Raw genomic sequence first — 62,947 nt, forward strand, 5'->3', positions numbered from 1 at the left:
TTGTAAATGTTATCTGTTTGATTCCTCCCAACAAACTCAGTACCCTGAGCTGGGCATGATTTTCTTCATTTTCAGATGAGCAAAACTGCAGCTCAGGAAATTATTCTAAGACCAAGAGCTAAGAAAGTGGTGGAGTTGACATTAAATCCAGGTGGTCAGACCCCTCCGGATCAGGACCCTTCCAGAGGATAATGCCGGAGAGAATTGGTAGAACAGGATCTGGGGGAGACTGAAGATGAGAGAGGAAGGAGAGGGAGAGGGAATGAGGAGGAAAGAGAAACAGAATGAGAGGGAGAGAGAGAATGAGAGGGGAGGGCAAGGCCCACAGAGCGAGGGACAGCCTGACTGCAGGTGATGGGCAAAGTCTGGTATTCGGCCACCTCACTGAGGCATTCGTGGAATGGCCCCCTCTGTCTGCTGACACTTCTGCTTTCACGGTTCAGGGAGTTCTACTCAGTTTCCTGAAGCCGCGGCCCCTCCTCTCAGCTCCCTGCATTTCCTTCTTCTTTTCACAGCCTCTCCCAGGTCCCAAGGTTTGAGGGAAGCCTGTGCTCCGGATGCCTCTGGTTTGCTCAGACAATTGCTTCATTGCTATTTAAGAGAACTGATGCAAGGGACCTTTAACACATGTCGGTTACACTGACATCCGAAAAGAGAAATAGACTTCCTCTCATGAATGGGAAATTCCTCTCACAGCAGTTATGCTGAGAAGGAAGCATGGGCAGGTGGGCTTCAGCCATGGGCCCGAGGGACCAGTTCTGTGGCTTGTCTTCCTCTAGAGGCTGGTCAGCATTGTGGAGGCAATTCCCGAGGGTCCTTAGGGCTCACTGGCCTTGAGTGAATCTTCCCTCCCGGTATAAAAAGGGGTGGGAGATCCCTAAGTAATTTTCCCTTTGCAGGTTCTAAAGCAGCCCCAGGTACCAACTCCTGCCCCCTGGGCTGCCCCTGAAGGCAAGTGGTCCCTCCTCCACTACTCCATGGGGCAGGTGGTGGGAGGAATACGTTATCAACCCCGGTGTTAGAACTGATTACTGATTTTTACCTCTCTACAGACCAGGCTCCCCTTTTGCCCACACCTGTGGAAGACCCATCTCACTCCCCACCCAAGCTAGTATGCCTGTGCCCAAGTTCATCAGCCAGGATAGGTTGCATGGCCCCCAGATAGGGTCAGGCTACACTGCTGTTCCATTTCCAAGGAAATTCTCTGATGCAACATCACATGTCCAGTAACTCTGATGACTCAAATCTTGGGTCAAATGTCACCTTCCCAGGGGTCCCTCCCAACAACCTTCCCAAACGTGATCCCACACCCTTTCCCAGGCTCTTTCTGTGGCATGCTGCCCTGTTTTGTTTTCTTCACAGCACTACCCTGACTTGAAGTTCTTATTTCTTTACCTCAGGCCACCATATTGATGGACTCCTCCCACCATCAGCGTTACTCTCAGTCTCTACAGTAACCCTCATGCCTAGAACGAGGCAGGGTCATAGTAGACATGTGACAACATCCATACCACACATGAAGGAAGGACGTAGAGGTTAGTCTCAGAGCCCAGGTGCCCCAAAGCCCCACTCCTCTCTCCTACGACCCTCTCTTGCCTTAGTCCTAGCTCCAAGGTGTCTGCCTTCCTCTCCTCATTATTGTGAAAAGCACTAGACCCAGAAAGCCATCACCTCTGGTTGTAAGTCCTTCTTTGCCATTTTCTGGCTGTGAGCTTTTCTGTAAATGATACAACTACAACTGCAATCATGCACATGACAATAGGATTATTTTGAGGATTAAATGAAATATCTGTACATCTGGGTCTGGTGTACATGGAGCAGTCAGTGGATGTGGATTGCCTCGCATTCTTCTCTTTGTTTCTCTCCTCTCCTATTTTTCCTTCCTTATAACTTAATTCCCTGCCTTTCTCTTAACCTTTACTCTCTACTCATAAAGATGCTGCCAGAGTTTTCAGCAGGATTTATGTCCTTGAATTGGACTGACTGAGGTAGACCTGAATGCCGGGGAAGTTGCCTCTTCCGAGGGGAAGACAAGTTTAAGGCAGATGTTCTGAAAAATGTCAATGGCAAGACCCAGGAGGAACCCAGAGAGAGGGGCTGGAGGGGTGCCCAGCTGGAGTCTGCCCAGCCCTGAGATTCAGGAACACGTTCAGACTGGTAGTTCTTGAGATCCTGCCCTTATTCTGGAAACCACTGTGCTTGCACGGTTGGGCAGGTAAATTTGAACATATTTATTGTACCAATGTGAGGTGGGAAAAAGAATCCAGAGATGGGAATGAAGACTTGTTTCCACACCCCACCCCTCCCAGCTCTGCCATTAGCTGGTTACGGGGTCTAGGAAAAGTCCATCCTGCTCTCTGGACCTCAGCTTGCCCTCTGACGGTTAAAGTGAGACTGAGGGTCTTGATGGTGTCTTCTAGCTCTGACAAGCCATGGCTAAACCTGACTAAAATGTTTTCTGTAGCCATTTTATAAAAGAGAGTGGAAGCAGAGAGCAGAAGCAGCTCAGAGAAGTCCCCTTTGCAGGGTTTTTTGTTTTGTTTTGCATTTTGTTCCCATAAACTGACTTATCTGTAGCACAGATTCTGTTCGGCTGGTATTGGTGTTTTTACTGTCCTGCATTGGGGGGACTTGTACTACTTTGCATGCCTATCTGAATTTTCTCCATCCAACTTGGCCAGGGTCTCACTTTCTCTCTAGTGGAAGCTGTTCTCAGCATACAGGAGCTTGCAGTTTCTTAGAGGTGCCTGTAGACGGACTTGCCTCTTTTCTGCCATACACATCCGAAGCCACGGCAACCTTCTGTGGGCCAAAACCACTTACTAATTAATACGTTTCACAGGGTGAATAGAGCCCTGGCACCACTGCCAGCCCAGGGCAGCTCCCAAAGCCACGGGCCTTACCCGGTGCCCAGAAAGAGCCCCGCCTGGAGGCAGTCAGTGCCAGTTTTCCTCCAGGCCAGTATCTCAGCCTTCTCATTTGAACCTGGGAATGTGCTGTTGCCAGCATCCCCCAGGGCCCCCAACTCTATCATTCTCTCCTTCACCTGCTTCCATTTCCAAGGAAACACAGGTCACAGTCCTGTGGCACCTGATCTATTTTTCATTCTCCCCTTCTCTGGGAAGAATGATGGATTGACTCTGGAAAACCCATTAGGGAAGGGCTGGGTTGTCCTGCATTTCCATCAGGCCTGTCCAGGTGACTTTGAGTCAAGCCGCTGAGAGCCATTTAGCTGCGGCACCATCTCTGCGGGGCACCATGTTTATTTGGGCTGCTGACCCTGGCCTTAGAGAAAAAGATGAAGGATTAATGACACTCGTTGTCCAAGACCCTTTCCCCATCCGTCTTTACTAGAGAGTTTTTGGAGCCTCCTTCATTCATTTACAGTTTGTTGAGAAGCACCCAGTGCCCCCAATGGACCAGCCCACTCTACCTTGCATTCTAGGTAGCATCCTTTCTTGCCTGTCTGTGCCAAGCCAGCCAGCAGGCACAGGTCTCCAAAATTCCCAATTTGAGTGAGTTCCTAAATTGCTAGAAAGCCAAAAAAGAGGTCAGAAGGATAGGGGGCCAGAGTGATGGTCCTGTTTCTATCATAGCATTGGTTTGCCTAGGGAAGGGCTTTTGTTTTAACTTCACAGTGGATGGTGATTGAGCCTGCAGGCTGATGTGTTTCCCTCTCAATTCTTCAGATAAGGCTCTGGCTCTGCAGGGATGGAAGATGAAATTTTCAGCTTCCTTAATAAGGATCAGACCATTGTATTCAACCAGCTCAGTCTTACACGGCAGAGCAATTACTTTCCCCTCCACCTCTCACTCCTCTTATGCCCTGCAGCTACATTCATCAGTGGTCTACTTATTTTCAAAGACCCAGCCAAAACCTCACTTTCTCCATGAACCATCTAGCCCCTACAGTTCCCTGCAATGTCTCCTTTATTTTCTATTTTCTTGTGTCATTCTTCAAATGACTATGTTACCATAATTACCATTCAACTCTCGTACTTTTAACCTCTTCATCTGCTCTACTGAATGTCCAGCTCTTTTTGTAAGACACCATGCCTTATATGTCTTTTCATTCCCTGTAATGGCTAGAAAAGAGCTGCTCACATCATAAACTATTATTAAATATGTCCTAGTTATGCCAGGACAGAAATATCAGCTTGCTTGGTACTTACATTTCTTCAGGTAAAGTAATAAATTGACTTTCCCCTTCAGAGCGAGCATATTCACTTCAGACAGGTGGCCAAATTAGGTGTTAAACACTGGTGAGTCACCCAGAGCTAGAAAGATGCCCAAACGCTAACTGGGAAAATCTTGACCAAGCCAATCAGGGGCTTCAGGACCTTCTTTTTGATAGCAGCACCAGCCCCAAAGACTAATACCTTCTTTTCAGAGTGATGTTGACATGTCAAAGAAATTAATGGTCCTATGTCAACTGGGAACAGTGTGTTCATATGGTAACTCTTGGGCTGGCCCTCACCATGCCTCCACCAAAACAGTAAAATAGTAATAATAGTAGTTGCCCTATATTTTCAAACTAAAGAGCATTAAGAATGACAACTTTTCATTTTCTTGGTATTATCCACCTGGTTTTCACTATAGCATGTTTGTGATATAAAAAATAACTCTAAAGTATGATGTCAGAGAAAATGGAAGAGACATTTAGAATTTTTCAAAATATGAAAGTGGCCACCTAATATTCCACCTCCTCTTCTCAGCCTGTGCTAGAAACAAATAGCCCTTTACCTCTAAAATACTTCATTCTGTGTACAAAGAGAACTATTAAGCTCTGCTAATTATATCAGAATCCAGGTGACATCTCAGGGTCTCAGGTTCTTCATCAGTAGCATATGAAATTGCACTAGACACTATCTCCAATTCTATCCCATTTTTCATTAAAGTGTCCCTTTTATACTTGCTAGTCTCTCTTTACTCTCTTTGGCATGGTTTGGAAAAGGAAAGTCTATTTAAGGTTTTCCTTGGGGATGAGATCCATCTTACAAGGGAAAACAAAAAGAGATGAGGTGTCATCACATCAATTCCTTGGCACTAGCAAAGGTGGGGTAGATAGGAAAGGGAGAGTACAAATTAGAGTGAAAATTATGTTCTATATTTAGCAGAATCGTGAAATGGGCAAAATTGTCCTAGAGCCCTGCATACACAACTCCAATGCCCCTACCACCAAGATCCATTTCCCTCCCCACTGGAATAGACCAATGCCTGGAAAAAGATGATCAAGGTGGCGGAAGGGAGGATGGTAGAAAGAGCTGAGGAAATGGCTCCCAAACTTGGGCTTAGTCTTGTGGACCTACAAACATTTAACAGTGCATGTTGGGAAAAAAGCTGATCGTTGTCAACAAAGAGTCAACAGCTAGAAAGAGTCTTCCTGGAGCTGCTTTGTGTGTCCAATCTTCCTCCTTTGGGAGCAGGTGTCATGATACAGAGGGCAGTGTGATGTAATAGAATTTTATACCTGAGTTGGACCTGAACTGCAAGCTGCCATTTGTGTTCGAGGATCTGCCATGAACACAAATTTTGGGAGCCTCCAGAGTCATATTAGTAAAATGAACTTGAAGATGAACTTGATCTTCAAGATCCTCCCAAGTCTTATACTTTACCGGGGATGAGATTGTCCATTCAGCCAGAACAGCAGGGTGGAGCAGGAACAGAGACAATGCTTATCGCCCTCTATCTCCTCACCACCAATTTCTGCTCCTCTACTTAGTCAGACAGCTCATCAGATCTATTTCCTGGTAGCTTTTCCTCTTATTTTAGAACTTATGGTGGGAAAGTCAAGGACAACTTGAGACCTTGTGTGGGTGGTACAATTCACAGAGGCCCCTGTGACATGTGACGACCTTTTCCCAGAAAGTCCCTGGAGACAGGAACTCAGCAGACGACGGTCCCTTGAAGGAAGTGTCCATTGTCCATGCAGACCTTTGTGGGGCCAGCTGGACCTCCTGGAAATATTAGTGGGAGGGAGTGTGCACCACCTGGAGCTAACAGCAGATGCGGTAAATTAAGCTCCCTCCCTAAAGGTTGGGTTTCTAGAAGAGCAATTTTAATTCACTCAATTCCTTGTCATGAAGTATCTAAGAAACTTAAAGAACAGTTTTAGGAATAGCAGGGATGATTGAGAGACAACTTGACCCCTGTAGCTGCACATGTGGGTAGCCTTGGCTTAGAAACCAGAGCACGCTGTGACTCTAGCCTTAAGCATTTTTGTAAAGAACATAATAAATGGTCAGAAAGATCAGAAAAAGGCGATATGACCTGAATCAATGGCAAAACAAGGTTATGGCCTTCTGTGTGATGGGGTTACATGACTTAGATGCTAGACTCAAGTGACCATGGGAATATCTTTCCCGGGAAAAGGGTCAACCCCTGCTTTTAAGCTGAGAGATGTGCTGTTCTTATTGAGGTCAGACAGTGAAGCAAGATGACTTCTATGCCGTTGTTACCTAAAGGAGAGAATTTCTCATGAAAAATGTTTTGTTGAGTCTCACAACCTCATCAAGACTTTCTTCAGCAAGAGCAGAATGCAAGAAGGGCCCATTCCAAGTTGAAATAATTGAGGAGTAGTTAAACATACAGTCTGAACACAGTGATAATGATTTCTTCAATGTCAGGTTTTCTCACCAATGCCATTGCTCCCACCTCTTTCAAGAGGCCTCCCTTCTATGAATTTACCTTCACTGATGGCCAAAATGGTAGCAACTGTTAAAAGGAGCAAATATGTCCATTTTCTTCAGAATGAGTTTAAAAGCTGAGGACACCTGGATTTCAGCTGCAACATCCTGAAGTCTTCCTGAATTACTAATAACAGAGCTATCTGCATCTTGTTTATGACTCTAAGGAAGAAGAAAGAAGAAAAGAGTGAGGTCTTCTGAGTCCTGGAGAAGTGGATGAGGAACTTCTGGCAGATTTCTACTAGGGAGCTCTCCTGGAGAAAGGTGGCTTCTCTGGACCTGTGCCAGCCTTCTGATAATCCCTCTTCCCTAAAAGAGGCCAAGATTGTGACAACACAGCTCTGCCTCCACCGTGAGGAGACGAGTTCAGTTCTGGGTGAGACCTGCAGATCCTAGAGTTGGAAGGGGTTTTAGAGATTTGCAGACCCATGTTCCGTATTTTTTTTTTTTTTATGTGAAGGATTTGAAGATTGGGAAGTTTACCTCATTGCCCTAGGTTCACAAAGGCATGTGACAAAAGCAGATCTTGAACTCAAGTCTCTTGACTCCCAGTGCACACCACAATATTCAGCTACAAATACTTTACTTGAATATTTTGTTTTGTCTCTGTACCCTCTCTTCTGAGGGAATCTCTACTCTTAGCCTCTATTCTCCAGAATGGGAATGCCTTCTGACCCCATTCCCAAATATAACCGACTGGGCCAGAATGGACCCTTGACCCAGGGGTAGTCCATCCATGAGCTAGAGAGAGGCTTGTAGCCTGACTCAAAATAATAGATGGGCCAACGAGAAGCTTTGTATCAGGAACGAGTGCTAAGAGCTACAGAGGGAAGGTAGTGCTGGGTTCTAGACCTAAGCCAGGCAGTCTTGTACATGGGGCTGTACAGAGAAACCCTATCAGGAAACAACAGAAAATGAAGCAACTGAGCAGGACACCCAGGAGAAACGAGTGATTTTCTTCCCCGTTCTACCTGAGACCTCTTTGTATCAATATTTCTGACACCAGAACAGTATCTTGGCATTTCTTATTTGTTACATCTAGGCCTGGGGTAGGTTCTCCTTCTGACATCTGCACATGGGCCCACATGTTCTCTTTTGTGTTCTCAGCCTACTTAGTTTCTAGGGTGTTGACACTTTCAGCTGCTATAACAGGAGGTAGGCTTGGCCTTATAAGATGACATTCTTACCAAAAATAGAAAGGAAGGCACACAAAATGGCAAATGTTTACCACAGTGTCCCCAGGTATATTAGGCACTTGTGGCACACCATTCCAAATCCCTTACTTGACCCCACCTCTTCCTCCAGACATTGCTATCCTCATCAGCCTTTGTGTGGACACGGTTGCCTCAGCCCTGTGCTACCTGCCTTTCACATGCTGTTCTGGCACTGTGGGGTTGGGGCAATGGCAAACCTGTGTTTCCCTGGAGCATAGAGATGCTGGAAATGCAGGAAAGTTAATGCATGAAAGGCTGCCTTTGACCAAAAAGTAATGGGAGTTGAAATACTTCTTCTCTATTTTGTCCCCTAGAAGGTCCTTCTGAGACATATTGTACAAGATTCTACCAAATGTCTCAGTAGCACCAAGCACCAGTGACCTGTAGTGGTGGCCAACTCCTTAACACATGCTGGAATTGCTTTTTATACTTCCACATTTCACTTCCCTGCCCTGTTCTCCTGCTCCCTAGGATAACACTCTCAAAGAAACTCCCTGTACTCAAGTATTTGTCTCACACTTCCCAGGGATCCCAGGCTAAGGCACTGAGGAAAGTTATGTTTTTGACCCTTTGTCCTGATTAAGATAATCATATGTTTTTGAGGATAGTCTCCCAAAGTCAACATGGATCTGATCTTGTATATATATGTTGCTGTGGTGGTTAATTTTATCTGTCAGCTCGATTGGACCACTGGTGGGTGCTCAGACACTTGGCCAAACATCATTCTGAGTAAGTCTGTGAGGATGTTTCCAGATGACTTTAACTCTTGAATTGGAGACAGAACAAAGCAGATTGTCCTCCCTAATGTGGGTGGGTCTCATCCAATCAGATGAAGACCTGAATAGAAAAGAAAGGCTGAGTGAGAGGGAACTACTCCTGCTTTCTTCAGCTGGCCCATTGGTCTTTTCCAGCCTTCAGACCAGTACTGAAACATTGGCTCTTCTGGGTCTTGAACTTGCCAGCTTTCAGGCTAGAATTTATACCATCAGCTCTCCTGGTTCTCAGGCCTTCAGACTTGGACTGGAACTAAACCGTCTGCACTCCTGGGTCTCCAGCTTGCCTACTACAGATTTTGGGCCTGCTTAGCCTCCAAAATCATATGAGCTGAGTCCTTATAATAAATAAATATTTTATTTTATATATATAAAATATGTATGTGTATATATACATACACACACACACATATATACACACACACAGACACACACACACACACATATATATATATATAATTTATTAGTCAGGATTCTCCAGAGAAAGAGACATTAGGAGATTATGTATGCATATATATATATATGTGTGTGTGTGTGTGTGTGTGTACACATATATATTTTATATATATAAAATAAAATACTTATCTATTTATTTATTTATATAATTAACAATTTCAGCCTGACTCCTAAGAGTCCCAAAGTACCAATAGCCCATGACCTTTCAGATGATAGACAATTCTAAAATGCTCCTAAAATCCTAAAACTCATTCTCTACCATCAGTTTAATGCATAGCAGAAATCGAGGAGCAGATGAAGAAGGTCAGCTGGAAAGAAGTCTAATGCCCTCTGATTCCCATTGTCTATTTCTCCTGTGCTAGAGTTTTGGAGAAATTAGTGATTGGTTACTGTATTAGTTTCCTAGGCCTGCCATGACACATTACCACAAACTAAGTGGCTTAAAACAACAGAAATTTATTCTATCACAGTCCTGGAAGCTAGAAGTTAAAAATGACGGTTTTAGCAGGGCCATGCTCTCTCTGAAGACTCTAGGGGAGGATCTTTCCTTGCTTCTTCCCAGCTTCTGGTATTTGCTGGCAATCCATGGTGTTCCTTGGCTGTGGCAGCATGACTCCAGTCTCTGGCTTCTTCCCTCTGTGTGCCTCTGGTTCCAAATTTCCCTCTTCTTATCAGGACATCAGTCATTGGATGAGGGCCCAACCTAATCCAGTATGACCTCATCCTAACTTGATTATATCTGCAAAAGCCTTATTTCCAAATAAGGTCACAATCCCAGGTCCTGGGTAGACATGAAATTGGGGGGAACACCATTCAACCCAGTAGCGTTGCTGAGTAGGTTCAGGAAACAATTGGCTATTGGTGAGGTGAGGACAACATTGTGGTAAAAAGGAGGAGAGAGGCTCAGGAAAATGTAAATGGAACAAGGCCCTATTTGTCAATGATGGTCGTCAGAATTCTAGGCCCAGAGGAGATCTGAGGCTGATTGTAAGGTCAGCCTCATGCTTGGCTGAGGTGAGGCAGTCTTAATAGCCACTCCTTTGAGGAAACATCGTATGTCCACCCAGACTATAGAGCTTCTGGGATCCTGACTGACATGTCCTAACTTCCCCCCTGGAGCATACTCACTGCGTCAGCTTCCTAGGGGGCAAAATTAACAATGACTTTCTATTTAGAAAGGTTAGGAGTAAATATTCACCAATAAATGAGAAATTAGGTAAACAAGGAAAGCAGGTAGCTTACGTGAGTCTTGGCAAAGGCCTAATGGAGCCTCTGAGGAAGGTTGGAGAACCTTTCAGGGGAGGGTGAAGCTTGGCTGAGAGCTAACGATGATGATATGAGAGAAGAACTCCTGAGAGCATCTTCCTTCACTCACTGTGAAGACTTGTACAAGTCCTCTTACCCTGGGGATCAGTTCTATTGGAGCAGGAGAGACCTGAGCCTGTGGTCCACTGTTCTGTGATTTGAAATGACAGCCTCTTTGAAAGCAAGGACCACATATCTCTTATTCACTTTTGGGTTCCCAGGTCCTAGAATAGCCCATGATGCTTAGAAAAATACCCAGCAATTATTCATTGAATGAAAGTTGGGTATGAACTGCTTAGATTGAAGAGCGGTAATTCATTTCCAAGCTACAAAGCGGAACCCGGGAACCATGTTTTCCACAAGAGGGTAAAAGATGAGATGTAAATGGTGGAACATTGGGTATCTATTGAATAAACATGTATTAAGCACCTACTACGGGGGACACACATTGTTCTAAATAGAACAATGTGCAACTTGTAGCCTCTGCTTCCATTTGTTAACATATAATCGCATAAATAAGCTAAACACTCTCAGATAGTACAATTACTTGAGTGGAAGAATTTTTAAATTAAGAAATAAAATTTTAAAAACCTCATAACATTTGTGCGGCATACAAGAGGAAAAAAGTTACTCTTGATTAAAATAATCAGAGAAGGCTTCATCGAGAAGCAATGCATTATCTATGAAACTAATAACTATTTATAATATTGGACTTAAGAATATCTTGGAATTTTTTATCTTGTGGAAATATCCAGACTTAGAGATGACCTTTGAAATACAGCCAGTCCTTAAATTGGTGATCCTCCTGCACTGCTTTCATTCGGAGTTCAAGGAAATGTCGTCGAAGAAAGGTGCATTCCAACAGGTTTAATTTGAACAACACAGTAATCTTGAAGTCAGTGGAACCAAGAAAATTATAGTCCATCCATTAGCTGCCATGTCTTCTACTTCTTGTTTATTGACTCTTGTATGCATCTAACAGGTATGGAGAACTTGCTATCTGTTCAGTGCTATGTGAGAGAAGGAGAGCCAAATTTGAACAACACAGTAATCTTGAAGTGTGCGATGTATCCAAAAATCACAGCCAAGGCTACCCATTCCTTTCAGCCTGGGGATCGTCAGTTGTGGTGTCAACTTAGCCTCTGAAAGATGATAGTAAAAAATGATTTGGCGTGAGTTGCTTCTATCCGGTGTCTTCAGTAGACTTCAGAGAAAACCATGGGCCCTCTTTAATCAAATTACCTGTTTGGCTGTACATTCTGAAACCAATACTCAAAGGGTATTTCCACAGAGGGCTTACAGGGACCACCCACCCTCCCTTAAACCCACTGGAGATAGGTTAAGACCTGAAACTCTCCCTCAGGAGCCAAAATTAAGTTGGGGCTTAAAAGGACCAGGATTCCACTTCCTAGACCACAGCCAAATAAAGTCAGTGGAACCAAGAAAATTATAGTCCATCCATTAGCTGCCATGTCTTCTACTTCTTGTTTATTGACTCTTGTATGCATCTAACAGGTATGGAGAACTTGCTATCTGTTCAGTGCTATGTGAGAGAAGGAGAGCCGGCCTGGAAAAGGGAATAGACTATATCTGGTATTTAATATGAACACATGTCACTCTTTCAGTTACAAGAGACAGAAATGCAATTCAAACTGACTTAAATGAATACGGACATTCACTGGGTCATGTAATTGAAAAGTTCAGGCGTGGCTTGACCCAAGTGCTCAAACAATATCATCAGGAATCTTTTTATCCCCACCATCAAAACTCCAAGGCCAAATTTACTATCAACAAATCTGTGTACTTTAACTATCCCTGAGATAATTAGTACAGCCAGAATCATGGGATGAGCTGATTGGCCAGATGTGAATTGTATGGTCTTACCTGTACTTCACATAACCAGAATGGAAGAAGGATAGTTTCTCAAAGGAAAATAAGGGTGATGTACCAGTAAAAGTAGGGAGATGATTGCTGGGAGGTAAGAACAACAGGTGTCCACTATGGAACGTAACAGAGCTTTTTCCATGGCAGGTCTTAGAGCTCTGAATAGGGCCACCTGTGCAGCACACCTTGGGGTTTCCATCATTGTTATGGGTAAAAGTTTCCGCTGAGTCACCCACTTGGACTCTCTCTGCATCATCCTGCCTAATGCCAATGTGATTGGGAATATATATCTACCCTTGATTCAAGTTCACAGTAGGAAGGGCTGGAACCCAGGTTCATCATCAAAGCCAGTTTCTTAAAGTCCCAGCCTGCCTCTGGGATGGCAGGGCAGGACAAGTTCCAAGAGCAGCTACTACCACCTCAAGAATCCCAAAAGTATTGGGATTCAGTTGCTGTGATAAAGCATAACGTTATAGAAGTGGGGATGGGAGAGTAAATCAAAAGTCCCAGAAGAGGATCTTGGCCAGTCCAGACCTTTGGGACTCCATGCCAAGGCCTTTCCTGGGCCTGGCCTCACAGTCTTACTTTTCCAACTAACACACTGGGCTACTTTCTCATATCTCTTGCATCAGATACCAAAGTAACCGCCTGCTCTCACTCCCTTATTCCAACTTCTTTCTCCAAATATGAGCCACTTTTTCCTTACCCCTCTTGGTACAACTGCAGGTTTCCACCCAGAAGAGTGAAGCTGCTGTCGCTTTTGCTTTTCCCCACGCAGTTACTTCAGTTGGAATGAGATGTCTTCAAGCCTTGGGGAGAGGAAAGACATATATAATTAGAAAAGTAAATAATGATACAAAGGCCCTATTACTGAGATTTGGGGGATGACTGTTCGAGTCAAAAAAACAATAGTGCTCCAAGGACGGAAATGAGTCCACACATTGGAGGACAGAGACAAAGAACAGAAATCATGGAGCAGGGCAGAGCCAACTCAAACAGTGGGACTTGATGTCTTGCTCAGATGAAAGGGTAAGGGACTCAGGTGGGACAGAAGCCAGGGATGGAATTTCTGGTGACTCTCAGTGCCTCCACTTCCCCAAAACACTTAATCTGTTCAATCCACAAAGCTGGCGTGGGAGCTTCACGCTAGAGCCAAGTGCTTTCAGATATATCAAGACCTCCTCATGTTCACTCCCCACCTCCCGCCCATTGTCAGATCAGCAGTACCTTAGAGGATCTCAGGAAAGATCTTGAGGACTGGTGTGAGGTGTTCTTCAAGCATCCCTGAACCGCATGAGAAAATATCCCTGGTTGCTTTGGCATTCTTCAGTCATTTCAATTCATTCTAGGAAAAATCAGTTTATTTGCAAGAGGTATAGTTCAAAAGGGCCAGTTTCATAATTCAACTTTGTAGATAACCAGAGTCAGACTGTCCCTCCAAAATCTTCCCTCACCCCGGTAATAACAGAGGAAAGTGTGTAATGTAAAGCAGTGGTCTGCCCACAGACTAGTGACAAACCCTGACTTCAGAGATGGACTTGTTAAAAGATCATTATGTTCTTAAAGGTTGTTTCTACATGACCTCAACATAGCGAGTTAAATAGTGGAAAATTCAGCCAAATCTCCTGATTCTTTTATCATGAAAGTCCAGTCCTAGAGATAGGCACAGACATTCACTTCAGGAAAATTCCATTTCACTCAGCAAGGGCTTCTTTAGCAGTTAGGGGGTGCCCATACTGTGCTGATTTCTATAAGCAGTAGAAAACATTTGTGTTCTAACCCCTACCCTCAAGCCACTCCTAATTCCACTGCTGTGATAAAGCACAAGTATTATAAGAGTGTAGGGGGACAGTAAATGCTGCAAATTTGCAGAAATTCCTGTGCCCAGAAATTTAATGCAGATCAAAGAGATCCAGAAAGTCAGTTTGTTTTTTGTTTTTTTCCCCTTCAACCAGGGAGTCCATTAAACTGTGTTATTGGAGAATTAACTGTGGGCTGAGCCCAGCGTAGGCACTGGAGGTTTGCTTAAGAAGGAAAAACCATGACCCTATCCAGGGGGAGTATTCCATCCCATGGTAGTGAGGGACAGGGTAGGAAAATACAGGCAGGTTGGGAAAATATGAAAGGAAATGAATGAACTTGCATAATTAGAAGCATCAGGAGTAAAAGCCAGATGTTGACGGGGGGCCCGTGGGTGGTGTGGAAGAGCTGAGGGAGGATGAGGAAAAGAGAAGATTTGGGATGATTTCTGGAAAAGCCAAAAGCAGAGCTAAATGTTTGCATCCTGTGGAGAGTGTGGCTTGGCAGAAAGGGGACGAATATTCCAGAGCTGGGGGAGTAGCTTGTGAAGAGGTAGAGAAGACTGACCGTATATATCACACCCACTCCCCCATCCCACCCTCCTCACTCTGTTTTGTTGTGCCCTCTTTCTCACCCTGCCTCACAAGAGGGAAAGGGAACAGAGGCAGATGGGAGCTTGGAAGCCAAGCCTCCAATTTCATGCTGATGTTCAACTGGGGAAGGAAGTCATGAAAGCTAATTGACTCTCAGAATAACATTTGTCTGATTTTCCCATGAGGTATCAGAGGGCACTGAGTGCAATTGGTCACAAGGTCGCCAGGGTTTAATGTCTCTCCTGGCTCTGGGTTCCTGCATTATTCTCCCCCTGGCAAGCGAGACTGCCTGTTCTCAACCAGTAGTCTCAGTCCCATGCCAAACTCTGAGACCAATCTTGGTTTCTGGCAGTGGTCAGCTTTTTGTCTACGTGGTTGTCTTGCTACTGGTCCAACTTGACTGTGGCTATCTTCTTCCCCAATAATCAGGTTCTTACCTATTTATTGACTAAACCTCTGTCATAAGCCCTAGTTTTCTCCTAAGCTGCTTCTCTGTCTTGTGTATTCATCTTCAATGATTGAGATCCAGGCTTGTTTCCCATTCTCCCTAGGGAAACTTCCTTGAAGCCCAGTCTCATTAGCAGCTGGGATGCCCTGTCCTTGACCTCTTTTTTTTTTAACATCTTTATTGGGGTATAATTGCTTTACAATGGTGTGTTAGTTTCTGATTTAGACCTCTTAATTCAGTCCCTGCCAGGCCATCCAAAGCCAGCTTTCTGCCTATTCTTACTGATGGCCTGTCCCTTGAACCTCCAGTAATCAAGGTATCATTCCTGCCTGAAAAGACTGTCTGGATATGAGTATTGGTGTCCACTTCAGCCAATGGTGTTCCTACTCTCTGGCCTTTTGGAATAACATCAGATTCATAAATGTTTATCTCTTGACACAGACTCCTGGCCTTACTCTCTGTTCAGATATACTGAGTTTCCCCAATGAAGATTCTGCCTGGGGTTCTGATCCCAGCTTTACTTAGGTTTGCCCATTGCACTAGCCAATGCCTAAGATATAACAGAGAAAACACTGTAACAACGTTGTCTTCCACTTCTCAGGGGCTCAGTCACTACAGGACCAAGATCATCTGATCTGGACACCAGACATAAAATTCTAAATTTTAAATTCTAAAAGTTATTTGTCTCTCTGATTTTTTTTGTATGGAATTGACTTGAATGAAAAGGGAAAAAAATTCTTACAATTCCTGGAATTTTTTGGAAAGAGGTTGTATGAAAACTCTCAGGACCCCATAGCAATTCTAGGTTAGAAAGAAAGGCTAAGAAATAAGCAGGAAGAAAGGATCAAGGTATCGATCCTCATGGTTCTGTTGCTATGACAGTCCTGTGACTTGCAGAATTCCCTTCCTTCATGTTTGAGGTGGATCTAGTGAGTATCCTTCAATAAATAGAATATGGAAAAAAAGTGATGGGATATGACTTCTGAGATTAGGTTAATCTGGCTTCTGTCTTGTACTCCTTTACCTTCTCCCTTGCTTGTTTGTTCTAATGGAAACCAATTCCCCTTTTAGGAGCTGCCTTATGGAGAGGTCCACATTGCAAAGAACTGAAGGAGACCCCTGATCAATAGGAAACAAAGAACCCTCAGTCCAAAAGTCCATGAGGAACTTGAGTCCTGCAGCAACCATGTGAGTGAGTTTGGGGTCTATGTTTCAGATAAGACCACAACCCCAGCCAAAACCTGGTTTGCCGCCTATGAGAGAGCTTAAGGAAAAGGTACCCAGCTAAGAGGTACCTGGATTCCTGACCCACATAAAGTGTAAGATAACAAATGTTTGTTCTTTTTTTTTAAATCCTTTATTGGAGTATAATTGCTTTACAATGGTGTGTTCGTTTCTGCTTTATAACAAAGTGAATCAGTTATACATATACATATGTTCCCATATCTCTTCCCTCTTGCATCTCCCTCCCTCCCACCCTCTCTATCCCACCCCTCTAGGTTTTAAAGTAATTTGTTACCCAGCCATAGATATCTAATGCAAGCTTCAGAGAATTGGAGACAAAGAAGACAGAAATCTTACTAACAATTAGATCATTTTCATCTACCCTAAAGCCTTCAGTTCTTCATTTAGTTAGAGGAAATCAAGATTTAGTTCATTAACATATACTTAGTGTGTGCCCTGTCTATGCCCAGCACAGTGACACATACTATGCAGGATTCAGAAGTTAGGGCTCTCAGGGAATTGGGATGACAAGCGTAAGCTGCAAGAAATAAAAAGGACCCTCAGCATCACTTTGTGTCACTAGCTTTTCTGCCCCCAAACTCATGAAAATCCTTCTTAAATTCCATGGAAAACAATGGATTTTTAATGGCAGAAAAGAATTTCTATGACAGAGTAGACTGTTGTGGGGGAGCCTGAACTTCATTAGTGTAGAGACAAAAAATTGGCAAGGAGGACCCTATCTGCAAGCATGTTTTATTTTGTCAACTGTATAAGTTGTTTTAATTGATCACCAACATATCACATCAGGATACTTTACATAAATACCAACTTTCTGTCTTGTCTTGAAAAATCTCAAGATCTGGCCTCACTGGATGTACACTCCTCCCGGAGCCAACGTCTAGTACAAAGAAGTCCCTTTCCTCCCCTCTAGATTGGACGTGTGCTATTCATTTTGCCATGGTCCCCACCCAGCCCACTTTACTAATTTAAGCTGCCTTTTCACAAGCAGGCACAAAGTTCATAAACAATGCTTTAAGTCCTCTCTCTGATTCTTGTTGAGCTGCAGAGTTCTTCAAGTCTTCAGTGGTCACTGTGGCCCCAGAAAACGATAGCTCTGATTCTCTGTCTCTGTGAAAATCCCTTGGATGAAAGTCCAAGAGTTATCCATAGTAGGTTTTCAGTAAGTTTTCCCTTACTTTTCCACCATTCTCTAAATAGAGACAACACAATTCTTTTTAAACAGTATGTGTGAGCCTTTTGAAAATAACAAGTACTTTTCTACATTTGCTCATTGTATTGTTGGAATCTTGGGGTGACTCCAGACCTCTCCTCCCACCTCCCAAGCTCAACCTGGGATACAGCATTAAACAGAAGAAACCAAGCACAGCTCTTATACGGCATACAGCCCCCTGGTAAACTCAAGAAGATAAATGCTGTTTGAATAAATGTAGTGAACCAACTGAGATGACCTTTCTAGTCCCTTGCAGGTATAGGAGCCTATAATGCGCCCCCTTAAGAAATCCCTCTTCCTTTACTATCTTTTCTCTTCCTCTCCTTACTTCCAACATAAGTGGGTCTTCTTGGCCTTTTTAGGAAGCACAATACCCTGGATTCTGGATGAATCCAGGGCCCACCAGAGCTTTGGGAAAGCAGAATGAGGTGGAGAAGTAGTCCAAGGAAATGTTTGTCTTATCTCTGTTTCTTTGAAGAAGTTCCTCATAACTTACCTCAGAGAAATTTACCACTCAAGCTCTCAAAGACCAGGGAAGAAGGAAGAGAGAAAAGAGACATCCAACTTCTCCAAGACGAAGGACAATGTCTGGATTAACAAGGCCCACTGGTCTCCAAGGCTAATTTATGCTGTCCTCATGCACATTGGACTCATGGTCTGGCTCTGACCTCTGAAGGATGGCTTTCGACTAATGCTCTCTAGAGGAAGCAGAGGCTGAAGCCTGGGACGATCTTGGCCAGGACCACAGCCATGACCTCAGACCCTTCAATTGCACCTGAATACACACTTCCAGGGGAGATGTGCTCTCCATGGAGAAATGACAGCTCTGGCTCATGGGGTCCCTGTGAGATCACCCCAGCTGGTCTAAATTAGTGTGTGTCACACACACACGCACATGCACACACACACCACACACTTTCTTAAAGCCCAGAACATAGAATATTCTTTTTCCATTCTTGATTCTGTACTCTGACCTTCTGCTACATCAACTTTTTAAAATATAATTTTCTCTTCTGCTTACCTAAAATGTTTCTGTACTGAATTTGCTGAGCAGCCAACGCATTTATAAAAGCACACAGGCAAGCTAAACTCACTTCCTAAGCCATCTTCACACCGGAGTATGAAGAAGGCATCTGGCCTTCAAAAATGAACTGCTTTCCTGACAAAGGAATGACTTCCCATCGCCAAGGGAGAATGTGCTCCATCTCCCACTCCCCTCTCCTTTGTCCCCCTCCTTCCCCTTTCTTCTTTCTGTCCCTTGAATTTCAGCTCCCAAATGAGGTCAGATCCCAAAGCCCAAATAAGTGGAGGAGGGTTCACGTCTTCTCAGATGAATAATTCCAGCTCACCCAAGCACACAGTGTTCACAAATAATGTTTGCACACTAGGTTTGCTGCCTGCTGGGCTGATTTCTCTCTCCCTCACGCTCTCTCTCTCTCTCCTTCCAAACCAAGGGCTGGAGATAGAAGCGAAAGTTTGAATCATATTCAAAACACAGAGTGAAAAATACTGATTTCTAAAGAAAGAGGAGAAAACAAGAGACTTAGCCATCTTTACTTCTTTTTCTTCTTAAACTTCTTTACTCTTAAAGGCCCTTTACTTTGAAAAGACCTTTTGGTGTTTTGCTTCATAAAACTCTGGTGTGAGAAAAAAATAAAAGCATACACATTTTCATAACCGTGTAGCCTTATAGAGATGAGCCCATGTTTATTATGCTGTGTCTTCTGCTGATAAGGGGAAACAAAAATTGACACAAAGAAAATGCTCACATAGCTTTATTAAGACAAATCTCTCTGTATCAGTCAATGTCCAACCCAAAATAAGGAAAGTCACATTTGAGTATCTAAAACAGAGGGATTTTAGTACCGGGAATTACTCAGGTGATGGAAGAGCTGAGAAGTCAGACAGGAGATAATGAGGCAAATCAGAAGGTAGCAACAGCAAGATGTAGCTACTTCCTGTAGGCTGTGGGGACAAAGGAAGAGATAGGACTATCAGAACCCAAGGGCTGGGGCCACCAAACAGAAGCTGGAACCATAGCACACCTGTCTAGTAGGATCTGGAGTCCAGGAAGACAGGCAGCTGCTACTGGAGAGACCCCCAAGGTGAAGGAGAAATAACATGGCTCCTCTCTTCCTCCTTCCCTCCCATCTGTGTCAAGTGCCTTCTACTGGCTGAACCCAGCTGGAAGCCACCTGATTCTGGGAGCCTGGGAAATGCAACCTGAAAATGGTCAGTCCCTTGAGGCACCAAGCAGAGCTGAGAAGCATGAGAGATGTGGCTGAAGTTCAGGTTTAGGTTCCACACGCACCCCCCCGCCACCACTTCTCCCTCCGCTCTGTCCCCACTGCCAACATCCCCACCCAGCCATTGAACAAGCTTGATGTGGGATCTGGATGGGCTGGAGATTGGGATTGCAAGGAAAAATGCCTTGGAAGTAAAGCTCAAGTTCATACCCAAATTCAGCTCTATCAGGCTCTCATCCAGGGCACCTTTCCCTTAATTGCTAGGGCTGTCACCCTGTCTAGTTTGTGTGTCCAATTCTAGGATGTGGGAAATGCCATGAGTTCCAGACAGAGCATGGATGGAAAATTACTCCAGACCCATGTCAGGGAGCACTCAAATGAAGCTGAGCTAGAAGTACATGGAGACACAGGGTATTTAGTCCCATTCTCTACTGAGAGCAATGACCACCCACAGGAGAGGATACTGTGTCAGAGAAGAGATATTGCAAGATCTTCCTGGATGTCCCCTGAAGGCTTCTTTTAAGCTTTTCAGCAGCCAGGCCTTGCTAAACATGTGCCCCCCTGCCAAGCTCACTCCCCACCCCCCAAGGCTGGCACAAAGCCCTTGGAGATAGAAGTGTCAGAAGACTGCTTTGTTCAGAAAATAAAGGAAAATTCAGGGCTCATAAAAGAGCCCTGAATTCACTCTTAAATATTCCACTCAGGATGGAATTCAACAAATCACAACTAAATCCTCCTTTTGGCAAAATGCTTCAATCTTAATTATAACTATTATTGCTTGTGTTATTGAACACGTCTTTCTCTGCCCTTAAGAATGGAGGAGGGGGCTTTCCTGGTGGCGCAGTGGTTAAGAATCCTCCTGCCATGCAGGGTACATGGGTTCGAGCCCTGGTCCAGGAAGATCCCACATGCCACGGAGCAACTAAGCCCGTGCACCACAACTACTGAGCTTGTAAGCCACAACTCCTAAAGCCCACGCGCCTAGAGCCCGTGCTCCGCAGCAAGAGAAGCCACCGCAATGAGAAGCCCACGCACCGCAACGAAGAGTAGCCCCCGCTCACCGCAACTAGAGAAAGCCCGCACGCAGCAGCGAAGACCCAACGCAGCCAAAAATAAATAAAATAAATTTATAAAAAAAAAAAGTGGAGGAGGAAGAGAGAAGCGAAAGTACAATATAAACAGAGGAATGGAAAATTACCCTAGCAAAGTGTCATGGCTAAACAATGACTAAGGGGGCTGTGATATGCATCAACACAGGTCCATGTGCGTAAACAGTGTGATGGGAAGGGAGATGATGTGGATGATCTCGACAGAGAGGGGGCATTCAAGCTGACACAGCATTTCCTTTCCCTGGGGGCGGGAGGGGGAGAGCAAGATCAGCATTAGGAGGATGGCTGAGAGAGCGGGGTCCTTTTTCTCTGGTCTGGGAGGCTCTGAATGGACAGAGGATGGACACAGACCATGCAGCCCAAGCACCTCGGGATGTACTTAAAGAGGCTGAGAGAGAACACTGAAGCAGGATCTGAGGGTGGGGCTCCTGAGTCAAACTGCCTTGGTTGATGGCTCTGTCCCACCTCTTGCTTGTTTTATTACCTGAGGCAAATGATTTACTCCTTCAGAACCCCAGGTTCCTCCTCTGTAAAATTAGATGTGCCAGGCACTGTTCTAGGTACTGGAAATACAGTGGGTGGGGTGGTGGTGGGTGGGGAAGACAGCCTTGCTGTCAAGGAGTTCATATTCTGGTGGGAGGAGAAAGACCGTCCACAGATTAACAAACACAGAATATAATGATGGTGAGGGCTATAAAGAAAAATAAGACCAGGTAAGAGGTAGAAAGAGTGATAGCAGAAGGTTTTGAGACATTTATAGTGGTCAGGAAACAGCTCTTTGAAAGTGTAACATTCAAAGAGACATGGACAAGGAGTGAAGGCCGAGAGAGCCACAAGGTATATATGGAGAAGGTGTTCCAGGCAGAGGGAACAGCAAGTGCAAATACCCTATGGCTTCTGAGGCTTTTTATACGGGCATAGTATAAAGCATTAGTGCAGCTCCCGGCCCATAGTCAGCACCTAATAAAGGTTAGCTATTAGTTTTAATTATAAATGGAGTATCCATAAAATACATTTTTGCTCAAGGTAGAATGGCAAGAGCAATGAGAGGATCAGCGACTCGCTCCAACTTCAGAACCTTGCTCTTCCCCTACCCTATGTAACATCCTTCCGCTTATCAAGACTGATGGTGCCCTCAGAGTTCAGTTACCTGCAAAGTAAAAAGAGGCACAATACACGATAACCCAAACCAGCAGATAACCCAAGAGGTCCTGTCCATGCTTTTAACAGATGACTTTGGGAAGACATACTTGCCTAGTTCTGTTTTATTCACTCTAGTATCAACAGAAGGGTCATGTGGTGCAGAAGTTGGCATCACATGCCAAGCCGTCAATTCCTGGTTGTGTGATATCAGACAAGTCCCTTTGCCTTTCTGAGCTCACAGGGTTGTTTTGAGGATCAGATACGATGACAACTATGGGGGCCCTTTGGGAGCCATAAAACTGGGCCTGATTACTGCTTCATGATGAAAGTTGAGTGAATCTTCTGAGCTCACAACCACGGTTGTGGAGGGACATGACCCACCCACACTTTGGATGACTAGGAGACACAAGCCTGAGACCAACACTTGCCCCAAGAAAGTCACAAAGCCACTCAGAGTCACAAAGGACTTCTTCTGTTTTTAATACTCTCTAGGATGAGAGTTGATGACGCTTGTTTAGATCGGCATTGAAGGGGAATCATTCTGTTGTGAACCCAAGCTGCTTAGAAAAGAGTTGATGACACTGCCAACAGCTTGATTAGGACAGGCACACACTGCAGGGGATAAAGTGGGTGAGCCGGGGGGACTGCTCACACTTTTCTACTGAGATGTAGACTACAAAAGTAAAGCCCTAGGCATGACATGGCTTCACAGGAGACTCAGTCCAATACTAAGCTGAATAAGGATTTCAAGAGCTCCAACTGAGATTCTTAAGATAGAGATTCAGAGAAACCAGTATGTTCACTTCAGTCACCTTTCATTATTTCAGAATCACTGAACTTTAGAGCTAAAAGAAACGAAGAGATCTCTGCAAGTGAATCCTTCTAAATGTTGGGGTTAAAAAAAAAAAAAAAAAAAAAAAAAAAAAAAGCAAATAGAAGTTAAGGAAAGACTCCCTGGTGTTCTACACTTTAAGGATAGGATAGCAACAGCCCAGTGCCAGCCCAGGCTGTTATTGAGCATAGGGCATTGGGCCAGATAGAAACTGTCCTTGAAACTCAATTTAGTAATAAACACTGGCAGAAAGGGGGGGACAGAGAAGGATAAAGAGGACTCATTTAAAATTCCTGACACTTTCCTCAAGGTTCTTTCACAACAGCAAACATCTGGTTGGGTTCAGCTGGGTCAGGTTGGATTGGGATGGTCACCTGTGTATTTGTTCATTGTCAGAAGTTCAAAGAGAGGCTCAATTGGTATCTGACAAAGTTGCAAGCAAGTTCTCCACCCAAGCTTGATATCAACTCAAAAGTCAGTGGGGTTGTGGGAAGACATGGTAGAATAGAGAAGGCACATGCAAGTCTTCCAAGAATAGTTCTTTCAGGAATTCTGGAGTCTTCCCAATGCTCCTGAAAATGCATGTTCTCAACTTAAATTCCAATTCCCATAACTCTCAGGCAAGAACCCAGCCCTCATTCTATTGCTTAGAGGGAGATACTTATGTTACAAAGCCCAAATTTCAACCCAACTTGGAGCAAGCACTAGATGAGAAGGAGGAGAGGTGATGCCACGAAATGTGCCCATATATCCTCCAAGGACCAGGTACAATCAAGGCTAGTTGTACTGGACAGGCAATGTGTCCATAGCATGCCTACCGTGAATATGTTCTTTGAAGGAAACCAGTGTCATCGAGATTTTTCCTACCTAACCTTCCCACCATCCTAGGAGCATCTCTAGTAGCTAATAATTGGCATTGGCAACTTTAGTAAGCATGGCCATTCTGCATTATTTACTTATTGAGGAGAAAATATAGGGAAGAGAATCTAGAAGAGTAAAGAGAAATAAAGAGAGAGAGAGAGAGGAAGGAAGGAGAAAAGCGATAGGAAAAAATAAGGTAGAGAATGATGAAGAGGCTGCCTGATGTTGCATAAAAAACATGAGATTAGAAATCTGAACTGGGTTCAAATTTTATTTTAGTGTCTAAATAGTTTGTATTCCAACCCAGTCATGGTGGGGGGAAAACAGTTGAATAAATAGATAAAGCAGGTGGAATACCATAGTGATGTAAGCAAGTTTTCATAAGGTTTTTGGCTTCCTTCCAACCCCTTCCCAGGGGCTGTCCCTCTCTCTACCTTCATCACGGTTCACTCATTTCTTTCCAGTTCTACATCAAGCCTAAGAGAGACCTGGACATCCATACTGAGCCAGGCTTCCAAAGAACTCAGACACTTTTGGACTTTCCTGATCTGGGAAATTTGGGATCTTGAAGGCTAGGGGCTGTGACTCTTATGGAATGATTGATTGGATGCCTGATATCAGGAGGTTTAAGCTGATTCCTGAGAAACACTAAACGTTACTGGAAAAAGGGTTGGGAGGAAAATGGGTTTTCCAACCATGCACTAGTGCTCACTGAAGCTCAGTTCTTCCAACTACCCATGTTTGGGGGTCAGCTGTGGAGCCTGAGGGTATTGACATCACATAGAAGCATGATCCCAGAAGCCTGGAGCAGAGACTTGGAGTTCTGAGCTCCACGGAAGGCCCTTCATTGGCGACCAAAGTTTTAAAATGTGCTTGACAAGCAGATAGGAAAATTGGCTGTATATGTCCCTACTGTAAGAGAACTATTTGCTTTGAGGACTGTGACTGGAGTTATTGCTTTGAGGGAAAAAAAATGCATAACTTTGGAAAAGGATGACTTACTTCTGCAAAGAACCCTGGTCTGTGGGTCTTACCTTTAGGGACTGCATGGGCTTCCTTCCATAGTTATGTCCCTGTTTTCACATTATTCAAAGGCACTCACCAGGGCCTCCTGGGATCTGGTCCAGAGAAGAGGCACCATTCCAAGAGACACGCAGGATAGGTCTAAGTCCTTTTGTATCTAAGGTAGACATGCAGATAGAAAAGAATATTTGGAAGGGAGAGGTCACCGAAAGAAAACTACTGATTGACTGAATATTGGGGTGTCTCATAACTTAAATGTATGAAAGGGGCAGTCCCCATTATTTATCAGTTAATTGAAATGAGTTCATTTTACCTCAAATTTGTTGTTGGTTTGCTTTTAATAACCAATCACTTTGGAAACTAAAGAATACAGAAAAAGTATATTCTTTAGGATTCAACTCCACTCTATAGATTTTCAGAAAAAACAAATTTGGGTTGGAATTCCTGCTTCACCATTTCCTTATCATATGACTTTGGACAAAGAATCTGGAAAATGGGGCTAATAAGTCACTTCTCACAGGATTTTCATGAAGATGAATGTTTTCTTGTCTAGGTGTGTGCTACTGAATAGGCATGTAGTAAGTGGGAGCTACAACTATTATTGCTGTGATTTGGGTGAACTGATGGATAATTGTCTCACAAACAGACCGTGGGGTTCACAGGACTCTTAACAAAAGCACATTCTACTAGTTGAGTGAGCCCCCAAGAAATCAGCTCCACCTTACTGCAGATGGTGGAGTGGTTGAGAACACAGCTTCAGGGCAAATGCCAGGACTCAAATGCTAGCCACCTTACCAGCAGTAGGAACTGGTAAATTCCTTAACCTTTCTGTGCCTCAGTTTCCTCATCTTTAAAATGGGGGTAAAAATACCATCTATTTCATAGAGCTAGACTGAGGATTAAATGAGATAATCCACATAAAATGTGCTTGAAACAAAAACCTGGTACATAGTAAACACTGAATAAAGGTGAGTTATTTATTACTACATGGTCTAACTTTTACCCAGGCTCTAGCTAGAAGAATGGAGCTGGGTTTTTTGTTTTTTGTAATGTAAAGACCATGTAGTCTACCTCATCTAATTTTTTTTCACTTGTAGGGGGAGGGGTAAGGTATGAGTTCAATGGATCAGACTGGAGAAACTACCTGTGTCTTATGATCAGCTATGGAAACTCTGGTGATATAGTGAGAAAAACCTGGTACTGATCTCACTTGGGGATTGGAGCCTGGGTCATTCATTACCTGACATATATTAAGTTTCTTGATCTCTAAAAAGAGGGCAATAACATCTACTTTAAGAGCTATTGGGAAAAGAAAAAGAAAAAAGACCTTTTGGAAAATGATGGGAGTACCACATGAAGATTTTGGCACAGACTTGGTACATACATGTTTGTTTAATTGATTTTATTGGGAAGACTCAGACAACTGGAGAGCAGTGGGATTCTAGGAAGGAGAAGGCCAGGTTGAAATGCCAATGAGTAGTAAGAATACCGCCTGTCTTCATTCTACACATGGCAGGTGGTCTGGCAAGGAGAGAGAGGTTGTGTGCTAGGAACTCATTTTTGCATAAAATAACTAGGCTTTTCTAGTGCAATTGCCCTATGATCCATATTCAATGCGGTGTATATTGCTATAGATTAAAAATACACAAAGAATTCTCAGCAGCCCTCCCACAAGGAGATAGCTTACTATGGTGAAAGAAGATTTGATTCAATATGGAAACCTTTTCTTTCTCTGGCCTCCATTTCTCCTACTTTCTATTCTGGTTCAGCTACCATTTGCATACCCATCACCAGAAAACAGTGAGTTAGATACACCCCTCATCCCATTTTATAGAAAAGGGAACCCAAACTCAGAGAGACTGAGGAAGGAACCCCAAAGCCCAAAGCTAGTGAGCATGAAAGCTGGGCTTTCAATCTGTACCTTGAGATGCTGTGTCTTTGGCCCACTCCACTAGGTACTGCAGCCTCTGGTACCCCAGCCCTGCCTGTGAATCTGTACGGTGGGGCTGCTTCAAGAAGCCAGCACTGGAGCCATGCCAGAAAAGACGTGGCCGTGGCCTATAGTTTTTCTCCCACTGTGACTTTTTGTTCATTCTCAAAACTATTTCAAAGGGAGTTGAAGTAGCAAAATGGGGCTCTGCCTCACTATGTCTGAATTCTATAAATTAGGGCTTTATTTGAGGCAAGAGTAATGTTTTTTCCAAAAAACCAAAAATAATTAAAAAGCCATTCTAGAGGATCTTAGCACCCTTTGTTGATGTTTTCTTTGGAAGCTTATAATGAGCTCATAAATGCTAATGAGGAATGGTCTGTGGGTCCCAGCCGTGCTGAGTCAAACCAGCCACGTTAGGGGACAGAATTCCACTGGGGCTTGGGATGTGAGGGCCGCCCCACCGCCGCTGGGCTGGCCTGCTCGCAGCAGAAGGAGCACCTCTGTCTGCTTAGCCAGCTCCTGCACTTGCCTGCTTGCACCCTCTCCATTAGCAGTCTCTCCGACCTAGATTATTTCCCCGGGGGTGATGGCTCCAAAGGCCTCTTTTGCAAGTCAGCCCTAGGAGTTTTGAGTTCTCCATAGGATTGGTCATGTGCTGAGTACCCATGACTGTGCCCAGAACACAGCGAGGAGAGAAGTGGCTCCCCGTGTGCTGCCGCCAGTCTCATCATTTAGTAGCCTCAGCCATGTGGCCCTAAAGTCTCTGTACCAACCACCATGTGCTAGGAAGAAAGGGTGTGTGGGCTGAAACACAGTACAGAATTTAAGGAAGAGACTATCTACAAGGTAGAACAGGGTTAAAGGAAATCAGCAAGGGATGGTGAAGCCTCTTGCTCTCTCTGACGATATCCAGCATCAGAGACATTGCCGCTCCTGGGTGAAGAGGGACAGGAGCAGCTATGAGTGTCCTGGCTGTAAGAGAGCGTTTCTGTCCCAGCAGCTTGGCAAGAGGGGAACCTAGGGAAGATATCCCCAGGCCCCTCCTCCTCCCTCAGCCCCCAGCCGGAACCAGCAGGCAAGGGAGCACATTGGTGCAGCCCAGAGGCAGCATCGAGAGCACAGAGCAGGGTAAAGAAGAGTGCAGAGCCAGACTAGAGGGGCTGAAGGAAATCCCCAGCTAAACATCCCTCCGGCCTCACCTCCTAAGACTTGCTGAAGGGACCTGAGGATTCAAGCAAGCATGTTCCCTCATCCCTGCAACCAGCTGTTCCCTCTGCCTGGTGCTTCCTCAAACATGTCTATCCATACCCATATCAACACGTTACTCACTTTTCAGACTTGACAGTACATTCCAGGTTCTCCTTGACATGTTCTCTGAGTAGCCCAGTTTCCGAGTCAGCCTTGTATTGTAGGCATTTTGGTGCTTCTCTAAGGCTGTCATTCATCTCCGAGAGTGAGTTGAAGAGAAGCACCATGGCCAGTATTTCCTGTGCTGTGTACAGAGCAGATCCTTCTCAAGGGATGTGAGGCTGAAGGAGCAAGGTCATCTCCTGCCCTTGAGGTCAGTAGACTGTCTATTCGTGTGGTTAGTTAACTGCAGACAGATGACTCAAACCAGGAAAAAGATGCACCCACGACAAATTTATGGCCCTGGGTTTAATGAGAAGTATCTTCTCTCCTCTGCCCGGTGGTTTGAGGGATGGAAGGAATATAGAGTTGGGAACAGGTAAGTTGATCTAAGTCCCTGGGGATCTGGAAGGACACACTTTTTACATTGACCGACACAACTTTTTCACTTTGTAGGGTACGTAAAAATACCAAGGTATTCATCATAGAACACTGTTTAGAAATCATTAAAGGTCTTGATCTACTGACCCCTCTCTTGAAAGCCTTTGCAGCAGTTATTCAAAGAGGGAGAAGGCAGGGAAAGGAAAAGAAATAAATGTAAATAAAAGCACCTTGAGTACCTTGCTGGCTCCCTGGTACATTCTGCTAAAAATATCCTGTTTATGGGCTTCCCTGGTGGCGCAGTGGTTAAGAATCCACCTGCCAATGCAGGGGACATGGGTTCGAGCCCTGGTCAGGGAAGATCCCACATGCAGTGGAGCAACTAAGCCTGTGCGCCACAACTACTGAGCCCACTTGCCACAACTACTGAGCCCGCGTACCACAACTACTGCGCGCCTAGAGTCCGTGCTCCACAACAAGAGAAGCCACCACAATGAGAAGCCCGTGCACCACAACGAAGAGTAGCCCTCGCTCGCCACAACGAGAGAAAATCCGCGCACAGCAACGAAGACCCAACGCAACCAAAAATAAAACTAATTAATTAAAAAAATAAAAATATCCTGTTTCAATGTAAGCCTTACAATCCTGTGAGGTGGTGTTCTCAGTTTACAGATGAAGAAATTGAGACTCAAGAGAAGTCCTTTCCCAGAGTCACTGGTCACCCAGCTAAGCTAAAATGAATGAGGGGTCTGATGCCTGCAGGTACACAGCACACTTTAGACACTGGCCCAGGCTCTTCTGTGGGGCAAGGTCTCAGCTCTTCAAGACTGCCGTGTGTATCTTCTGTGCTTCCCGATGGTCACTAATGTTAGGCCCTGGGCTTAAGACATGAAGAGCCCTCTCTGCTTCTACAGACTGGACTTTACACACAGGGGCTGATGGTTGTCGGTGGACAGCGAGCCCTGCTGAGGTGCGATGCCGATCCGGAACCAGGAGGAAATCTAGGGCTTTTGGGATCTGTGTTGTCAATGGCATGAAGGTCCCTTTACCAGCGGGGTAAAGAGGCTGAGGTGTCCCGAGTTTCTGGACACTTGGATTCCTGGAAACGCTCCAACTTCCTTAGGAGTGGAGGGCTAGGCTTTTGGACCTGTGCTTTCTGAGAAAGGCCTGGAAATTTTTCATGGGCTTCTAGGAAATCCTTACATTTTCACCTCTTTCTTCCACTTTCCTGTATAGTATCCTTGCTTCTGGCAAAGCCTTTCTCCCAAGCTGGAGTCTGGATACCAAACAAAAAAGAGGTCTGCATACATTCAAGGTACTGATAAGCAAATCATAGGCAAAGCATTATGCAAAAGTTTTCCTTTGCAGGGACCTGCTCTCTCTGCCCACTCTCCCACCTCCTGGGATCCACGACTTGGGAATGTCTTACTAACGTGAAAACAAGTCTGACTTGGTCTACTGCGAGTGAAGATCAAGGCCAAAACTTCACTGTACTGAAGTGAAAAAGTCATGTGTACCATCTGGCCAGAACTAGTTAATGGGGTTCTTTGTTTTTGTTTTTTAAAAGCCAAGAAGATATGGGAGAAAGAGAGTGGAAGCATCTCCAGGAAGAGAGAGCTATGTGTGAGATGGTGTCTGAAGTGTGTGCCTCCCACTGGGACGTGTGATGGGTGTGGGTGCCTGTGTGTGTACACACGCTCGTGCGTGGGCATGCATGCCACGCCCGCGTGTCCGCACGTGTGTTTGTGCATGTCAGTGGAGGGGTTGCTAGGGGAGAAAGTGCACAGGTGCAGTAAGAAGGGCTGACAAACTGAAGCACAAAACTGCTAACTCCTAGGAAAGGGGGATCCTCCAAACTCCCTCCTGGCCTGCTTCCACTCCACTTTCTCCTCAGTTGCCTTCATTTCGGGCTTAGGTTTCCATGAACACTGCAGTTATTTATTTTATTTTTGTTTGAAATGTTAAACAAGTCCCGAAAGAAATAGCTGTGGAGGCAACTTGTGCCGTCTCCAGGGAGCCGTTGCAGCACAAGGATTTTCTGCAGGCATTTGGCGAGGCTGTCCCTCCCCTGCAGCTTCACCCCCCGCCCCGGTCTCTGGAGAAGCTCCCGGGCACCTCTGCCTGGTTCAGGAGAATCCCAGGTTCCCTCATCTGACCCATATGTCTGTCCTCCCCAGGATGTAGCTCTCCCCCTCCCCCTCCACGGAGACCTCCTCTGGAAGGGTCTCTCTTCAGGCTGGTAGAATGATTAGCGATTGTAACGACACCATCAGCGACACGTAGAACGATGGCTAACGTTCACTGGGTGCTTATTAGGCTCAAGGAGCTGTTGAGAATGAAGATGAGGTACCCGCATCAACACATTTCTGCCTCAGCCCAGGCCTACCTGGTAGGCGCTATTACTATTCCCATTTTACAGATGAAGAGCCTGAGACACGGAGAATTCAGAGACTTGATTAGAAAAAAACAAGGTCAGTCAGGAGCCTCAGGCACAAAGTTTAAGGGATTCACACACAAACTAATAAAATAATATTTTAATGCCACATTTTAAAATCCATATTGATGCAAAAACTCCATGACGAACAACATATCAAATTTAAAATAAAGACAGGACCAGTAGATTCCAGTCTAGTCTGTGTGGCTGCGGCTCTCCAGCCCCGTGCTGTGCTGCTCTGTTCAGCATCCATTTAGGGCTCAGGATGTGCCGAGCAGGGTGCCTGCTTTTGCCGGACGTACATCTCACTCATTCTCGTAGCCTGGTGGCTTCAGTAATCCTCACTGAAGAGATGGGAAAACTGACCCTGAGGGCCAAGGGCTTTCTCACTTTCTGTCCATTGTTTGCTTATGTGTGTGTCTGCCTTCAAAGAACAACAAACTCCAATGGAATCTCTAGCAGGACTGGATTCCAAGTTCCCTCTGAGTCCACTGCTCTTTCCATGAGTTCACAGCTGCCCTTGGTGACCAGGCCTCCTCTCCCTCCTTGGCCAGGAAAGGAAGCTGATGGGCAAGAGGGGGGACCTCTTTGGGAGGCACAGGTCTCAGTGTGGGGTGGAGAGAGCAGGGAGGTTATGATTCCAGCAAGTCAGTTCTGACAAGCAACCTTCTGCTGTCTCCACCAAAGCCCCCCCGAGACACCTCAGGCTCAGCCTAAGTGGTCATCCTGCTCCAGCAGGATGCAAATGTATGAAAGACCCTTCTCCTCTCCAGTTCCTCACCAGCCTGCCCAGGGCCACCTTGCCCACCAAGTCTCCCCCGCCGCTCCTTCTTGACTCAACAACACACAAGACACAGGCGTGCGTGTGCACATGCCTCCATCCCCACGTTTTTTTTGTTTTTTTTGTTTTTTTTTACGGTACGCGGGCCTCTCACTGCTGTGGCCTCTCCCGTTGCGGAGCACAGGCTCCGGACGCGCAGGCTCAGCGGCCATGGCTCACGCGCCCAGCCGCTCCGCGGCCTGTGGCATCTTCCCGGACCGGGGCACGAACCCATGTCCCCTGCATCGGCAGGCGGACTCTCAACCACTGCGCCACCAGGGAAGCTCTATCCCCACTTTTATCCAGGCTCCTCTAAGGAGGGGTCCCGAGCTTGCAGGGGGATGCAGGGAAATGTAGAGGGAGGTGGAAGACCCCAGAGCCAGAAGGCAGCTCTTGAAGAAAGAAAATGGAACCGCTCTGTTGTCACGCCCAAATCCAGGTCCCTGGAACAACCACGGTGTGGCACACACACCTGCTTGACTGTGCTCTTATTTGCCAGGAGCAACATTTTGGCACATTTAAGGCAGATGGGGAAGGAATTCTAAAGGGGTCAGGGAGGTGGGGTCAGGTGAAGTCATCTCCATCCATCCCTGTCTCTAAGAAGCTCAGACACCGTGGTCTCCCTCCCACTCCTGAGGCCCCATTGTAACATGTCTCCTGCTTACCCTGTGGCTGCCCCTTGACTTCTATCCACCGCTTCAACCTCACCTGTCTTCTAGGGTGGGAGAAAGGACAGGGGCTTTGCAGTCAGGCAGGGGTAGTTTCAAATCCAGACTTTCCTTCCTACTCACTGTGCGGACTGGGACAAGCTGCTTGTACTCCCTCACTTGTTAAGTAAAATAGAATAATGGTGTCTATGTAAAGAACCTGGAACAGTTCTCAGCAAAATGAATACTAACCCCCTTGCCTGGCTTCTTTGAGGCCCTTTCAGCATGGCTGCATCTTGCCTGCCCTTAAGAGTGATAGAGGCCGTTTCAGAAACTTGTAAAGATCATCTTTAGCATTCAGCCTTCAGAGTAACTTCTTAGGTTTCCCCACCTGCACCCTGCCCCCAGCATGCAGGATCCAACACCCCTCTTTTAGTGAGTCATCAAGATGTGGACAAAACCAAGTATAGATTGTTTTAGAATCTTCACTCGAACTCACTTTGCCTCTTCTCGCCTATTAACTGCTCATGATGGAGGGCGAGGGGTAGGATGGTGGTGTCCGCTTTCATACCCACAATGAAGAGGAAAACCAAACTCAGGAGGCAAGAGATATGTTTTGAACACTCGAGGGAGGGGGTCATACCGCTCACGCACACTGCCCCACACCTGAGTCATTGAGCATAAGGAGTGATGGAGATCTTACAAGGCACGATGCTAGGGCGTAAGGGCCACTCCATAAATAGCACTCCTTTTCCCACTAGACTTCTGAGCCAACAGAGGAATAAGAAGGAAGAAGAAAGCAGATGGAGAGCAAAATATTACCTTTGTTATGGTTAAAGCTGGTGAATGGGGCTTAGTCTGGGGACAAGTGGGTTTTCTCATTCTGAATCCAGCATTGTGGGGAATTACCCACTTGTTACTGACCTTGCTGGGCCGAGGCAGGGTCCCCTGCAGGACAGATTCTGCCCCTGTAAAACTTGAGACCTAGAGGGGCAAGACAGAGCACGTGTTTCCCACATGTGGGCTCACTCCAAGAGAAACAGGACAAAGAAGGGACCAGGCTACACTTTCCCTTCCAAATTCACCAGATTACGTCACTTCTCCTCCAGGGAAGGAGTGAGCAGATGAAGAGATGCCAAGAGTGTTACTCTAGTGGAGAACCCTTCACTTAGAAGGAAATATCAGGAACGAGGAAGATGCACTCATTGTCCCCCCAACCCCAATACAATTTTTTTCTTTCAATTTGATAGCAAGAGCAAAAGCAACAAATATATATGTGTGTGTGTGTGTGTGCGTGTGTGTGTGTGTATCTATTAATATGTAATCTGTTAGGCGTATATATGTATATGTATACATATACATATATGTATATATATACACACATATGTTATCTAAAAATTAGAAAATAATAGTAACTATCTTAATAGTTTTGTGAATAATAAATGCACTTGGCACTTAATAAATGCATTTAATAAATTCTAATCATTATAACAACTAGAACAGTAACTAAACACAGGAATAGGAGGCATTTGTTCACTCACATTGATTCAGTCACATTTACTAGGCAATGGAGGTTGACACAAATACACAGGTACACTTAAAGCAGAGTAAGAGAAGTACCAAAAAGAAGAGCTCAGCAGAGAGAGACTGATCCAGAAAGCCCCCATGGCCATGGTGACATGGGCAATAGATGTTCTGGAAAGACGTTCTTAGTCAAAGAAGTTGGAGCAGAAAGAGCGGTCCAGTCTGAATGAGCTGTTATATTCTTGAAGAAAGTAATGGGAAGCAAATTTTCACATTTTCATCCACATCCCACCGGGCTCTCTTTGGGCTTGTTTCCCCCCTCAGGTATAGGGAAAGTAGCAGCGGAGATGAGTTCGGCACATCCTTTCAATTAGGGACACTTTCAAATAGGGGCACCCTTCCAAACCACTCCTCCTAATGTCCGTGTTCTTGCCCCTGCATACGATGCTGTTTAGAGCTGACAGTTCATCTCCGTCTGGTTCTAGCACCTCCCTGCTAACGCCCATCCCTTAGTGGACAATTCTGTCTTCTCGCTGGTTTGTGTTTGCCTCTGTTCCTCTCTGATGCAGTCCCTCCAGGCCACAGCAACAGTCTACTCCCTCTCCCAGAGCCCACACCCTACCACGGCTGGTACCCTTTTATCAGACTGCGTCTCTGGGTGTTGGTGGTGCAGAGCAAGCTAATGTCAGCACTTCCAGCTCCCAAGCCAGTCCCTCTGGCCCCTTAACCACACACCATGCCTTCTCCTGACTTTCGCCCTGTGTGTCAGCACATTCTCAGTTTAAGCTAACCCAGCCACACTCCCCTGGAGACACATGAGAGCGCCTCCCTAGCCTAGATGCATACATTTTCTCATGGTTCAACAGAGACTGTGGCCACTGAGCTGTAGAAGGCTACAAGCCGCATTAGAAAACCAAAACAGAACCCTGTGAACCTGCACGAGTAAGGAGTAAGCAGTCCTTCCTGGGTTCTCTGTTTTGAGGTCCCCGGGCCCATGGAGGACACAAATTGGATATCCCAATGTCAGCTCCCAAGCCAGTCCCTCTGGCCCCTTAACCACACACCATGCCTTCTCCTGACTTTCGCCCTGTGTGTCAGCACATTCTCAGTTTAAGCTAACCCAGCCACACTCCCCTGGAGACACATGAGAGCGCCTCCCTAGCCTAGATGCATACATTTTCTCATGGTTCAACAGAAACTGTGGCCACTGAGCTGTAGAAGGCTACAAGCCGCGTTAGAAAAACCAAAACAGAACCCTGTGAACCTGCACGAGTAAGGAGTAAGCAGTCCTTCCTGGGTTCTCTGTTTTGAGGTCCCCGGGCCCATGGAGGACACAAATTGGATATCCCAATGTCGAAGTCAGTTGAAGGTTGGCCGCTCACGTCCAATTCCTGTTTTATTCTAGTTGTGGCCTGGCAGAAACTTCAGCAGCCGCCTTTGACTGTGCCTTAAACTCAGCTACCAACACTCGTATCTGAGTCCTTTTTTCAGGTGTGAAATGGAATCTTCTTATCAAGGACCAAACTCAGCTTATTGATTTTCCAATATTGGGGGAGTGCTAGAAACAACTCCTTGACTTCGAATCTGCTCCAGGCAGACAGACAGGTCAATACAGAAAGTCGTTTGAAAGAGAAGACACCCACATGGTTTGTTATTTGGGTTAATACCACTCCTGCTCAGGGACAATGGTTCTAGGTCCAGAGTGAACTTGACTAAGGCAAAAGCATTAGAAAATCAGTCCTTAGAAATAAACAGTGTTCTCTATATCTTTTAGTGGAAACTGCTTTGGCTGGACACACCCATGAGAGATGACACTAGTTCTACCCAGAACGGCCATGCTGCTCACAACTAGTCACCCAGGCTTAACGTTCAGCATCATTCTGACTCCCTCCCCTCACTCATTTTCCACGTTCAGTTGGACAAACTCAGTTTGGCCGCACAGTATTCTTCCTTTCCAGTTCCATGGTGACCACCCAGCTGAGACCCTCCCGTTGACCTTCACCTGGATTATTGGAATAGCCTCCTCTTCCTCTGATTCTTCATTTCTTCCATCTCAACCCACCCAGCACTCTGAAACCAAATTTATTTTCCTGACTTTAATTCACTGTTAAATTATTTTAATTGTTCCACAGGTGCCCTCTGAAAGACCAAAAGTGTCCATTAACAGATGAATGGATAAAGAAGATGTGATATATATATGTGCATATACATATATATATATATACACATACACACACACAAACTCACACACAATGGAATACTACTCAGCCATAAAAAAGAAGAATTTGCCATTTGCAGCAATATGGATAGACTTGGAGGGTATTATGTTAAGTGAAATAAGTCAGACAGAGAAAGACAAATACTGTATGATATCACTTATATGCGGAATCTAAAAAAGTACAACAAAATAGTGAATAAAACCAAAAAGAAGCAGATTCACAGATGTAGAGAACAAACTAGTGGTTACCAGTGGGGAGAAGGAAGGGGGAGGGGAAACATAGGGGTAGGGGGCAGAAAGGATATTATGGAATTATATGAAATCATGTGTGTGAAAGTTTTGAAAATTGTAAAGCACTATAGAATTTAAAGAATCTTTCATTCAATAAAAAACAAAAAAGACCAAACTCTTTAATTGGCATCCAATGCTTTCTAAAACCCTGCCATGCCCTTCCAGTCATGTGATGCTTCTCCTCTCCCTGGACCCCAAGATACAGTCAAGACCCATAACCCACCATTGCCCAAATTCCATCTTCCTGTGTCCTGACTTTCTTTTGTAGAAACCATCTTATTCTTCACCCCATCTTGCCCATATTATCTATCTATTGACTAAAACCCATCCCTTCAGATCTATTCTACAGTAGGAGCTATTTGTGATCGGCTGGCCCAGTACCCGTTTATTTGGGGATTTCACTTTTCTTCCACGTGCCTTTCACATGGTAGGCACCTGACCTCACATGGCCAATGCAAGTATTCCATCTGCAAGCCAGAGTGATTGGTCTAGATTTGATGATGAGAGACATCCAGGAGTAATCAGGGTCTTCTGGAAGGTTGGACAGACGGGTGTTGGAGACGAGGCAGTCTGTGGGATAAGTGCTCCCAGCAGCCATCTTTCTTGGCACCTGGACAGAGTTGTGCCACTCAGCTCCAGGCTCTGCTCTACATGTTGGCTTCACTCTCAGGCAGAGTCCTGGTACCATTACAAGCCTTTGTATACATCTGTATGTGAGGTCAGATCTGCCTTTGGACTTACCAGTTGCATGGAGCAATAAAGTTTCCTGTTTCCTTTCAATAAATTTTTTTAAATAAATATTTCCCTTTAAAAAAAATAATTCTCTTTTTGCTTAAGTTGAAGTTTGGTTTCTGCCACTGATAAGTTAAAAGAGCCCTGAGCAGGACATTCCCCACGTTTTGTGACAGATACAAAGAGACATACACATATTCTGCCTTGTAGTATTTACCGGAGTGTATCATTTCTCCAGAGTATGCTGTAAACCACTCCAGGGCAGTATATCTTACACACATCTGTGTCCTCTGTGGTACCTAGTACATAACAGGACTTCAAACATACTGTTCACTTGGTTGAGTGAACAAGAAGATAAATATTAGACAAGCATAACCTGTTCCCTGACATGATTCTCACTGACCACACTCATCCATCCATAAACTCTGGAAATATCAAATACACATTTTGTTACCAAGGACATTTCCAATCCGTAAAAATAAAATAAAATAACATTATCTATGTTTCCAGACTTTATGGACACCCTGTAGAATTCTAAGGAAAACATGACTTGGGGGTTTCATGGATTCAGCCTTTCCCACAAGCTCTGGGTCTGAGCTGAGTTAGCTGAGAGATGCTGTCTCAGCTCCAAGGGCCCTAGTAATTAATGCTCAGACTCTGCTGGACTTGGGAACCATATAACGGCTGAAAGAGGCTTTTAAAGATGAGAGGGAAGAGGTCAGACCTCTTGAGGAGCACCCTGAAAAGGGAGTTAGCATCAGGATATCCACGTGAGGAGAAAACTAGCCAGACACAAGGGGCTGCCCGCCATATTTCCTACTCGCCGGGGCAAGGTTTCTACCTCATTCTACGAGAAGATGATCTGTTTATCTAAGGGGGTTTTAAGGAGTGCTTCAGCTTTTTTAGTGCTTGTGTCTTTTTCTAATTTCCTGTTTCTTCTCCCCACATTTGGGGTGGTCGGCCCATGCCTCTCGATGGGGCCCTTCTTTGGTGCTGGAAATACTGGGCCGGTGTTCGCTTCTGACTTTCTTGCCCAACCAGGCCCCATCTACCCCAAACCACCGTTCTTCCCTGTTCTTCAGAAAGAATCCAACAGCCCAGTGAGCAGCTGTTTCCAGTCAACTAGCCAAGTGGAAACTGGGTCAGAGCCCCAACATGCTGTGCCCCCTGGTGCCACTGAGGGTGGTGGGCAGACAGCACTCCAACTGCCATTCACTCCTCCCCTTCCCATGCTTGGCGGGAGAGCCCTTGATTCTCCCCATCTGACAGTACAGACCCCTCATTCCTTGCGTGTACCTAGGAGATAGGAAGATGATGCCACACCTGACCAAACCTGTCCTCTTGCTTCATGGCAGCGAGGGGCAGAGGCTCCCCAGTTGGGAGCAGACATCATTGGTTGGACGGGTGGGGGGCATGTCTTTCTCCCTGAGGTCAGACATCGTCCTACAAGAATGTCTTGCCTGCTCCTCAACAGGGTTACAATCTGGAAACTGGAATAATGTGATTTGAATGAAATTATTTCAGTCTTGTTCGTGTGAGTACACACGGGTCCACCATGGATATTTGTGCATACAAGTGGGTGCGCACACAGGTGAACATGCACGTGTGCCAGCCCTTATTTGCACACTACCTTGCACAGAAATGTGAAAGAAGAAGGAAAGTGGAAGAAAAGGATAGAAGGACCAATTCAGAAGAAAGACAAAGGTAGATAAAGACAAAGATCAAAAGAGGCATCCCTTCCCCCACCCTATCCTAGGCCCTTTTGCCTCCTTGAGAATCTCACACTAGAAAACTTTTCCTCCCTCTCTTCTGTTTACAATCTCTATTTTCTACTTCTTCCCTCTGTATATAAATATTCTTAAGTCTTGCCCCTCCACCCTTGCTGGGCTGTGATTGCAGGTCTCTGCTCTACTTTCTAGCCAGCCTTCCAGGAGCAGTCTTCACGCACTGATGCCTTGCGCTTACCCACTCTTGCCTCTCCAATCCATAGTAATCTACCTTTAGTCCCTACCATTACACTGAAAGGGTTCCAGCCAAGGGCACTGTAATGAACTGAATTGTGTCCCCCAAACAAAATTCTATTATTTGTTTTACTGGAATGTACTGGAACATCTCAGTTCCTCAGAATGTGGCTGTATTTGGAGATAGGGCCTTCCAAAGGGTAAATAAGTTAAAATGAGATCATAAAGGTAGGGCCCTAACCCAGTAGGACTGGTGTCCTTATAAGAAGAGGAGGAAGCGTCAGGAGTGCCTGCGCCAAGAGGAAAAGACATGCAAGAGTGCGACCAAGAAATGGCCATCTGCAAGCCAAAGAGAGAGGCTTCAGGAGAAACCAACCCTGCCAGTGCCTTGATCTTGGACTTCCCACCTCCAGAACTATAAGACAATGAATTTCTGTTGTTTACCACCCAGTCTGTTGTACTTTGTATGGCAGCCCTAGCACACTAATACAGGCAGTAATGATGTTATTATCAAATTCAAAGAGTGCTTTGAGTCCTTGCCCGCTGAGCCTCTCTGGAGCCTGTGACACCGTTAGGACTCATGACCCCTGAAACTCTCCTCTGTTGGCTCTTGTGAGGTACCTCACCCCTGATTTTTCTTCCACCACTGGCTACACTTTTCAGTTCCCTATACATGCTCATCACTTTCCCTACATTTGCATGGCTTCCCGGGGCTCTAACCTCAGCCACCTTCTCTCCTTACTATGTATTTTGCACTGAATCACCCAACCAAATCCATGACTGCAGCCGCCTCCGTGTGCGATGACCATGACGTCTAAATCTCCCGCCCAGACCACTCTCCTCCCGTGTGCACCAGCATCTCCTGAAAATCACCACCAGATGACACGAGGTTAAACTTCACATGACAAATAGCAAACTTATTGTGTATCCCTCCTGTCCCTCAAATTTTATTCCCCTCCTATGCTGTAGCCAGTAGATTTATAACTGCCCCAAATGGGAATCCTTGTCTTTTCCTAAACTTCCTTCTTAACGCCCCATATTTAATTGGTAAACAAATCTTATTGCATCTCCCTCTTTGCTATGGGCTGAATGTTTGTGTCCCTCCAAAATGCATATTGAAAGCTTAATCCTCAATATGGTGGTATTTGGAGATGAGGCCTTTGGGAGGTAATTAGATTATGAAGGTGGAGCCCTCATGATGAAATCAGTGCCCTTCTAAGAAGAAAATCAGCCTTCTCTCACTCTCCTTCATGTAAGGACGCAGGGAGAAGGCAACAACCAGGAAGCAGGCTCTCACCAGACTCCAGATGTGCTGGCTCCTTGACTTCCCAGCCTTCAAAACTATGAGAAACAAATGTTTATTGCCATCCAGTCTATGGTAATTTGTTATAACAGCCTGGACTAAGATACTCTTAAACGTCTCTCAAATTGTTTGTTTCACCCACCCTTATCTCTATTTCTCTGCTCACTTTAGGGTTCTTATCATTTTTTACGGGGATTATTGGAACAATTTCTAATAATTATTGAAATAATTATTGGAATAATTGCAATATTGGTCCCATGTCTTCACTCTCATTTCCTTTATTTTATCCTCACTCTTGGACCAAAAGAGTGAACTCTATAAAATATAAGATAATCTTAACAATAGGCTGCTTAAAAATCTTTCAGAGGCTCTACAGAGTCAAAGTTAGCCCTTCTGCATGGAAAAACAGCCCTTTGCAAGGTAGCCCTGCCAACCTCTCCAGGCTATGCTCCCAGATTTCTCTGTGTTTCCCCCAAACCCAGCTCCTCCAAGTGCCTGAACTCACTGTGCTCTGTCACAGGCTGCCTCACACCTAAAGGCTTCGTACATGATGTCTCCTCTCTCTGGAATGTCCTACCTCCACCGTCCAGAAGACTTCTCAACCTCCATCAGATCTACACCTAAATGCTATCTCCTCTGTGAAGACTTTCCTAACATTCTTGGAACTGACTTAAAGGATACCCTTTTGTCATACATGATACCTGGCACATTTCTTTAATAATATTGTTTTATAATTGTGTGTATGTCTGGCTTCCAAACTAGACTGTAATCTCTTTGGAGGCAGGAATTTTGTCTTTCCTCCCTCTTTGTACACCCATTACCAGAACAGTGTCTGCTAAGCCAGTGGGCTTGCAACCCATAGCAAATATTTGTTAAGTGGATGAGTGAGCAAAAAGAAAACCAGATAAACAGTGATTCGAACAAGAGAGAAAAGGGCCACAAACCCAAAGGCATGAGATGCACTGAGGCTTTGAGGCAAATGAGTCAGAAAACAGAAAAATTGCCAGGTTGCAGCAGCATCAGTACTCAGCATAGTATCTCTAGGGGTTGGGGGTAGAATCAGGGAGAAAGAAAGCAGTGAACTAGAGAGGAAAGTCTGTATGGACCCATAATTGTGGTGAAAATGGTAGCAGCCTGAACTATAATTACAATAAGGAATTACTGGCTGTTAAACTAACTTGATGCAATGTAACTCATTAATTGGTTTTTCAATAATGAAAGCCTTGGTCTCTGTGGCCTGGGAGAGTGGAGTTAGTTCCAAAAGGAAAGTAAGGAGAGAAACATTTCATTGCAACATCAAGATCTTTCTAGCAATAAATCTGCCTCTTACAAGCTCTGCAACCTTGAATAAGTTACTTAACCTCTCTGAGCCCAGTTTCCTCACTGTAAAATGGGCACCATAGCAATATATACCTGAACATAAATATTATAATGATATCATGTGTTTAGTGGATTATAAGCCCTCAATGCATATTGACTTTTATTAGGAGTGAAAGTTCTCCATAACTGAAACTTTTAGAACAATTGTGGACTAACAACTAAGAGCAGATATTTTTCCTTTTGCTTTCTCTCTCACATTACACTCATTTGTATATCTTATCCCCAGTAGATTATTAATTTTTGAGGGCATGGTAGGCATATGTTTTATTTTGGTAATCTCCAGATTCCCTGGACATAGGAAGCATTTGATAAATATGGATTGGGGGATGGAGACCATTTAAGCATCAGAGAAAAGACTGGATTAGGTCACCTTCAAAGTTTGCTTAGATGCTAAAACTCTCTGATTCATTCATTTATTCATTCATTGACTCAACAAATGTCATTGAGTGGCAGCCATGTGCCATGCAAAGCCTAGCTGCTGGGGATACGATGGATTACAAACGCAGACATGGTCTCTGTCTATTGATTCTATGTCTCTGTTAGGTTAAAGAGCTGAACGTTACCTAAACTTCACTCTTTATCCCTTGAGCTGTGTAAATGCTAGTACTGCAGTTCTTTGTTTTGTTCCCACAAACCGCTCGCTCACTTTATGTTATCCTGGAAAGTCGCTTAGGAGGAGAGATACCAAAGAGGAACAAAGTGGGAGTGGCTATTTTCCAAAGCACACAGTTGTTTTCAGAAATGCAAATCCAGACCTCTTAGATAATAAGGAAAGAAACCTTTATAGTAGCACAAAGTCTAGGAAGGTCTCCAATTAGTGCTAACCTCTTCCTTTATACTTTGATGGTCCACCCTCAAAGCCTCAATGCAAGACAGAGTTTGAGAGGTGGACACATGACCTTAGAAAGGGTGACCTCCTGGTGCATAGAATTTAAACTCAAGGGTGGAAAATCCAAGTGGAAATGAAGAAACATAGAACCATATGCTCAGATGTAGAGGTAATGTAACAAATTCCATGAGTTAATAAAGGATGCAAGCCATTCTCTGGAGAATCCCAGGGGCTGTGCAGATTTTTTTTGTTTGTTTTTTTACTTAGAACACAGTCTTTAACCCCTGCGGGTCATAAATGGCCTTTGGGGATCTGTGAAGTCCTAAAATTGCATGCAGAATTAAGCATGTAGGTTTTTCTTAGGGAGAAGCTTTATAGCTTACATGAGAAGCTGTGCATATTTTTTGTTTGTTTGTTTTTTTACTTAGAACACAAGTCTTTAACCCCTGCGGGTCATAAATGGCCTTTGGGGATCTGTGAAGTCCTAAAATTGCATGCAGAATTAAGCATGTAGGTTTTTCTTAGGGAGAAGCTTTATAGCTTACGTGAGATTCCCAAAGTGATTTGTGGCCCTCCAGAATCTCATGTTAATAGCAGACTTATTACTGAGCAGTTATTCTGAGTTGGAGGCAAATGGAAGGTTCAGGAATGCATTCCCATGGTGTTCACAACAACCAGGTCAATCAAACTCTCACCTGCTTCTTAGCACATCTCCCATAATTCTTCCAGGAAGTTTTATTCAAAGAACCCTGAGTATTCCGTAGCATTCAGTGTATCATAGCACTGAGAGAGCTGTGTGGAGAGGTTGACTTACTAGAAATTGACCTTCTGCCAAAGGACACAAATGGCTCATGTTGACCCACAAGGAGGGGATATCACAGGAACAAATACTACAACTCCTCTCTATCCCTCAGTCACTCGCCGAGGTTCCCTATTTCCTGAATTTAATGGAAGCCAGAGGACAGGAGAGAGCATTGATGTAGGCCATAAGGTCAGCTTCCGTAAAGTGTAGAATAGATCTGGAAGGGGAAACTGAAGATGTTCCAGCACTGTTTGTGTGTGTGTGTGTGTGTGAGACCTACATGTAGGGGGTCAGTAATCTAAATTTAGATCTACTAATCTTTACCTCTGACAAGTTAAGCCACAGGAAATGGGATAAATAAGGGACTCAGTTTCTTTCTCACCTCACAGTGTCAAAGTCACTGCAGTTAGGAGCTTCCCCATGTGTTCGTCCCTAAGACTGGCAACAACCCCATAGAGTAAAAAATGGGTAGAGCCAGGAATGGAAACCAGATCAGTGTGATTCCAAACCCATGCACTTTTCACTACATCTTGACACCTCAAAATGGGAAAGATACTTGGAGAGCTTGTGCAGAAGGTGCTCTTGGAGCTGGGTTCTTCTGCTTGTGGGGAGGTAGATGGATGAGTGATGGAGGGCACAGACTCCAGGGCCAAATTTTATAGGACTGAGCCAAGTGTGGGTACTGTTTGCACAAAAACTGTTTTCATGTCAGCTATGTGTATGAACACTAGCTCCTGCTCACACACATAACACAGTCACAAACACACAGCCTGCTGCAAGAAACGCATTGAGAATGGGTAAGGACAGGGCCAGAGAGAAGAGCATGATGGGCTAGTGGGAAAATTGTAGAGGAAACCCTAGCATTGAACGACTCCAACAATATTCACCAAAGAGAAAGGTAAGCATAATATGAACAGAATTTTAAGTCATCACACACGTATATAATAATTCAGGCTCTGCAGATGCAAAGACCAATACAGTTGATGTCTAGCATAGTACTGAGCTCTTTAAAAAGCTCAGTAATTGCACTCAATGTCGAGAGGTTAACAGTGATGGCCTGTTTTCTTCTAGTTGGATTATTTTGGCCCGTACCAAAACAGCACCCTGGTTGGTAGAATCCACGTTTCTCAAGGCTTTGTTGGTCCTATCTATGGTAGCAACAACTCCCGAGTCCTCCCCATATCCTGTCTCTTTGTCCTGCAGTTCCTCCTCCATCCCGGGTAGTGAAAATGGGAGTAATGTACCTAAAAGGCAAATCTCACTACCCAGCCATGTGTTTGTCTTTGTTATGCCATGAGCTGGCTGTGTAACATTGGGCCAGGCCAGTCTCACTGTGGACCTCAGTTTCCTCATCTGTAAATAAAAGGGTTGGACTAATGCTCTCTGTCTCCATGTTTGGTCACTCTATGTCTTATACCTCTCCTAACATTTTGGTTCCCTAAGACCTACACACATGTGTAATGGCTTCACATAATGGGCACCCTATAAACACTTGGAAACTACAGGGCTCATCTCGGTTCAACAAATATCTCTCCAGTCAAATTCTCACTGTGTACTTAGCTCTTGTATTGCTCCATTCAAGTTTATCCCACCAAAGTTCATTTCCAATAAAAATCTTCAGTTTGATTACTGCCAGGAAATACTTAAGGCTTTCTAATCCTTTCTAGGACTTTTAGTCTCCTGGATTCCTGTGTGTATTTTTTATGCCACTCCCACGTTCCAGCCTCAGTAAGAGTGTAGGTAACTCCGTGTACAAAAACTTAGTTATTTCCAAGTTATTGAATATTCTGTCTCCATTTCAAAAATTCCCTTCTCACCCTTCTCTGCCAATCATATTCTGGGTTTCTCTGGCAAACGCGGTCATGATCCTGTCCACACATGCTGCCTTCTTGAAACATTCCAAGACTAGCCCTAGATGACTCCGGTCACTTCTGTTTTTTCTATCACTTTGCTAACCAGATATTTTATTATCTCTCCCCTCTTGCTCCTCTGTGGCGCTTCGAGCTTATGCCTGTCATGTTGGTTATATCTGTGGGACTGAGGCAAGTTTTATTTTATTTTTTATTAAGTTTTCTGCTTGAGCTATATTTCTCCATTAGACAATGAGTTGCTTAAAAACTCAACCACATAGTTTCCTTCCTCTGTGATTCTGAAGAATGCCAAGAGCATAGCCCTGTCCTTTGGGAGGGAAAAAGAAAGTGCAACCTGGAGAAAACCAAGGACAGGGCCAAAGGACACACATACAATGGCGTGCTCATCCGCCAGCGTGATGATATTGTTCATTTACAATATCACTACATTTTATTTAGCATGTAAATTAGCGTGGTTCCAAAAGCAAAAACCAAACAAAAGGTATACTCAAAAGAGTGCCATTCCCTACATCACTATGCATCCTTTCCCCTCCATTTCCCCATATCCCTTACAGGTAACACATTTTATTCATTTTGGCTTTATCTTTCCTCTGTTTCTTTGGCAAAATTAAACAGATATTGTATATATGTATATTTTCTTCATTCTTACACAAAAGGTAGCATGATATACATTGCATGTGTACTCTTACTCCTTGCTTTTTTGGCTTAATAATATATCATGAAAGTCACTCCATACTAGGCATAGAGATCTTCCCCCTTTTACAGCTCCGTAGCCCGTAGTTTACTCGGTCTACTATGTATGTATAGACACTTAGGTTGTTTCCAGTATTTTGGAATTATAAACAATGCTGCAGTGAAGAACTGTGTGCATATGTATTTTCATATTGTCTGATGTATACCTTCAGTCCCAGAGGATGGATAGCTAGATCAAGACATAAACACATATGCAGTTTTGTCAGGTATTCTCAACTTCCCTTTCAAAGTGCTGTATCATTTTTCATTCCTACTAGCAATGGGAGCATTTGTTTCCTCTGAGCTTTGTCAATAGAGTATGTTAAGTGTTTTTAATTTTTTTTCCTATTTTGATAGGTAAAAACGGTATCTCGTATATTTAAATTTTTTCTCTTATTTTGAGAAAAGCTGAACATCTTTTTATATATTTCAGGACCATTTAAAACTCTTTTGGACATATATTTTGTTCATTAAAATGATTTTTTTCCCTCAATTTTAAAAGTTCTTTATATTTTGGGGATATTAACTCTTTATCTGTTATATATATAGATATGTTTTCTCCCAGTTTGTCACTTGGCTTTGGAATTTGTTGCTTATGGCTCTGACCACACAAAGTTGTTGTTTTTAAATTTAATATACTCAATTTATTATTATCTTTATTACTATTACAGCAGGATTTTAAGTGATAGTTAGACTCAGATCAGATCTATGTTAAAAATTAATTTACTCATGTTTTCTTCTAACTAGACTCTCTAACTTATAAGATTTTATTTTTTATACTTTTTAACCTCTGTTACATTTGAAGTTTTTTTAGTATATGTTTTAAGGTATAGATTTCATCTTATCTTTTTTTCAAATGCCTATCAATGATCAGAGCTTTTACCATATACCAAAATGTTATTTGTATACGGTGTGTTCCTGGATTATATTTTATTTCACTGATTGGTCTGTCTACTTAAGTAGCAGGTCCACACTGGTGTAATTACAGAAACTTTAGAATATATTTAGAATTGGGGCAGAGCTAATCCTTCATAGTAGCTCATTTTCATTTCCTAACACTTTTCTAGTTATTGTTTTATGTTCCTTTTTTCTATATAAATTTTAGTATCAATTTCTCTCTGAATTTTTTAAAATACAATATTTTTATTAGGATTGTATTCAATGTGTAAATTAACTAAGGGAGAAACGACATCTTTAAGATACTGAGACACCCTAAGCAAAAATAAAGGCTGCCTTTCTATTTGTTCAAGTCTACCTTCATATCTTTAAGGCAGGTTTAAAGTCTCTCCTTTGAATTTTGAACTTCCTGCATGTGTTGATTTGAACCCCTTTCTATTTTCACCAAGGAAAATGGAAAACAACTATGTTCATGAAACCAAGCTGATTCGACTGACCCTACCATTAAAACCAGAAGTAATCATGGATAGTTCCTGGGGCATGTGTATTAAGAGTGTACTGAGTTCCCATACCCACTTCCAGTACAGCTGAGAGATCTAACCAAAACCTTGGTTAAATCATCATCCCTTAGCCTCTTCTACTGCAAACCAAAACCTCCTCTGCTTCAGAGGAAGAAGTGGAAATTTCTTAAACCCTCAGATTTGGGGTCAAAGTCTAAAACTATTCAAAGTCCAGACATTTATTTACACAAAGTCCCTGACTGCTTAATTCATACTTCCAACAAAAGAGCAGGTTGTTACAGTGGGAGACCTTGGAGTTTTCTTCAATTAATCCCTCTCCCTTCCCAACAGCATTCCCACCTACCTTATCACTCCCATCCAGTGACGTATCCAATCCCACATCAAGAACTACTGATTCTATCACCAAAATAAATTTCCAAAATTTATTTCCTTCTCTCAATCTCCCTAGTCTCCACCTAAGTCATCATAGCATTATCTATACTACTAGATTCTGTGCTTTCTACTTTTACATTACTTTTTTTTTTTTTTTAAAGGTCTCTCTGAGTGTCGTCTGGAGAATAGGTTGTGGTTGGAGGCTAATTATGTTTATCACTGTTTGAAGGTTCTTACTGTGATTCTCTCTGCCTAGTGTATCACTGCAACCTCATCCCTCACTGTTCACGTGACTGGCTTCTTCTCAATATGTAGGTCCCTGCATATGTACTAAAGTGCCATCTTCTCAGAGAAGCCTTCCCTGACCACCCTAGATGAAGAGGTACCTGCTATTCTCTGTCCTTGAATTTTGTTTCTTTCTTTCATGATATTTTATGAAGTTAAAATTAATTAATTAATTGTGCCCTCTACTGAATGATAAATTCCAGGAAGACAGAGGCCATGTTTGATTCGTTCACCTCTGACACAGTATCTCAGCACCATAGTGTCTAGTAAGTAGTACCATGTGCTCACTAAATATTTATCAAATGAATAAATGATTCTGGGTGGGAAAGAAAGCATTGAACTATCGGATCTTTCCGGATGTAGAGTGTTTGGTCCCACCATTGAGGGTAGAGTTGGCAAAATTGTTTCTCCTATCTTGAGACTTCCGGGAAAGCTAAGCCTGGTCAAAGATTTGAGCGCCCTTTCAAGTTGCACTCCAGTGCAACCCTAACAGGAGCATATTTCCTCATGCCTAGGGAACTTGCAAGACATTTCTGAGTTCCCATACTCACAGCTCTGAACAGATTCTTCCTGGGAAAATTTAAGTCCAGCACAAGTCAGTAGCTGCTCTGTTATATTTTTCTCTCTTTTACTCTCTTTGAAAAAGTAGTTGTTTTCATTTAAAAAGGAAAAATACAAACAGGAAGATAACATAAAGGTCAAAACTTCAGACCCTGTATTTAATTGCTTGGAGCAAAAAGAAAAGCATTTGACTATACCAGCAGTGAGCTCTTGTGTGTGTGGGGGTGGGGGCGGAGGGTGTGATGCCCCACCTCTCAGTTCTCCCTGACAGCCACTTTCAATAAATTCATGTGGCCTCAATCAAAGATGCTGTAGACCATTTTCTTTCTCACTCACTGTGTAACTAGGGATCAGATAATTTAGGAGATTCCTTTTGAAGAAACATCTGGAACCCTGGAACTGGCCCATTAAGTTCTCACTCATTCCCTCTCTCTCTCTCTCTCATCCTCATCTTCCTTTGAAGAGGCTGTTCTGGCTTGAAGCTTTCTAACCCAGAATTTTTGGCTCTGAGACATTTCGCTCAGTTCTCTGGAGTCACTTACAAATAAACCCACTAGGCAAAATCTCATTGCTGGGAACCCATGGTGGCTTCAGTCATCTGTTTATGGGGATCTGGTATCCTTAGGGAAGAAACTGGCTCAAAGGAAAACTTGCGTGGGGCCGAACGTGACTTGAGAGTGGAATGGTCTCAGGTAAGACTTCTACAGTCATATGTTGTATGTATCGTATCAGCTTCTCAGGAACTCACAGGATTCTAAAGGAATCCTAGAAAGGAGGTGGGAAAGAATGTCATGATATTTTTCCACTGATGTGAAAGCAATATTCTTGGGAAAGAAAAGAATGGCTCTGAATTCATACAAAAAGGCAACGGGTAGGACTAGAAGCATAGACCACACTTCACGGTGCTCACTTTATGTTGTTCACGATCTCACCCTAAGCTTGGGTCCTAAAGCCAATCAGCCATGGCAGGGGTGATGAGCTCTGTCTCTCCACCTGAGCCCAGGATCCTTGCTGGCAAGAATACTGAGGTTCCACTGGGTCTCCAGAAAATCGTGTTCCAGCACTGGGCAAGAAACACAGTGTGGCAGGTTTGCATGAATGTCCCCAGTCATCACCCTGCCCTATACCTAGGCCCCTTCTCATGAAACTGAAAAATTCTCCCACAGCGGGTGGTGCAAAATCCCTACTGCTGAGGTCAGCCATGTGGATTGCTTGGCTAACAGCAGTGATGCTGTGCCAATCACAAGCCTAGGCTTCAAGAGGCCACGCATGTTTTCGTTTGCTTTCTCGTGCCTCCGCCATGACCCCGAGAAAGACAAAGACGCACTTGAGCTAGCCCACTAATCCTGGGAAGAGGATGAGAAACGTGTGAAACCAAACTGACTCAGCCAGGCTCTGCCTGGTCAGCCAAACTCCAGCCACCTCCCAGACGTAGGAGCAAGCCCAGCCTACATCAGCTGAACTCCACAGATGTGTGAGAAATAAATGTTTATTGTTCCACGCCACTGCGAATTTGCGGTTGTTTGCTCCATATCAAAAGTTAACTGATCACAGAGCTAAAAATTAAAGCTCATGAGAAGCTCTATATTTGAATAACAATACCTCATAGTCATAGAGCATTCCTAGGTTTTCTAAATAGTTAATACAGTATATCTTATTGGGCTTTCTTGATAGCCCTGTGAAGTGGGTAAGAAAGGACTTATTATTTCCATTTTATAGCTGAGGATACTAAGGTGCAAAAAAGTAAAATTAGTTTGGCCCAAGTGACATAGATAAAGGAGTAGAAGCCACAGCTTCCTCATCGTTATCTCATCATTCCCCTTCCCACTTGTACGTAAGGGAAAAAGATGAACGTACACGTAACCGGCTGGCATCATATAATCGGAAGAGTATGCTGAAAGGAAATTTGGGTGAAAAAAATTGACTGCTTGTTTAATGGAATGGATTCCTCTGGCAAAAAAGTCCTGGGACAAGTGGGTCACGAGTAACATTTCTAAAAGAATAGAATTATGGCACAGAAGGGGGCAGAAGAGACAAAAGTCTCTGAGTTCAGGAAGGTTGTATAGCCAGTATATATATATAGTCTCTTGGTGTTGGCAATATGCCGGGAACCCTGCTAGAAATCTGACATGCACTATCTCATTAACCTTCACAGTAACACCAAGAAGATTGTAACATAACACAATGTAACATAATATGATACAATCTCCAGAAATTAAGCAATAAAACAGCATGCCAAAACTCACACAGCAAGTGGCAGTGGGTTGAAGCCCAAGTCTGTCTGCCTCCTGCATTGGATCCTCTGTCTCTGGTTGAGAGTGAGAGAAGCGGGAAAAAAGCCAACCCAAATAAGCCGAGAAGAGGAAGGAAGTAAGAGAGCTGGAGTGGAAGAGTGGCTGGAGGCTGGAAAAGCTTTCTGAAGATAATGAACTGCAAAGGAAACCTACTTTCTGCCCACGTGTTGACTCCTGATTACATCGTTAGAAACTCAGTGGCTCATAGGACCCCCTTCCAAGTCAGTTGAACCTGTATGTACCACACAGCCCTCTCCAAAGAGTAAAAAGCCCATCGTTGAGCAGCATCCCCTTTCTCTCTCCTCTTTGTCCCTCTCAGCCTGCTGCAGCACTTGAGTGGCTTTTCTTCCGTGGTGCTGTTATAACTCGAGACTACGTGGTATAATGGAAAAAGCAGTTTGAGCAATTTAACATTCCTGGGTTCAAAACCTAGCTGGATTTAGTAGCTGTGTGTCCTTGAGTGGGTGACTTAAATTCTCTGAGCCTCAGGAATAATAATAGTGTCTGCCTCATAGGAGCCTAGGGGAACTCAAAGAGATTCCCCATGTTTATGCTGTACACTTTAGAAGGATGCCCCTATGTGTAGCTCACACTTAAAGTGCAGGGAGTTATGCCCTAATTTCTTGATCCTGGGGAGAGTATCTGCATAAATTATTTGAAGTTTTATGCATGGGAAATTTGTCTATTCTCCCCATTTCTTTATTTATTCAATCATTTATTTACAGTATAGATTCATGGATGTTTATCTTATGCTTTGGTTTATAATCTGATACTACTTTATTTATTTTATGCTCAAATTGTTCCAGCTTTGGATGTTGAGAGTTTTTCAGTTGACCTTTGTGTCCCTTTCGTAAACCCCCATTTATTTGGGGATTTGGGTTTTTTTTTAATTGAGGCTTTATTAGAGGGCATTATAAGATGCTCTAGACTCTTCTTGTATACTGCTTGCCCCTAGCTCTGGAAGTAGCCATTCCTCCAAGGACTCCTGGTTCTACTTATTAGAAATCAAAATCTGGGTGTTGGGTATGCTCATTGCTACTTGAATGTCATTGCTTCTAGGTCGACACTCTCGGTGGACAGAGCTAGGAAGTGCATATTTGTGTACTAACGTGTGCTTACACACATATCTATAATTACAAATATGTATAAAGCTAAACATAAGTTCATACTGATGGCACCATCTCTCACCCAGTACCACATCGTTTGTTCAAATCTTCCCTGTTACTTATCTGTAAACTCTCACTGCAATAGTGAGAAACCTGACTCTTGCCGTCCTCCATCCATTTATTTATTTGTTTAATCTCAGTACATGAATTATCTGAAAATAAAGACATTTTATTCTTTCCAATTTGGGTGTCTTTCATCTCTTTTTCTTGCTTTTTAATATTTCGTTAGAATAAATTATTTTTTAAGATAAGTACAAGATGCACAAGTTTTGTTATAATGTGTGACTTAATAAAACACTTACAAGAAGCCAGGCCATTTAAATTTGTATCTGGAATCCAATCATTACTGAAATTTCAAGTAAAGTGCCCAGGAGTTAGAGCTTTACAGACCCATTTATGTGCCAGATTTATCAACTCGAGCTTGTAATACAGTGGTAAACACCATCAGATCCCAGGACCCTGGATCAGCGAACATATAAGCTCCAAAAGGAAGCATTTCCCAATTTCATTGTGTCCATTCTCATTTTCTTTGCTTTCTTTCTCCCTCTTTTCATGGATCTCCATCTGTCTCCTTTCCCCTCACTCTCCATCTCTCCACTCCTTCCACTTTTTCCTTTTTTGCTTCTTTTCCCTTTTCTCCTGTTTTCTCTGCTTCTCTGTCGTTCTTTCCCAGATGACCACTTTCCCTAATCTCTCCACTTCCCAACTCTTGCTCATACCTCAGCTTGCAGATGTGTCACGTCATTCCTCTTTCCACTGCTGATTCCCTTCCTTTTTAATGTCACACCCAAGGGTCTGTCCAATTTTTGCTGTCCTAACCAACTCTCTGTTGCTCTCTCCCAACCTAGTCTTCTCAACTTCTGGGCAGGCTGGGATAAAATATTCTTATCCTGCTGCAAAGTCTTCCACAGGCTTAAGTCCCACTGATGTGAACCCAATCAACCTAAAATTTCTTCCCCTCATTCTCTTAAATCTCACCATTTTAACCATAGAAGGAAGTGATTCTCAAGTCTTGGAGAGCATAAGAGGATCCATTATGTCTTGGTAGAGCTTAGGAATCTACTTATCTAACAAGTCTGTCCCAGGTAAGTTTGATACAGATGGAATGCAGACCCCATGTAGAGAATCACTGCTATGAGAAAGGGTGGGGGAAGGGAGGAGTGTGCTCTTTTCAATATGCTGCAAAATGAGTTCCAAGGTCTGGCATCTAGTCCCAGATCCATTCCATTAGCAGATGACCCAGCTTACTTAATCATGCCTCATATCCTCATAGATAATGGGGCTAATACCATCTACCTTACATGTTTCATGGAGTTATGAGACATCAATGAGTTAATTACTCTGAAAGCCTTTTGAAAAACATAAACTGTTCAACACATGCCATAGTAATATAAAAATCTCAAAGCACACAATAACTTCAGAGCTTCCTTCATTACTTGAAAAAGCTTTTGAAGCTACTATAAATTCTGAAGGAAGTCAAAATGGCATTGCATGCCTCTTAATATTGGGTATAGGCTATATTAATCTTTCTCAAACTAATCATATACAAATCACCATCTTATGAAAGGCAGATTTGACTCAGAGATATGGGCTGGGTCCTGAGACTTTGCAGTTCTAACAAGCTCCAAGGTGAGCCTGATGCTGTGGGCTGATGAACTACACTTTGAACAGTGAAAGGGTTTATGCTCTAACTAGAGAAGGCTGGAACAGGTTGCCAAAAAGATGGTGTAATTCAATTTGGCTCTTGAGAGAAGGAGGAGGGGAAGAAAAGAGTAAGAGCTCAGGCTCTCTCCAGAGTCCCATTCTTGAGGCACTGGTGTCAGAGAAAGAACAGCCTTTCCTTAGACCAGGCTCCCCAGGGAACTTGGTGCAGGAGGAAAAGGTAAGGGGCTCTGCTTCCCTGCCTTCCTGAGGAGGAGCTAATGTCAACAGACAGGGTACAGAGGTGACAGAGCTGTGAAGTCCCCAGAGAACACAGCACTGAAAGCCCACAGGATTTAGTTCTTAGAGAAACCTTTGTAGTGACCCAGCTGTGCAAAAGCAGCTCAAATGTAGCAGATCTGTCCTAGTTGACAGGAGATCATCCTTTACTAAATCCACAGAAAGAGGCTATAGACCTTGTTGTGCACTCAAGTGAGATGTCCATAAAAGCAAGCATGAGGTCTTTACATCAGAAAGAAATACAAACATCTATGCTGGCTCTTTAATTTTTTACCCCGCTGTCTATATCAGGTCCACTCTCTACTCTTCCCTACCCTGCATATTCCCTGGGATGCTAAGCTTTACGGAACTGTCTTATTGGGTTCCCTTGTCTTCTGGCTCTGGTTGGGTTCTACCAATGGGAGGCTCCAACAGGAGATCACAGGAGGGAGGAGAGAGGTCGGGGTATTTATTTCCTGGGCACCGCCCTGCTGAGCTATGGGTTGGCAGTGACTGCCCTCTCTATTGAAGGCCACAGCTCCTGCCAGGTTCTTCTCTACTACAGCCATGGCTGTCATCTCTGGGTTCTGGAAATCACTGCTCTCCCTGAGCCCCTTCAGACCTTGGTATGTTAATAGCACCCCACCATTCCCAGACCTGGGTTGATTCACCATCTCTGGTAGATTTCCCGTAAACCTCCCAAAATCTTATAAATAGTGCCTTTATTTAAACTCTCCTTTTTACTCTGTGTGTTTCATTTCCAGACCTATTCTGGTACAATATCCACAACCAGAACAATCTCACAATATGGTGACCGGGAAGTTCCCTGTATTTAAATGGCTCTCATGGAGGTAGGAATACCAGAGAGAGGAAAAAATCGAGGCTATCAGTGTTAGCGTAGAGAGAGTGAAATGGGGAGAAGAAGCTGAGGCTTGGGAGAGCTTCAGGATTAATGAGAGGAAGCAAGATGGTGCAGTGACCTATGAATGCACCATTAAGAATTTAAGCCCTTTTTTCTTCTGCTGTTTTCACATTTGCTATCCCCCCATTTCCTATGTTCATCTTTAGCGAACTGAATTAGGCTCTCTTGAAGGCTGAGCGAATCAGCCTCCTGGTTTCTTTGTCCTTCACATCAGAAGCCCAAGCTCTGGGCCAGAGCTCCCTAGGTTCAAGCCCATATTCACATGAGTTGGAAGAAGGATCAGGTGTATAAGTGAATGGGATGCTCTTTGGAAGCCGTGGATGCAAAAGATGGCTGGAGGCGACTGGACACTCAGAGGGCCCCAGATACAATAATTGGGATCTTGAACTTCTGTGCTTAACTGCCTGAGTTTTAATTCTAGTTCTGCTGCTTCTTGCTGTTTGACCTTCAGCTCCTTACTTCACCTTTTTGAACATTGGCAACCACATCTGTGAAAAGCTGTTAATAATTTAACCTAGATCCCACACTGGGAATTAAACGATATAATCCACGCACAGAACTTGCTGCAGCGCCTGGCACCTAGCACACACTCAGTAGACTTCAGCTTGTACTCATGTTATTATCACACTGTCATTATCATCAACGTCATTATTAACATTACAATCATTGAAATGATATAGATGAAGATAGAAGAGCTTCCCGTAAATCCCACCTAAATTCCACAATCCCATTTACCCATTTTGTCAAAATTGGAAGGTTTTTGTTTTCATTTTATTCTGCCCCTGAGTCTCCAAGGCAATGTAGTCATGACCTGTTCTGTGCCTCGGTTTCCTCAAGTTTCTGCAGAAGTTTAGGACTAGAGTGGAAAGATGGCAGATAGGGGCCTTGAGTTGCCTGAGAAGGGTTTCCCAAGGACACAACAAGGGCAGCAAAGGAGGAAGAAGCACACAGGTATGGAAGGAAAGGTATAGAAGAAAACATTTTTTAAGTTGGTGACAGGGTATGTACCCTCTTCTTTCTAGGAGCGAAACCATATATTTTTCTCTTATTAAGGCATTCCATGTATATCTGCAATAGTTCCCTTACTTTATGAGTCTTTACACCAAAGAAGTTGGGCCCAGGCCTTGGACTCTTCAAATTTTAGCCCCCACCCTAAGGTCAAGACACCAGGGTGAGTAAGTGAAAGAAATTCCCAGCAGAGAACTTTTCTTTGGGGTGAGAATTCTTCTCATAGGCTGAGCCAGCTGCCCTGCTTAGCCCCGGATTCATCTTGGCTCACCCTCTAGTCTGTACATCTGCACATCCATACATCTGGGAAGCTCAGAAAAGAACTCAAGTGGGACAAGATGCCAGGAGACACCAGAAGAATCTAGACTTCTGGTGGCCTTTTCTTGCCTCTCCCAGTCTAATGGAAATGCTTGCCTCCCTCAGTGGCAATGGAGGAGTGGCAATGGAGATAAATGGGCTGCATAATGAAATCTTTAGGTTTTTTTTTTTGTATGTACATAAACAGTTCATACTCGACTCTACACCTCAGTCCCTTTAGGAATGGAAGAATATCTAAACTCAGAGATCTCTTCCTTTTTATTGAACCATAGAAACTCAATTTTGACAATAATATAGTTGACCACAAGGAAACAACAGTATTTGGTGTGTTTCTACCAAACACCAATATTATGTTTCAGGTAAGAAGCAAAGTTTCATTTATGGAAAAGCGACGTATCCAAGTGAAAACTCATTGATCTATTCCAGGCAAATTTGGGGGGTTGGGAGGGGGTTACCAAGATTGTTCAATGGAAGCCTTCATTTCCCACAGATACAACAATGACAACTAACAAACAAGCACCAAGAAATCCTGTGAACAGACCTAAGCAATGTTTTGAAAATTATTGAGTTGAAGCGATTGCCTCCTAGCTCCACAGACTAAAGAGCCCGGTTGATACCAGCTAATGACTCTCAATCCTGCAGACCAGGACAGAATCTCAGATCACGGCATAACTAATCTGTTCAGCATGACGCTCAGTGTCCCACTGCTCCTTGTCACTTCCTTTTTAAAATATAAGTAAATAAAATATGGTAACTGACATCAAATGCCTAGAGTTAGAATTTCCTCATTCTGGCTTTGACAGATTTCCAGTATTTATCCCAAAAGGTAACATTGATTAGGTAAGATGGAGAGGACTTGAATTCTAAAAATAGTTTCCAACGGTTTTTGTGAAAACAGCTCAAGTCTTTCTTAGCTACAATTCAATATGAGACCAAAACATGACTTGGCTGCTAGAAAGGAAATCCAGTCGCAGGCAGTACTAATAAAAGCGTAATTGTATGTTGGAGGGAAGTGATAGGTTTAGCACTGCCTAGTTCCATCTAGTGTTAAGTCAGAGGTGCCTCATTTGGGTGTGTGTGTGGGGGTGCGGAGAAAGGCATTGACAAGCCTGAACATATCTGTAGAGGATGGCTAGTCGCGTAATGATAGCAAAAGAAAGAAATTGAAGAACACAGGAATGTTTAACAGAAAGCCTGATGGTATCTTCAAACATTGTAAGGGCAAAAATAATTAGGTTGTAATAATGATAACTATATCTACCAAGAATAAGACCTTCTGCCTCATGGGACATGAGTTCCTGTCACTGGTAAGTACTTAACAGATATGAGCTCCTCAAATGTAACACATTTCCTTTATTTTCTACATTATATTATATAACAACAGCAACAGCAAGAGCTGATGCTACATCCCAGGCACTCTTTAAGTAGTAACCCGTTTAATTCCCATGACATCCTGTAATCTCCCTGTTTTTAAAATTTTTATACTTTAAATTGGAGTATAGTTGATTAACAATGTTGTGTTAGTTTCAGATGTACAGCAAGTGAGTCCCAGAGAGGTTAATAACTTGTCTAAGTTCCATGCCAAGTCAGGGGAGGAGCTGAGTATAGCTCCTTATATCTATTCCCTTACATCTGCTCTTGGGAAATTATTTTAAGAGATAACTTTATTCTCTCTAATTTTCTGAGGAAAAACTAAAGCTAAAGTAGCATGTTCTCAGACAAAATGACTACTAAAGTATGAAGATCCCTGATAGACTGGTTAGTTTGGAGAAGATATAATCAAATATAGAGAAAGAAATCAACCCAGAGACATTCCTAACGTCACTCAGCTAGTTAATTTTTGAGCCAGGATTAGAACCAAAATTTTAAAATTCCCAGTGCAGTGCTCTTACACTGCTTCAGGCTGAGTCCCGTGGAGAAGACATGATGCAGAGGATCCCTATAAAAGCAGAGGGGACCAGCCAATGGGCCTGACCTTGCCCTTCCATCAGGCCAACATCTGGGCATCCAGAGGGAGACAGTGTATTAGAAAACACGGCAGCTTTATGGTATATAACACACACTGCTACCCAGTGGGAGAGACACAGACCCAATAGACAGGAACTCCAAATGCTTCATTTGTACTCCACTGGGCTTCAGTACATGCTTTGTGGGCTGCAAGGGGATGAAGGTACAGTAAGGAGGGTTGGTGTAATCTAGATATAGACAGAAGAAGGACAGAGGCATGGAGAGGAACAAATACGAATTCTGAGCAAATTACATCCCCATGTGACAATTTACTTCCAAAGCCCAACATCTTTCTGGCAACACCCCAGTATCATTTGTATGTTCCAGAGACTTAATTAGTTTGTGCAAGGTAAAGGGTGATCCCGGACTCACCTAGAGTGGAATGAAAAATCTTCCCACGCTGTCCACCTACCATCACCTGAAGTGACATAGATTGTTGTGCCTGTCCGGCATCTCCTCCCCTGGGAACAGCCTTTTTTCCCTTAGATGAGCCATCATGTGGTTTGGAAGAGGCTGCCCTTAACCCTTGGTTCTAGGGTTGGAAACCTTGATGAGACTGGCCTAATAAAAAGGCCCTATTCCACTGACTACTGTGATTACCTCACAGGAGGCACCACAAGCCAGTGTGCCGCTGAGAGCTCCTCCCACCGCTAGGACTTTGGCTGGACCTCTTGGAAAAGAGGCATTCTCTCAGTGCTTAGGGTTTTTGAAGCTATCAGGTGATGCTGCTGGAAGGCACTTTGCCTTCACTTGAATAAAGTCTGCCTGAGAATGGAGCCAAAACACAGGAAAGCAAAACAAAGAGAAAGAATGTTGAAAATCCACAGTTGTGTGCCCAAAACAAGTTGCTCCTGGACTTTCCAGTTTCAGTGGCTATTAAATATCCTGTTAGGCTTAAACTAGCTTGAGTTGGGTATCTATCACTTGCAATCCAATGAATCCTGAACATTTCAGTTTTCCCCCATTAAATCCTGAGGTGAGGGATTGGGAGCTAGGGGTAGGAACGGGTCAGAGCATGGAAGCGTTCCCAGGATAGCCCTAGCTGCCTCTAATCCTTCTTAATCCTCACCATCAAATGGTTCAAAGCCTCCATTTTCCCAATAATATCAGGGCTTGAGAAAGTCTTCTAAGTCATCCTTCTGACTTTATGTGAGTTTGTAACTAAACCTACTCAAACAGATGAGTCTCTTTGCTCTCTCTTTCAATTAAAACACCTCCAAAAGGAATATTTCTAATATCACCAGAACTGGATGCTATGAAGTGTGTTTTGAATTTGGCGATTATGTGTCAACCCTGTAGCCAAGGAGCTTATGAAGAGAAAAATAATAAAAGTTTTAAGACATTATGCAAAATAGACAGAATTCGTCTAAATTTTCACATATGATGTTGGGTCTGGCAGGGCGTGAGCTTGAGAAAGTCAGATGGAACATTTTCTTGTTTGGTGTTAACTTGGGAAAAGTTTTGAACTATGTCTTAAAGGAAGGGAGGGTCACTGTGACAAATGGGAGGGTGGAGGCAAGTGGGGGGAAGTTTGCAGACATCAGGCTAAATCATGTGCATTTTCTGAACTAGAGGCTCTGTGATCTAGGTGTTTTCACCACCAACCGCTAACTCTCATAATTCCAAGTTTTCTATTCCCCTCAGCAGGGAAGAAACATAATGCAAACTGGACTCAAGATTGATATCAACACACTCAAGGATGTTGATTAAAAAAATAAATAAAATTAATAGCCTCTGAGAAAACATTCTCAGGGAAGGAACCAGCAGGGTGGCCAGTTGACATTAACCAAGTCATCTGAGAAGTCTCTGCTGACTCTTTGTCCTAACAGCTTTGGGGTTTTCCTGGAGCCCCTCAGAACATGTGTGGGGAGAGAAGGGTGTGTTAGATTTCATTTTGTTTCCTTAATTAAAACAAATTCTAACCTCAAAAGAACACAGGGTACACCCTCAGTGGTTCAGACACGATGAACTTGGATGACTTGAATGTCTTTTTCCATGAGCAGATGTCAATCTGAGCTCTACCTCCTTGAAAAGGAAGAGTCCAGGAGGTTGTGTAGTGACCCATGGTTAGCAAGTGACCCCTACGAAGGACTTTGACTTCAGTCAGAGCAGCAGCTGACATCCTGCTTTGTAAAGAGGGTGGATGACCCAGTGAGCCAAGCACAATGGCTTTCCTCTCTTTGCAGAGTATTGTATGCCCACTGAAACTACTTGGTCCCCACACTGCCCACCAAGAAGAAAAGCAACTGTATCTGCATCAGGAAGAAATAACCCAAACCACAACCAGACTCCCTGGGCCACTTCCCTGTACAGTGATAAACAACTGGTCAACACAGAAAATTCCTCTTGATTCCAGAGATATCTTACTCACCTACTATGTGTGCACTGCTCTAGAGCCTAGAGATTTTAAGGCAAATGTTTATAAATGAAACCCAGTTAACTGGTCAGTTAGTCTCAACCAAATTTCCAATTGAATATGTTAAATATTCCATTATTTAACTAAATTCTTCAGTTTATACCCAAATTTTGGCATTAGTTATGTTAGTGATAACTCATTTTACTGCCACCCCATCTCATCATACTTTCCACCCATGTTAACGACCATACATAATTCAAGCTGGATTGATATGGTATAATTGTGCTATTCAGACTTCTTGATGAAAAGTTTCCTCTGATGATGTCAACAGTGGACTGGGTTAAATGGGTGTGGAAACTGGAGGGAATAGGAGAGTTTATTTAATAAACAGTGTGAGAGACAATTGATAATACAAGGGAGAAAAATAGCCTTTTACTTTACACCATATACCAAAATAAATCGCTATAGATTAAGAGAAAAATAGGTAACCGTTGTACGTGAAATTATCTGTTTGTGAGTGGAGAAGGTGCTTTAGAAGTATAAAAGTAAGGAGGTGGGTGTTTTTTAATAAGATTGATAAACATGACCATTTAAAATGTTAATATCTATAAGTTAAAAGTAACTTATGCACAAAATTAAAAGATAAGTCACGGGGGCTTCCCTGGTGGCGCAGTGGTTGAGAGTCCGCCTGCCGATGCAGGGGACGCGGGTTCGTGCCCCAGTCCAGGAAGATCCCACATGCCGCGGAGCGGCTGGGCCCGTGAGCCATGGCCGCTGAGCCTGAACGTCCAGAGCCTGTGCTCCGCAATGGGAGAGGCCACAACAGTGAGAGGCCCGCGTACCACAAAAAAAAAACAAAAAAACAAAAAGATAAGTCACAAACTGGAAAAAAAAGTTTGCAAGAAAGGGTTGCAAATCTGTAACAAGAAAGGGTTAACATATTTAAATACAAAGAGCTCTCACTAAGCCAAAAAACACTCAAGAAAACAGGGCAACGGATGCAAGCAGTCAATTCCTTAGAGATAAAATGAAAGTTGCCAATTAACATATGAGGGAAAAGTTTAATGTCATATATAATCACAAAGCAGCAAATTGAAATACCAATGAGATGCTTTTTGTGCCCTGAAATAGGTCCTCTCATACAGGGTGGTGAGAGTACAGATTAGTACAGAGGGCCCTCCATATCTGTGGGTTCCGCATCTGCGGTTCAACCAACCCACAGATGTAGAGACAACTACTACACCATTTTGCATAAGGGACTTGAGCATGAGTGGATTTTGGACTTTGGTATCCGTGGCAGGGCTGGGGGATGGCTGTGAGGAATGATTCACCCTATGACTTGGAATGGGTACAGTAAGTGTCCCAGCCTCCTTACTCCTAACCTAGGCTCCTGCCATTCTTCAACCCTGTAAGTTCAGTACCAGCTAGTCAACCTTCTGATTGATGTGGTCTGTGGTCTATCATCTAGTTTTCATTAATAACCAGCTAGCTGGGTGCTTGGTAATGATCTGTCATCGTGTCCATGGCTCTGTTTTTTGACCCTGGTCACTTCTGGTGTGAAATAACAGAGTCCTGACCAGCAGAGGTCTGAAGGTGCCATGGCAGAGCAGAATGCACTCGAGCAGGTCGCCCCATAGAAAATGACATTCAAAGTAACAATTTCAGATGTTCTTTTCAAATCTATCTTTCTAATTTAAGCATTTTTGGAAAGTCTTGCTATTGAAAAAAAGAAAGCATGTGGGCTGCAAAGAATAGAAAGGCATGCAAGAAAATTCAAAGATCCCAAAACAACTGTCATCCAAGCATAGATTCAGAGTCTAACTCAAAGAATAAAACAGAAGGTTAACAGATTTTCTTCAGCTGAAGAGGTTCGATTTCAAACCCTTGAACCCTGTCGTAGGGATAGCTGATGGTATTTGGCTGGATCCAGGAAGTGGTCATGAAGTAAGGCAGTGGTAACGTTAGATGGGTTTTGTTCAATAGAAACAGTATGAGCCACATTTATAATTTTCAGTGTTTCAGTAGCTACATTAAAAAAGGAAAAAGAAATATGTGAAATTAACTTTAATAACATATTTTATTATTTCACTCAGTATTTCCAAAATATTATTTCAGCATGTAACCAATATAAAAATTATTAATGAAATATTTTACATTCCTTTGTTCTTATTAATCTTCAAGATCTGGTGTGTATATTATATTTAGAGCACATCTCCATTCAAATGCTAAAGATCTTTTTAGAAATACCTGATATAGGGCTTCCCTGGTGGCGCAGTGGTTGAGAGTC

At 43.7% G+C, this 62,947-nt stretch overlaps 2 long non-coding RNA genes across 2 annotated transcripts; both read right to left on the bottom strand.

Annotated features, from left to right (window-relative positions):
* Positions 1–11,472: 11,472 nt before the first annotated feature.
* LOC112411882 (uncharacterized) lies at positions 11,473–58,881 on the bottom strand. The gene is made up of 4 exons (XR_003005696.1): positions 58,677–58,881; positions 13,546–13,663; positions 13,025–13,127; positions 11,473–11,576 (listed from the first exon to the last, which is right to left on the bottom strand). It is a non-coding gene; the product is annotated as an uncharacterized LOC112411882 (long non-coding RNA).
* On the bottom strand, positions 16,666–28,430 carry LOC112411883 (uncharacterized). The gene is made up of 3 exons (XR_003005697.1): positions 28,091–28,430; positions 24,908–24,985; positions 16,666–17,593 (listed from the first exon to the last, which is right to left on the bottom strand). It is a non-coding gene; the product is annotated as an uncharacterized LOC112411883 (long non-coding RNA).
* Positions 58,882–62,947: the final 4,066 nt, after the last annotated feature.

The sequence above is a fragment of the Neophocaena asiaeorientalis genome, unplaced genomic scaffold (genome assembly GCF_003031525.2).
Source record: "Neophocaena asiaeorientalis asiaeorientalis breed wild unplaced genomic scaffold, Neophocaena_asiaeorientalis_V1.1 scaffold86, whole genome shotgun sequence".
Classification (NCBI taxonomy): Eukaryota; Metazoa; Chordata; class Mammalia; order Artiodactyla; family Phocoenidae; genus Neophocaena; species Neophocaena asiaeorientalis.